At 44.8% G+C, this 69453-nt stretch overlaps 1 protein-coding gene across 1 annotated transcript; it reads right to left on the reverse strand.

Moving 5' to 3' along the window:
* Nucleotides 1-1057: 1057 nt before the first annotated feature.
* EIF4E1B (eukaryotic translation initiation factor 4E family member 1B) lies at nucleotides 1058-45023 on the reverse strand. The gene is made up of 9 exons (XM_069762313.1): nucleotides 44937-45023; nucleotides 44501-44650; nucleotides 26698-26808; nucleotides 25454-25548; nucleotides 22271-22366; nucleotides 9086-9149; nucleotides 7334-7447; nucleotides 5167-5306; nucleotides 1058-1330 (listed from the first exon to the last, which is right to left on the reverse strand). The coding sequence occupies exons 1-9, from the start codon at nucleotides 45021-45023 to the stop codon at nucleotides 1216-1218; spliced, it is 972 nt and encodes a 323-aa protein (XP_069618414.1). The 3' UTR covers nucleotides 1058-1215.
* Nucleotides 45024-69453: the final 24430 nt, after the last annotated feature.

The following is a 69453-nucleotide window of genomic DNA, read 5'->3' on the forward strand; positions in this document are numbered from 1 at the left end:
TCAGTGGATTATCCATAATTATGTCATGGGATCATAGGATTACTCAATCCATTCTTAAATATAGTATTTCCCGAGGGAAAAAAAAAAAAAACACTTGAGAACCCTGGAATGATAATTTGTAGGACAAGCTGTACACATAAGCACTTTCTGATGTTGGGTGTGGTTTTGAGCCATATGTGAAGATTAGATGTTTTCTCCTTTTTCTAGGCTGTTATCAGCCAACCAGCATGTTTTCCTATATCATTGTGAATCCTGCCAATACCCTGGGGTCACCTCTTTAGAAAAAAGCCATCATTGCACACTATTCCATGTTTGAGAAAACTGGTATTGAGAAGGCTGGCTTTTATTAAATAAAAAAGGATAAAAATAATCCTTTGTAATTGTAGGTACCATTATTATTGCTAAACAGCAACCGTAAACAATTGGTGAAAATAGGAACTGATGGTATCACCACTAAAAATACAAAGTATTGTATTGCAAATGCATACTAAAATGATATTTTTAGATTGCTCTGTTATTCAGAAAGATACACAATGGGTACAACATATTTAAGATTTTGGGGGGAATTGAGAAAAGGGAACATTCAGTGAGAAGTAGACCCCATATGTTACAGCTGTGTTCTAGATTGCCATAGGGCACGAGTTGCAAACAGGATTTACTCATTATTTATTGAATTTTATATCCCTCATTTTTATAGTTTTCTTTTCAAATGTATCCATATTCATCTAACAAATTTTGATGCGAGAGTTTCTGGCATCTCACAAGTGTTACCCCGGCCTAAGGGTGCGGGGTACATCAGAAACATGCGAACTATAAGCAATGGGTATGTTTTTTTATTCAATTTAACACATAAGCAGATCCTTTGTATTTTCAGTGGTTGTGCTGTCAATTTTTTTTGTTTCCAAATTCATATGTATATTTCAAGGCTAGCCTGTGAAAAGTATGAATTATGTGGCTGTAGGATTGGTTTTACGGTCTAAACAAGGAGTGTAACAGATCGAAATATAGAAGTTTGCCAAGTCAACAAAAAGAAACTTTGAACTTAATAACTTTCTGGAAATGATTTTACTTTGTTTCATGGCACATATGTAGAGCAAACTTAAACACAAATATTCATTTTTTTCTTACATGACACATCTAATGCCTTTTTACATATCCGCCAAGTATAAAGGGAGAAAAAAAAATGGCTCCTCGATAAGTTATAGCTGTAGATCTCTATACCACAAACTTATTCTTGGTGAGGGAGCTGCTCTTGGTAGCGGTGTCTGCATGTGCTTGATAACCGATGACCACTTTGGAGGACAGGCCCAGTCTCTCCTTATACACTCTACTGCAGAGGGAAAAAGAACATTACATAGATCATTTCTGCAGAACCTGGAGAAAGTCATGAATTACTAAAGCCCTTCCCTCTCCAGATCTGCAAAAGAAATAACACCCATCAGGTATCGCTGTGTAAGTGTCAAACTGTCAGCCATGCCCAAGTGTCCCCAAGAGGTGCTGCCATCCGCAGAGAGCCTGGCAGGTCTGCTTTATTAACCAATTATGGATCATCCCCATGTCCCAGTTATTCTTCCAGAAACGTATGACTAAAATGAGAATTGGTTGCCAATATTCATCTAGGACACACCCCTTTGACAAGAGAATGTTAACACCCATTTGTCAGTTTAGACATAAGTAACAGCAATATAGAGTGCTAGGAGAAGGAGCTCCAGAATATCACGGAGAGTACAAAGTAAATAGATTACCAGTCCCCCCCTTGTGACTTGCAGTTGCCCCAGACCAGAATGTTTAGCCCAGTGATATCCTAGAGCTCCTGCACAAGGCCTGGCAGCGGCACCCGTATCTGCATTCTGAGGATGGGAGATGTACTGGAACACTATGGCAGTGCAGTGAGCCCACGATGCCGGTGGCACTATGTGTCCTGGATCGTTAGAAGAAATTTGTCAGAATTTTACAGTGTAATCAAAGCTCAACATGATGTAGGGACAGAGACCCTGATCCGAGTGATAACAAGTTTACTGGGTGCAGCGGTTATGATTGAATCAGTTTCTCTGCTACAGATCTAGCAGAGCTCCTGATGTTGATGGGACGCCCGCTAGGGCCGTGGGGTACTCTGTCCGGGTTGCGCAGTTCTTTAGGGGGGGGATTGTCACGGTAGCAGTCTCCCCAACCCGTTGTCCTGGGCATGCAATTAAATAATGAGGGAAAGTTTATAGGGGATTTAACGCGATGCCACCTGTGGTGTCCGGCACTGGATGGCTGACGCTGCTTAAGGGGACCGCTGGGGCGGTTCTGCTCCCCACAGGTGAAGCAGGGCCCCAGGGGTACCGGTAATGTTGTAAGGGATTGTGGTCGTTGGGGTGCAGGACTGAGGGTGCAAGAAGTGACTGGAGTACACTGTAGTTTTCTTTACCTTTGCTTGATGACTAAAGGTGCAATCCAGGGCACGGATAACAGATGGTAATGGAGATCCAGGCAGCCTGGAAGCAATTTAGGATCCACCTAGCCAGGTGGGTTCAGAGGTCTTCCTAGTGCGCTGTCCTGTTAGGTCCTTGCTGCTTTAAGCTCTGCTCAAGTTCCTCTCAATGTCTGACAGTTAAAATAAAACATTACCCACATGGCAGGCCGCTTGACCCTATTACAGGTGTCGCTCCTTCGTGGTGGCTTTGGGCTCTGGTATGTTGCTGTGCCGCTGGGTGTTAGATCGGGCCAGGAGACCTGCAGTCTACTGCCCTCTGGATTTAGTTGCCGGGACTTACCCATGCAACCACGGACTCCTGTGCCTGGTTTCTAGCACTCAGCTCTGGGGTGAGCTTGGTTACAGCTCCACTCCCCAGGGTCTCCTCAACTTCTCCAACTCTCTCCTTCAGACTGACTAACTGCCTCCAGGCCAGAACTTATAGGGAAGCTCCCCTGAAACCAGGTGTTATAGCTCCCCTTCCTGGTCTGGAGTCAGGAAAAAAAACAAACAAAGTGTTGGATGCTGGTGTTACCTGGTAAGGGGACCCCTCCTTGCTTCCAGGCATGATATCACCCCTGTGAGGGAGGCAATGCCACTGTGGCAACCGGACTTCTGGGGTGCCACATTGAGTCCTGTATAACCCACCCACACCACTGATTAGCAACATTCTGTGTACAAGGTATAGTGACAGAATTGCCAATTAGAACTGTAGGCATGGTTTGACAAGAAGGCCTAAGTGCAGCTTGTCCTGTAGTGATAATCTCCTGCTGATAAAACACCAATTGCATTGAAACTGCAAAATTGTCTTTTGCCCCTACATCATGGTGCGCTCAGGATTACAAAGCAAAAACCTGGGTACAGATTCCCTTTAACAGTACACACCAGAAGATACCCCAGTCACTAATGGGATGGAATTAAAAGTTTGTTTTAGAACATTTTATTAAAAGCTTAGGCGTTCCTTTTAGGGGTCCTTCATTAAACCTTTAGGCCATGTGCACACGTACAGTATTTTGTGTTTTTTTGCTATAAAAACGCGAAAAAAACGCTTACATATGCCTCCTATTATTTACAATGTATTCCGCATTTTTTGTACAAATGTTGCATTTTTTTCCGTGGAAAAAAAAAGCAACATGTTCATTAAATTTGCGGAATTGCGGTGACTCCGCACACCTAGGAATGCATTGATCTGCTTACTTTCCGCATGGGGCTGTGCACACCATGCGGGAAGTAAGCAGATTATGTGCGGTTGGTACCCAGGGTGGAGGAAAGGAGACTCTCCTCCACGGACTGGGCACCATATAATTGGTAAAAAAAAAAAAAGAATTAAAATAAAAAAAAAATAGTGATATACTCACCCTCGATGTCTTCCCGCCTCTCAGCGGTGCACGCTGCCGGTTCCGTTCCTATAGATGCTCTGTGTGAAGGACCTGCGATGACGTCGCGTTCCTGCGACCGGTCGCGTGACCGCGATGTCATCGAAGGTCCTGCGCGCACCATCTATAGGAACAGACGCCGCTGAGGAGATCGGCTGTCTGCAGGTAAGTATAACCATTTTTTTTTAATTATTTTTAAACATTCTCTCTTTTACTATTGATGCTGCATAGGCAGCATCTATAGTAAAAAGTTGGTCACACTTGTCAAACACTATGTTTGACAAGTGTGACCAACCTGTCAGTCAGTTTTCCAAGCGATGCTACAGATCGCTTGGAAAACTCTAGCATTCTGCAAGCTAATTACGCTTGCAAAATGCAAAGAAAACCGGGAAAAAAAAAAAAAAAAAAACGCAAAAAAAAAAAAAAATGCGGATTTCTTGCAGAAAATTTCCGGTTTTCTTCAGGAAATTTCTGCAAGAAATCCTGACGTGTGCACATACCCTTAGGGTACCGTCACACAGTGGCACTTTTGTCGCTACGACGGTACAATTTGTGACGTTCCAGCGATATCCATACGATATCGCTGTGTCTGACACGCAGCAGCGATCAGGGACCCTGCTGAGAATCGTATGTCGTAGCAGATCGTTTGGAACATTCTTTCATCGCTGGATCTCCCGCTGTCATCGCTGGATCGGTGTGTGCGACACCGATCTAGCGATGCGTTCGCTTGTAACCAGGGTAAACATCGGGTTACTAAGCGCAGGGCCGCGCTTAGTAACCCGATGTTTACCCTGGTTACCAGCGTAAATGTAAAAAAAAACAAACAGTACATACTTACATTCCGGTGTCCGTCAGGTCCTTTGCCGTCTGCTTCCTGCACTCACTGACTGCCGGCCGTAAAGTGAAAGCAGAGCACAGCGGTGACGTCACCGCTGTGCTTTCACTTTACGGCCGGCAGTCAGTGAGTGCGGGAAGCAGACGGCAAGGGACAGACACCGGAATGTAAGTATGTAGTGTTTGTTTTTTACGCTGGTAACCAGGGTAAACATCGGGTTACTAAGCGCGGCCCTGCGCTTAGTAACCCGATGTTTACCCTGGTTACCCGGGGACCTTGGCATCGTTGGTCGCTGGAGAGCGGTCTGTGTGACAGCTCCCCAGCGACCACACAACGACTTACCAAGGATCACGGCCAGGTCGTATCGCTGGTCGTGATCGTTGGTAAATCGTATAGTGTGACGGTACCCTTACACTCGGACCACTTCTGTGATTTACACAAAGTGCATGTTCCCCATAGTTAATTCAGTTGAGTAATTCAAGCTCCGTCAGTTTTACCCAATGTATGTGACGGCCTCTCTGTTCTCAGCCTCTCGGGTCCAGATTGCAATCTTATCTCCTTTAGCCCGAATGTTAATGACTGCGCCACAGACCTCTTCACTGTATTCATCAAAGGCTTCTCCAATCAGACACAGTAACTGGACATGGAGAAACTGGTTAATCTGGGTGCATACATTTGCAATGGGCGTACAATACTAGACAAAATGTTTTGGAGTTTGGCAAAAAAAGGGTTTTAAACTTGTATACAATTTCCTTCTGGAATAAGACAGCTGATCAAAGATATCATTTAATTCAGCTTTCTAGAATCCGCAATCCCTTTTAGATAGCTTTGGAGGGTTGGTCCTACTGACAGATGATTTTTAGTACAGGTTGTCATCTTTGGCCCAAAATATTGCAAGTATTTAATATAATTTTTACAATTGGATTAATTAAAAAATGTTGCATTATTTGGCTTTTACAATCTGATGTGGTCATAAATCAGCTGAGCAGCACGGAAAGAAAGTTGAGCATACAGGGAAGCAACCACCATCTCTGCCATTGAGCCATCAAAATAGGAGCTCACCGAGATTTTCAATTAACTCCGCAATAGAGCACACAACACAGAGAAGCTATACAGATGTGGCTATATTTTTTAAATGAAACCCAATTGCAAAAGTGTTAGTCCAAAACACATACATAAAATAGAGATATGACCTCAAAAAGGTGGACCGCCACCTTAAGTCTCCAAAATGCAGAGAATTTTGATGGAAGTTACATGGCGGTTATTGTGACCGCCACATGGATCCAAAGTTTGAGATTCATCGGCTCAGCTATTGCTGTGGCTGGCATACCGTTCTCCCTATGATAGCACCACCTAGTCCATGGGTCAAGCTAGAGCTCCTGGTCTCTAAACGGACACTGTATGCTAAACCCTTTTAGCTTCAGCCAAGACCCTAAGAAGCTTGGGGTAAGTGGTAATGGCCCCACGATCAGTAATTGGCAACGCATTAGATGCAGCACATGTCTGCTCCATCCAAAGTGCTGCCGGCTGTTGAGCACAGGTGATTCCGCATGTTTATTGAACCGAGCGGAATCACAGTGTCCTATACATTGGACGGTAATATTTATCTTGCGGAGATTGAGCTTCTCCGCAAGATAAATAGACATGGTGCGGTCTGGAAAGACGCACCGCATGTCCGTCTCCGCTTGTGAGCCGTGGACATCAGTGCAAACATAGTGGAGATGGGATTTCTTGAAATCCCATCCATTATGCTTTAACATCTGGACGCAGCGGGTTGGATGCTGCGGATGTACGCAGACAAACCTGTTCTAGAATGACAAATTTCTTTACATAAGACAAGGCAGCCGCCATTTTAAAAATTCTGTAATGGTTACATCCCTAGACAAAACCCAGAGAGTTTAGCTAAGGGCGCAGACAGATGGCCATATTTCTCCGGCATCGTTCCTGACCTGTGCGTGACTGTATTTCTATGCAACTGTCATGCTCAAGTAAAGAGTTGCCACGACAGTGCGAGGCTTGCGATGCCATCTCCGCATGAGAAATCTGGACGGCTGCCTGCCCCCCCAAGGGAAAATATTTAGGATATTGTTTATAATGCTATTTATTTTAGTTTTTTTTTGTTCCTGGGAACCACTAAACGAAAAAAAAAAATAAAAAATAGTTTTTTCAGGACTTTGATATTGCTTTCTTATTTATAGCCAAAGCAACTGTTAGCTGGCACTTATAAGTCACAGCGTATGGAGCCAGAAAAGCCCTGTACACCATATAGTGGTCATTCTCAAGTACTGCAGCTTAGCTCCCATTTACTTAATTGGAAGCGGCTGCACAGTCTGCTGAGCGGTGGTAGTCGTTTCTGTACCAAATGATTAGTTCAATACTGGAGTGCTAGGGAAGAAGAGAGAGATGGCATAACAGTGTTCATGTGTTGCAACTCGGACCAACTATCATGAAATAAAAAAAGTTATCAATTTCCACATTAGAAATGTCTTTGTAAAAGACAATTTACACTTATTCCGTCAACACCAGAAAATAAAATATATTGAAATATTTCACATTTTCCCACCCAGTTCGTGGGAACCCGACATTAACCTAAGCGAGGCGTGTAGAGACCCATTTTTTTTTTTACATGTTAGGAGTCTTTTTTTCCCTGCAGGTGTTACTCACAGTCTCAAGCCAAAGGGCATCCAAGTCACTGTGTCGTTGCTGCTTGGAAAGGGTGATGAGCCACCGCCCACCCCTCTTGTTTCTACTGTCTTCCCACATGGGTTCAATCCCATCCTATAGGGGGCAAAAAAATATAAAAATACACTTCATCCTAAAATGGAAAATTAGGGAATGCAGAAATCTGTATCACAAGTTTATTAAAATGTCTCATCAACATGCAGGAATTTTATTGCAAATGATTGTGGTAAAATTGGACATGCAGTAGAGATTGCAGAATTTTCTCTTCTTTGCTTTCTCTGGAAGTGCTGAGAAATTATTGAGCTACTATAGATGACTTATGATAAGGCTATGGTCACACAACCATACTTATCCTTATTATGCCACTCACAGCGAGTTGATTTTCTTGGATGTGGAGAAGTGCGAGTCTTTGAAAATGAGATTGCACTCAGATGTCATCCGAGTGTAGTCAAATGCAATCCACTCATTGAGACACCAGTTCATCTTTATAATGGACCGTGGCCTGGTGAGGGCTGTAAATGATGGATGTAGATTCATAGCTTGGCATGCGCTACAGAAGCCAACAACCAAGCAAATACAACATGGCATCTCACCATTTTGACCAGAGATCTGCCATTGGTGGGCATCTGTCATGCTCATTCACATTGGTCTGTCTGATATAGCAAATACATGTAAATAGCATGTACAGAATTTCTGCAAAAAACCTTAAAATTAACTGGACTGTTGTATACATTCTGCCAATAAATGTGTTGTGTGTGAACATATTTGGCACATCCAGGAGCTATTTTACAAATTTTGAACACTGATGGATCATGCCCGGTGTTAGAAAGTTTGTAAAATCCTTAAAGACCTCTCCGGAGAGGGGACACATCACCCTCACATTGAGCTATGGGATTATTTATAACTACTAAGTCTAGGATTCATATACTCCAAGGGGGGAAAGTGGAAGGGGCTTAATATGTTCAAAGGCATGGCAGACAGTGGAGCCAGTGATCAATATTGGGGTTTGTATTGATCCGATATTTATGGGAGATCTATTTTTGGCGTTGTAGCCAACAATGTTTTCACTCACATCAACCCAAGGCTGGCCCAGCACCTCCAACTTAATATTGGACAGATGGATGACGCCATGTTTCATCTCTATAGAAAGGCAAAATTGTGATAGGAAACATGACAACAACATCTCCTGCCTGGGACCTCCAGAGGCAAAGATATCCTGAGAGTTGAGGCATCTCAATCTTCTCAGGACCAAGCACATCACACAACCAACACTCCTTATGAGCTCACCAATGGCAGGCATGTGGGCGTAACCTCGAGCTAACAAAAATCAGAGTTTGGGGTCTCCTTTGTCAGTTCTGGAAGGCACAGCGCTCTGCATTTGTCCATTGTTTATCCACTTCCCTCCGCTAAGTTCCAAGCCATTTTGGCGATACAGGTTTAGTACTTTTTCCTCTTGTTACGCCATGTGATTAAATACATCGTATTGCTTCACCATTTGGTAATTTTTTTGTTTTAAAAAAATATAACTATAATATAATTTTATTATGTTCGTTGAACTCCATAATATCCCAGCCTCATACATCAGTAGTCAGCCAACTGCGTAATTGTCTTGATTGGAGACGGCAGAGTTGTGTCCCCTGACACCCAGCATAAACACTACCCTTACCTCATCAAGCCAATGATGGATCGGAAGGATCCCCTTGTAAGATACATCAGTACTGTAAATGACCTTACCTTAAAGATTGAGTAGTCACAGCCAGATGACAACTTGCTTGCAAGCTGGATATGTGTATGCAGCCTAAGATGGAAACCAAAATGGTGATCAACAAATGTCTAACACTGGATAGTAACAGATAGCAAGGCCGAAAAAAAAGATATTTGTCCATTAAGTTCAGCCTGTATTCCATCAGAATAAATCCCCAGATCTACGTCCTTCGAAAGAACCCAATAACTGTAAGATCCAATATTGTTCTGCTCCAGGAAGACATCCAGGCCTCTCTTGAACCCATTGACTGAGTTCGCCATCACCACCTCCTCAAGCAAGGAATTCCAGATTCTTACTGCCTTTAACAGTAAAGAATCCTCTTCTATGTTCATGGAAAAACCTCCTCCAGACGCAGAGAATGCCCCCTTGTGCCCGTCACCTTCCTTGGTATAAACAGATCCTCAGAGAGATATTTGTATTGTCCCCTTATATACTTATACATGGTTATTAGATCGCCCCTCAGTCTTTTTTCTAGACTAAATAAACCTAATTTTGCTAATCTCTGGGTATTGTAGTTCCCCATCTCCTTTGTACTCTCTCTAGTTCCATTATATCCTTCCTGAGCACTGATGCCCAAAACTGTACACCGTACTCCATGTGCGATCTAACCAGGGATTTGTACAGAGGCAGTATAATGCTCTCATGTGTATCCACACCTCTTAATACACCCCATGATCGGCTCGTCTTGACAGCCGCTGCCTGGCAATGGCTGCTCCAGGTAAGTTTATCATTAACTAGGATCCCCAAGTTCTTCTCCATGTCAGATTTACCCAGTGGTTTCCCGTTCAGTGTGTAATGGTGATATTGATTCCTTCTTCCCATGTGTATAACCTTACATTTATCATTGTTAAACCTCATCTTCCACCTTTCAGCCCAAGTTTCCATCTTATCCAGATCCATCTGTAGCAGAATACTATCTTCTCTTGTATTAACTGCTTTACATAGTTTTGTATCATCTGCAAATAGCGATGTTTTACTGTGTAAACCTTCTACCAGATCATTAATGAATATGTTGGAGAATAGGTCCTAACACCGACCCCTGCGGTACCCCACTGGTCATAGCAACCCAGTTAGGAAGCAGAGGGTGGTTCTAAATGGTATATTCTCTATCACCAGTTACTTACCAATTTACACACATTTTCCCTCAGACCCAGCATTCTCATTTTGTGTACCAATCTCGTGTGGCACATATGTCTTAGGACTGTAAGACTTCAAAATCATGAAGGGTTTTGGTTAAATGCTTGTCAAATCAGACTACCGTATATACTCTAGTATAAGCTGAGATTTTCAGCCCATTTTTTTGAGCTGAAAGTCCCCCTCTCGGCTTATACTTGAGTCATACCCGGGGTCGGCAGGGGAGGGGGAGCGGGGGCTGTCTAATTATACTCACCTACTGCTGGTGCGGTCCCTGCAGTCCCTGCTTCTTCCAGCGCTGCATCTTCTTCCTGTATTGAGCGGTCACATGGTACCGCTCATTACAGTCATGAATATGCGGCTCCACCTCCCATAGAGGTGGAGCTGCATATTCATGACTGAAAATGAGCGGTAACTGACCGCTCAATACAGAAAGAAGATGCAGCGCCGGGAGAAGCAGGGACCGCGCCAGGAGCAGGTAAGTATACGGGGAGGGGAGCGCTGCACGATATTTATCTGCTCCTCGTTCCGGTGCGGCTCCGTCTCCAGCGTCCTCTGGCAGTGACGCTCAGGTCAGAGGGCGCGGTGACAGTCAGTGTGCGCCTTCTGCTGAGAGTCAGTGCTGGAGACTGAGCCACACGAGGAGCAGGTAAGTATTGAAAGTGCCGGCGTCCTGAGCGAAGAGCGGCGAGTATGTGATTTTTTTATTTATTCATTTTTTTTATTGCAGCAGCATTATATATTGGACAGCTTTCTATGGAGCAATAATGAACAGGGCAGAGCATTATATATGGGGCACAGCTTTATGTGGAGCATCTATGGGGCCATAATGAATGGTGCAGAGCATTATATGTGGGGCACAGCTTTATGTGGAGCATCTATGGGGCCATAATGAACGGTGCAGAGCATTCCATATGGCACAGCTTTATGGGGAGCATCTATGGGGCAATAATGAACGGTGCAGAGCATTATATGTGGCACAGCTTCATTATGGCCCTATAGATGCTCCATATAAACGGTGCAGAACATTCTATATGGCACAGTTTTATAGGGAGCATCTATGGGGCCATAATGAACGGTGCAGAGCATTATATGGGGCACAGCTTTATATGGAGCATCTATGGGGCAATAATGAACGGTATGGAGCATCTATTTTTATGTTTGAAATTCACCGGTAGCTGCTGCATTTCCTACCCTAGGTTTATACTCGAGTCAATAAGTTTTCCCAGTTTTTTGTGGCAAAATTAGGGGGTGGGGGTCGGCTTATACTCGGGTCGGCTTATACTCGAGTACATACGGTATATACTGTAAGGCCATGTGCACACGTCGATTTGGTGAGTCTTTTTACCTCGGTATCTGTAAGCCAAAACCAGGATTGGAACAATCAGAGGAAAAAGTATAATCGAAACACGTCTATTTATTGGGCCACTCCTCACACTGGTAAAACTAGGGGCTGGGGAGGAAGTTAGTCAGAAGCTGACTGGGTTGGATTCAGACAACATCCCGTGGCAGGGGGTGTTGCAGGGAGAAGGCACAGGGGGGCCCCTGTCATGCGTGGAAACCTGGCAGGTGCCTAGCGAACAGAACAGAACCGCGCCTGCACACCCTGCGGCGGTATCCTAAGAAGGAGACACGAAGGGAAGGATATTGCGGAACAGTGTAAACGAGATCAAGCACGGGGGAGAGCCAGTGAGAGAGTGAGACAACATCTTACTGAGGCGCGTAGTCGGTGGCCGGAACACCGTAGGAGTAACTGACTTCAGGCCTTACTTCAAACTCCACTGAACAGTTAATTATAGGTTGGCTGTCTACCTTAAATTTCCTAAGAAGACATAGGGGGCAACATTGGGAGAGGGGCGTCTCTAGGGTCCCGGAAGACCTCCAAGCCTTCCCGTCATACGGGTACGTCCTAGCCAAAATATACCTGGGGGACGAGAAACTAGTAACATCTGGAACTAAAGAGAACGAAAGAGCTGTAGAGAACGAACAAACAAGAACAGCAGTTGTGAGGACTATTCCGAATGCTCAGCAGGGTAGGACTACAACACACAGGCGCTAGTGGTAGGCAACGATTTCCATCTGCGAAGGAAGCTCTGGATGTGCCCATCGGACCGGCCGGTCTCAGATAGCCCTGTTAAACGTACTCTGGATTGAGGATCCTGAAGCCTGCAACCTTGAGTCCTCATTATTGACTGCACCTCACACCATTGCCACCTACACCACTGGGAACATACTTCACCTGTGGGAAGGTATACCATCCAGCTGCCATTCCATCACCCCAGCGGACCCCATAGCAGCGTGGGTCACTCTGACCGAACACCACAGGTGGCGTCCCGAACCCCTGACAGACCGTTTCACTACTTTCATTGGACGCCCCTTAGCAGGGTCGCGGACCGGGTCTAGCCACCGTGACAGCCTCAGAACCGAACCAGAGAGGCCCGGTACCGAAACGCGTGGCCCTGTGTCTGGGGGCGCTCCATACTCATTACTTGAGATTTCCTGAGCACGCTCGGGTGTCCTCAGAGTATATTTTAGTGCTCGGAGTTTAAGTTTAAGCACCACAGCTGAATGATTTACATCTGTTAGCCAGCATAAGTACATGTGGGGGTTGCCTGGTTGCTAGGGAATCCCTACATGTACTTATGCTGGCTAAGAGATGTAAATCATTCAGCTGCGGCGCTAAAAACTAAAACGGAGTACTAAAAAAAATACTCGGAGGACCCCAAGCGTGCTTGGGAAATCTCTAGTAACGAGTATATTCGCTCATCACTAGTAGACACCACTTACCAAATACTCAACATGTGGCCCAAATCTCTTGACTTCAAATAAGTGGTCTTACAGAAAAGCATGGGGCTGCCAAGCAGTACAGAGACATGTAATGATTCCCATATTTGATAAATGTCAGGAAGAAGGGGTGCATAATTTTTTTTTTTTTTTTTTTAACTTCCTTAGCTACAGTCTGGAGCCAAGAATATTGAAGAATAAATATAGCTTTTAAGAACTGCTCACAACCTTAGAAAAAAGAAATGGTAAGGAAATACCCTTTAAACATTCCGCTCCAATTTTTATTCACTTTTTATATTAGGGAATTATTTTATTAACATCTCCCTTAGTTATTACTGTCAGTCAATTTGAGTGAGAAATCCAGTTTTAGACATCTGCTTCAGAAGGTTCCAGGAAAAAAAAAAAAAATAGTAATTGTTTCACTGGTCAAATTAAGAAATTGTGTTATGTAGAAACTAGAAATCTTCCAGCATCATCCACACATACAGAAGGTTTGTACACCAAATGTACACAGTGTCCTAGCTGGAGGGGTTACCCATATTGTAGCTGGGTAGGACTTTTAGGCTACATTCACACATCTGTATGACACGTTCTAGTACTGTTTTTTTTTCCCCTTCTCACACTGATGCCATTTCATTGAGCCATACACATTTTTTAAAAAAATGCATCCATGTCACGACGTGAGTGGCAGCCTTGCACAAAGCGGTTTCATACCAGTGACCTCAGCACTGTGAGAAAGTCAGTGACTTCACTGACTTTCTCATGGTGCTGAGGTCACCGCAGTTCAGCCAGACTGGGAATGCAGCCTCAGTGACCGGAGGTAACCTTGATGACATCACCGCTTGTCATTGATGCTGTTCTCGCAGCAGCTCATTCACCAGTGGTTCTCAGCCTGAATGGTTGCATCTTGGCACCATCCAGGTTGAAAACTGTTCATCCCCCAGACATGGATTACGGAATGGGACATCACTATGGACAGATCAGGGATATGGTTGCTTTTTTATTTTTGGTTTATTACAGGATACAATGGCTTCAATTGAATGAGCGTTACAGTCATTTATCAGGGTTTGTTATTTTTAAATAAGAAAGGAAAAATTGTTTTGTTTTTATTTCAAACTAGCTGAAGAGCCCGGCGTTGCCTGGGCATAGTAAATATCTGTGGTTAGTTATAGCGCCTCACTTCTCTTATTTTCCCATTACGCCTCTCATTTTCTCCCGCACATCTCTCATTCCCCCCCTCACTCCTCTCATTTCCCCTTAACACTTGTCATTTCGACCTCACATCTGTCATTTTCTGATCACTCCACTATTTTCCCTGACTCCTCATTTTCACTTCACACCTCATTTTCCCCTCAGTATATACAGGTTTGTCATCTCCCTTATATATAGTATACACCTGTATGTCATATCCTATATAGTATATACCTGTATGTCATCTCCCCTGTATATAGTATATACCTGCTGTATGTCATCTCCTCCTGTATATTATATATACCTGTATGTCATCTCTTCTGTATATAGTACAGGTCCTTCTCAAAAAATTAGCATATAGTGTTAAATTTCATTATTTACCATAATGTAATGATTACAATTAAACTTTCATATATTATAGATTCATTATCCACCAACTGAAATTTGTCAGGTCTTTTATTGTTTTAATACTGATGATTTTGGCATACAACTCCTGATAACCCAAAAAACCTGTCTCAATAAATTAGCATATCAAGAAAAGGTTCTCTAAACGACCTATTACCCTAATCTTCTGAATCAACTAATTAACTCTAAACACATGCAAAAGATACCTGAGGCTTTTATAAACTCCGTGCCTGGTTCATTACTCAAAACCCCCATCATGGGTAAGACTAGCGACCTGACAGATGTCAAGAAGGCCATCATTGACACCCTCAAGCAAGAGGGTAAGACCCAGAAAGAAATTTCTCAACAAATAGGCTGTTCCCAGAGTGCTGTATCAAGGCACCTCAATGGTAAGTCTGTTGGAAGGAAACAATGTGGCAGAAAACGCTGTACAACGAGAAGAGGAGACCGGACCCTGAGGAAGATTGTGGAGAAGGACCGATTCCAGACCTTGGGGAACCTGAGGAAGCAGTGGACTGAGTCTGGTGTGGAAACATCCAGAGCCACCGTGCACAGGCGTGTGCAGGAAATGGGCTACAGGTGCCGCATTCCCCAGGTAAAGCCACTTTTGAACCATAAACAGCGGCAGAGGCGCCTGACCTGGGCTACAGAGAAGCAGCACTGGACTGTTGCTAAGTGGTCCCAAGTACTTTTTTCTGATGAAAGCAAATTTTGCATGTCATTCGGAAATCAAGGTGCCAGAGTCTGGAGGAAGACTGGGGAGAAGGAAATGCCAAAATGCCTGAAGTCCAGTGTCAAGTACCCACAGTCAGTGATGGTGTGGGGTGCCATGTCAGCTGCTGGTGTTGGTCCACTGTGTTTCATCAAGGGCAGGGTCAATGCAGCTAGCCATCAGGAGATTTTGGAGCACTTCATGCTTCCATCGGCTGAAATGCTTTATGGAGATGAAGATTTCATTTTTCAGCACGACCTGGCACCTGCTCACAGTGCCAAAACCACTGGTAAATGGTTTACTGACCATGGTATTACTGTGCTCAATTGGCCTGCCAACTCTCCTGACCTGAACCCCATAGAGAATCTGTGGGATATTGTGAAGAGAAAGTTGAGAGACGCAAGACCCAACACTCTGGATGAGCTTAAGGCCGCTATTGAAGCATCCTGGGCCTCCATAACATCTCAGCAGTGTCACAGGCTGATTGCCTCCATGCCACGCCGCATTGAAGCAGTCATTTCTGCCAAAGGATTCCCGACCAAGTATTGAGTGCATAACTGAACATTATTATTTGATGGTTTTTTTGTTTGTTATTAAAAAACACTTATTTGATTGGATGGGTGAAATATGCTAATTTATTGAGACAGGTTTTTTGGGTTATCAGGAGTTGTATGCCAAAATCATCAGTATTAAAACAATAAAAGACCTGACAAATTTCAGTTGGTGGATAATGAATCTATAATATATGAAAGTTTAATTGTAATCATTACATTATGGTAAATAATGAAATTTAACACTATATGCTAATTTTTTGAGAAGGACCTGTATATACCTGTATGTCATCTCCTCCTGTATTAGACCTAGTTCTTACGTTATTTGGTCAGTATTTTTACCTCAGTATTTGTAAGCTAAATTGGCAGCCTGATAAATCCCCAGCCAACAGGAAGCCCTCCCCCCGGCAGTATATATTAGCTCACACATACACATAATAGACAGATCATGTGACTAACAGCTGCCGTATTTCCTATATGGTACATTTGTTGCTCTTGTAGTTTGTCTGCTTATTAATCAGATTTTTATTTTTGAAGGATAAGACCAGACTTGTGTGTGTTTTAGGGCGAGTTTCATGTGTCAAGTTGTGTGTGTTGAGTTGCGTGTGGTGACATGCGTGTAACAACTTTTTGTGTGTCGAGTTGCATGTGACAGGTTAGTGTAGCAAGTTGTGTGCAGCAAGTTTTGCACGTGGTGAGTTTTGTGTGTGGTGCGTTTTGAGTATGTGCAAGTTTTGTGTGAGACAACTTTTGCATGTGTTGCAACTTTTGTGCATGTGGCAATTTTTCCGCTTATGCAAGTTTTGCGTGTGTCGAGTTTTCCATGAGGTGAGTTTTGCACGTGTGGCTAGTTTTGCATGTGGCGAATTTTGCGCGTGGCGAGTTTTGAGTGGTGACTTGTGTTTCGACTTATGTGGCGAGGTTGGTGTATGTGTGGTGAAATGTGTGCTGAGGGTGGGATATGTGTTCAAGCATGTGGTAGTGTGTGGCGCATTTTGTGTGCATGTTCATATCCCCGTGTGTGGCGAGTATCCCATGTTGGGGCCCCACCTTAGCAACTGTACGGTATATACTCTTTGGCGCCAATCGCTCTCACTCTTTAAGTCCCCCTTGTTCACATCTGGCAGCTGACAATTTGCCTCCAACACTTTTCCTTTCACTTTTTCCCCCATTATGTAGATAGGGGCAAAATGGTTTGGTGAATTGGAAAGCGCGGGGTTAAAATTTCACCTTACAACAGTCTATGACGCTCTCAGGGTCCAGAGGTGTGACTGTGCAATATTTTGTGGCTGTAACTGTGACGGTGCAGATGCCAATCCCAGAGACACACACACACAGATAAAGGACTTTATTCTGGCTCTGACTTTATTTACAATACAACTATAAGATTAGTAACGGATAGGCATCTTATAGCCATAGGCTTGATGTCACCTGACAATACAAAGCTAACATCAACCCCACAAATAAGAACTTAGCTTGCCACCGCTACAGGGCAAGTGGGAAGAGCTGGGCAAAGTACCAGAATTGGAGCATCTAATAGATGTGCCTTTTCTGGGTGGCTGTGAGCTGCTATTTTTAGGCTGGGAGGCAATATCCATGGCCCTTTACCAGCAACCCAGCTGTCTGATTTAGCTTGGCTGGTTGTCAAAAAATGGGGGTACCCACACAGGTTTTTTTATTATTTAAATAATTAAAAAATACAGAGAGGGGACCCCTCTATTATTGATAACAAGCCGTGCTAAAGTTGACAGCTGAGGGTTGCAGCCTGCAGCTGTCAGTTTTGCCTGGCTGTTTATCAAAAATACAGGGGAACCCCCATGTCAAAAAAATAAAATAAGAATGAATAACAAATTTAAAAAAAAAAAACGTAAAATTAAAAATGTACCAATAAAAACGCTCGCCGCCCCGGGTGCAATAGCTAGTTAATATACAAAGGAAATTTTCACCATTTTGTCTTTGATCCAATAGCATCACGATTTCCAGACTAACTTTAAGAATGCAAAAACAACTTTCTCCAAGTTCAGAGGCTCAAGGCTGAGCACATCTTATGAAAAAAGCCGATCAAAAATAGATCTATAAGTAATATAAACAGAATCCCACCAAATTTAGAAGAACATAGCTATAGTAGGAATTATAAAACGTAACTTTTAATATGTACAAGGTAAAAATATATAGATAAAGACAAAAACAAATAATGTCACCCAAAAATAGTGCCTATCGTGGTACTGAATGATGTAACCTGTAAGAAAAAAAACACATCACTTGTGGGCGATACCACAATAGGAAATCAGTGGGAATGGCCGCAGCTGTGCAGCATACAATGTCCCACGACAACAAGGTACCACTCACAGAGTAATAGCAATGATACAAAAATACAAAACAATTGCTAATTCACGTGACCTTGTATGTATAAATATTGGCAGGTATCCAATACTAACGGGGGCGGGAGGAGGTAAGGCAAGTGAGACGTCATAAATAATCAACAATAATAAAATAAGAACGATCTCACCAACTGCCGAAGCCCGGAAAGGTGGAGCCCATAGCGGACTGAGGTGGAAGGATCCAAAAGTCAGCAACGTCAGGTGACAATACCCTGTCAACACCCTGAAAGGCTATCCATAAACCTATGTTCCCGAGCTCCCGCCCTTACAAGGGCAGTCCACAACTACCCCTGAACAACATCATGCCTTGCACTCTCCCTATTGATGTCCCGACGCGTTTCTTCGCAGGCCGTATCATCAGGGGACTGGCCTGCTTGGGGAGTTAAAGTGCACGGATGCTGAAAACAGAAAAACCTGCCACCCTCAAAATAGCATAAGGAGAGTGGACAGGATCACTGGGTCCATTTAAATAGTGTGCTAGCGGGCATAATTAGCCTATCACATAATAGATACTCAGTCATGTGATCAGTAAATGCAAAGTGATATGTATGATGCGATATTTGACCAGACTAATGCGCAAGAACAACATAATCAATATAAATACTCCAGCATACCATATCCAGGGTTACCTGGTAATAATGATCCGGAGTGCTGACGCCATAATCTCTGTGAGGAGACACGAGAGATACACGAGAGATACACTTCCGGTAACCGCGGAGGTACAGGTTGCTAAGAAACTGCTAACGCCACTGTGCGTCACTAAGAGCCGGAAAACCGGAAGCAAGAGCTACCGAGATACCGGGTCGCAACACACGCCAAAGCATAAAGGTTCCCAGATACCGGAAGTATAGAGGCAAACATAACGCTGTAGCGTACCCCTACCATGACGTGGTTGCTAAGAAACCAATGACGCCACAGAGCGTTTATGAGGGGTTATCTATGCGATTAAGTTTGTTACCAACGGTGCGCTTTCTTCCATTTGTAATATGGTATAGGTATGCATTTGTACTTCGTGTTTCACTATCATTTATGGAAGGCTACCTGTATCTATTTTCACATTAGGTCACTTTGCGTTTGAGTCACTTTTTAGAGTGGTCTTTTACCATATGTTATTATGTACTAGTGTTCCTACCTTTGTACCAAAAATCGCGTTATGTCATGGGACCGGTGTATCTCATGCGATTTATGTGTTTCTCTTTTTGGTAGGACACTAGCACAACGGTGACGCTCTAGTGGTTTGTTTAGATGCTTTTGTAGCATCATTTTATAGAGATCCACCCCCCTTTTTTTTGGTGTTCTGAATAGGGGCCTCTCCGCTGTGACAGTAACGTCACAGTGTCTGAGTAATCATTATACTTTGAGCATATCCGGGAGTTTTAAGTCCCAGTGCGCTCTTGTCAGAGTGACTTGGTATTTTGGTAAACATTACTCTTAGTTAAATAACTGCTGTATTTTGGCGGCGCTCTGTGGCGTCATTGGTTTCTTAGCAACCACGTCATGGTAGGGGTACGCTACAGCGTTATATTTGCCTCTATACTTCCGGTATCTGGGAACCTTTATGCTTTGGCGTGTGTTGCGACCCGGTATCTCGGTAGCTCTTGCTTCCGGTTTTCCGGCGCTTAGTGACGCACAGTGGCGTTAGCAGTTTCTTAGCAACCTGTACCTCCGCGGTTACCGGAAGTGTATCTCTCGTGTATCTCTCGTGTCTCCTCACAGAGATTATGGCGTCAGCACTCCGGATCATTATTACCAGGTAACCCTGGATATGGTATGCTGGAGTATTTATATTGATTATGTTGTTCTTGCGCATTAGTCTGGTCAAATATCGCATCATACATATCACTTTGCATTTACTGATCACATGACTGAGTATCTATTATGTGATAGTGTGCTAGCGGGCATAATTAGCCTATTTAAATGGACCCAGTGATCCTGTCCACTCTCCTTATGCTATTTTGAGGGTGGCAGGTTTTTCTGTTTTCAGCATCCGTGCACTTTAACTCCCCAAGCAGGCCAGTCCCCTGATGATACGGCCTGCGAAGAAACGCGTCGGGACATCAATAGGGAGAGTGCAGGGCATGATGTTGTTCAGGGGTAGTTGTGGACTGCCCTTGTAAGGGCGGGAGCTCGGGAACATAGGTTTATGGATAGCCTTTCAGGGTGTTGACAGGGTATTGTCACCTGACGTTGCTGACTTTTGGATCCTTCCACCTCAGCGCGCTATGGGCTCCACCTATCCGGGCTTCGGCAGTTGGTGAGATCGTTCTTATTTTATTATTGTTGATTATTTATGATGTCTCACTTGCCTTACCTCCTCCCGCCCCCGTTAGTATTGGATACCTGCCAATATTTATACATACAAGGTCACGTGAATTAGCAATTGTTTTGTATTTTTGTATCATTGCTATTACTCTGTGAGTGGTACCTTGTTGTCGTGGGACATTATATGCTGCACAGCTGCGGCCATTCCCACTGATTTCCTATTGTGGTATCGCCCACAAGTGATGTGTTTTTTTCTTACAGGTTACATCATTCAGTACCACGATAGGCACTATTTTTGGGTGACATTATTTGTTTTTGTCTTTATCTATATATTTTTACCTTGTACATATTAAAGGTTACGTTTTATAATTCCTACTATAGTTTTGAGCACATCTTATCCAGGACCTGAGGGGGCAGTACATGACAACTTTACAGATAATCAAAGTTCTCGGTCACAGTTCAGGGAACAGGCTGACAGCCTTATTCTTCCTTGCTGATATGAATTCAAAAACAGAAGGCATCCACGAAGTAAACAATTGATGAATACAAGAGTCGCCCGCCAGGGCCGTGGGGTACCCGGTACCGGGTCCGGTCGCAAATGGGGATGTCACGGTGGCAACCCGGTCTGTGGCCCTGTTCGCCCATGTCAAAGGGGAAGTTTGAATATAATTTATGTTCATGATGCAGCCTGTGGCATTTGGTCAGTGGAGACCGATGCTGCTTTAAGGGGTTCTCTGGGGTGATGTTATGGCAGCTAGATGGTATAACTTCCCACAGGTGAAGTGTATCCCCAGGGATCCCGGTGTGTAGATGGAAGATGGTAAATGGTGCAGTAAAGAACAAGGACACAGGTTTTGCAGTCTCTTTACCTGGTTTACTGAAGACTTCAGGCAGCCACAGTCCAGGGCACCAGATCACAGGGCAGGCAGGGTCCGGCCAGCTCAGAAGCGAATCCAGAGTCCCCTTTACCAGGTGGAATTAAAAGCCTTCCTCTAGGGCGGTGGTGTTGTAGTCCCTATGGCTTCGGATAAGGTCCTCACAGTTCTTCTCTCTCTCTCCCCCTTATAGGATAGGACAATACCACGAGCCGAGCCTTTTTACAGGGACTCTAGCATGTCCCGGGCTCTATGTGCTACTGTGTCTCAGGTTTGTGTGGTGGACAGGTAACTTGCAGCTCAGCTGTCCTGCCGGTCTCTGATGTAAGTCTTAGAGTCCCTTACAACCTCGGTGGTCCAGCTACCGGTTATCTGCACTTTGCCAGGGAGACAGTCTGCTCGCTGCTGTCACTCTCCTATGCTTTGCTCTCCTGCATGCTCACTGAACATTGTTCGGCTTTCTGTAAGTCTTTCCTTTAGGATCTGTAGTACTTCAGACTACACGGCCCCTTTGTAAGTTCTTCCTGCCTCAGACTGCTCCAGTCTGCTTCCTGGCACTTTGACGGAAACTTTCCCTCCAAACCACAATATATATGCACATGCAGGGAAGTCACCTAGAAATAGGATCAAAAGCTCCCCTTGTGGCTTGGAGTGTGAACAGTGTAAGTGTGAGTGTGAGTGTTGGTTACCTGATAAAAGATATCCTTCATTGCTTCCAAACGTAACATAACTCTCCCGTGAGGAAAGCAATGCTACTTTGACGACCAGGACCCTGGGGCGCCACACAGGTTTACTTTTATTTTACTGCCCATTTTCCAAAATCAATTTTAAGGAGTAATAGTAGAGGGACTGTACTTACGCCCAAAAATCTTCTACGGTGTTGAATGTTGTAACAAGGCGTAGGTTACATTGCCAGGGTTGGCTTTTCATGTTTTTGAAGAACCAGAGCGCCCATCTAGAGAAGTGGTAAAATAGAGATTAATACTGATGGGTGTAACAACCCTGTCGGCATCACTGCATGGCCTTCCATTCTCCACCTGCCTGTTACATCAACTCCCTCACCCAGTGCCATGCCATGAGATCTGTCTGCTGCCGGTTCCATGCCATGTGCTCCATGGCCACTTACTCTGTGTACACTTCCTTTATGTCTGCATAGGGGGGTGGCATCAGCAAGTCCGGATTCTTATTAAGACTGTGTACCTCCCTAAGGTATCCCTGGCCAATAGCTTAGACGCCTCTGATACTTTAGGCATCCTCATCCATTGGAGGATGCCTGAGCAAACCATTTCCCTCAGTTATCATTTGCTACTGAGCTGCCAGGTCGTCTGTTTCCTGTCTTTGAGGGCTGCAATACGCAGGCCTCTATCTGTGTTCCGTTACTTCTGTGTCTGAACTCTGGTCTATGTCCGTTCCTGTTCCTTTGTTTGTTTTCCATTCTCACTCTGCTGTGTTTACCTCTGCGTTACCTCTCTGCTTGCCACTATCAGTGGCTCTGCATCTCTCTGCTCTGTTTGCCACTACCTGTGGCTCTGTGGTGCTCTGCTCAGTTCTGCCTCAACCTGTGGTTCTGTGCCTCTTAGATTTGCTCGCCACAACCTGTTGCTCTACACCCTCTGGCTCCTGGCTTTGCCTCCTGCGGTTCGCTCTTGGCTTCGCCTCCTCCTCTGCCTTCTCTACTCTTAGCTCCACCTCCTGCAGTTCTGCTTTGTATCCGCTCTTGCTCTACCTCTGTTCAGCAACTTGCCGTACAGGTCTCTACCTGTTTCTTTATATTCACCAGTCTGAACAGGATCTTACCTATTTCCATACACCCGCCTGTATACCAGTTCCTACCAGCCGTGCCAGTCTGCCTGCCTGTATCTCTGTCAAGCCAGTCTGCCTGTCAGGGTTGCTGCCATACCCGTCCGTTAGCCAGTGTCACAGCCGTGCCTGCCTGTGACTAGTTACCGGTGAGATCAGCGTCCACAGTTAGACTCCACCCTGGAGTGGAACCCGGTAACTACCTATTGCACAAGTCTGACCTCACCATCGGAGGCTCCAGCGAACACCTAGGAAGCTACTTAGTTATGCCCCTTCCAGGGAAGTCTGGTCTGTGGTCCAGTGGGGCCACATCCCCGGACGCCTGTGCCAACCAGTCTGGGGGCGAGAGTTACAATGGGATTGTGAATGGAAACATCATGAAATAACAGCTGCATCCTTTGGCACAAACTAATATGTTTTTTAGTCTTCAAAAGCAAAGTTATATCTTACTAGCGGGAGTCTAAACTGAATTTTATCATCTCAGTTTGTTTTATTTGTAAAAGCTCCCACCCTTGTAAAGAATGAATTCCACAGCTGGGAGGATGAGGCGAGGTAAGGGAACTGGTGTAGCAATATCCACATTCAGAAAGCTTACACAGACAAACTCTAAAACTTTTAACATTTGCATTGTTACAGAGAAGCAATGTAACGTGGGGCGGTAGCCATGGGCGAGGTACTCCTCTTACACACATTACATAAGGTAGAGGTCCTGGCTGGGTGCGTGGACTTGTGCTACGCCATGGTAGGCCACATGTAACCGATTGTGGTTGGCCTAGATGAGATGAAAGATATCTGAAAGATGATGGGTATGCAGTGGGGAAGAAAGAAAAATTCTAAAATTGTTGCCTTTTGCATCCAACAGTAGTATAAAGAAGCATTCACTTCCAAAATAAGCAGACACCGTTGGTAGAAGCAGGGTCGGCGTCAGCACCCGGGCAAGTGCCGGGGCCCTGGCGAGATGGGGGGCTCATTCACGATACAGTACACTGAGGCTCTGGGGGGCCCCTGCAGGCAGGGCCGGCGTTAGGGGCAGCCAGCTGCCTAGGGCCCACGCTCCTCCAGGGGCCCTCAGCTAGCAGCACATCACGCAGCCGCTATAGGGCCCCTGTGAGGAGGGGGGCCCGTCTGCCACCAGCACCAACTCCCCTACCGCTTTGACCTGTATCAGCGTCTGCTGGTACAGTTCAAAGCAATGATGGAGGAGAGAACGTCAGACAATGCTCCCTCTCCCATCATTTCCTGCTCTGCCTCTGACACTGGGTGTGGGATGCTGTATACTACGTGGGCTGTGCTGTACGCTGCCAATTTTGCACTTTTACAAATGTTCTACGTTAATACTTTCTAATGGTTACTTTAAAAAGTTTTCCACTAAGAAAAATTGTCATTCAATGTATGCAGTTTTCTTTGCAGCAAGTTCAGCTAACAATAAAATGCCTACTGATCACTGAGGAAGATGGAGTAGGTCACAAAAATTGGCATATAAGGGGTCGACTTATATAAAGCCCCTCTGCTGTATGGTACTGTAGAATGTACAATAGCTATCACTCATGAAAGTAGTGAAATCTGGCATTGTACTGTACCTATATTTCTCTGCTGTATCTGTGCATCATGAATCGTTGGATGTGTTAAAGGGGAGGCCCACTGAAACTCTTTCACACGGGGCCCTCAAAAACCTGGAGCAGTCCTGGCTAGAAGAGCATCATTCTGTACAGAAAACTAAGTTGTGAATTGACTAGAGCTGCCGGTTGAAGATCCGTGGAGTGCCGGCTTATGATGTCAGTGTGAATTTCACCCTTGTCTCCACTTCCCAGCACCTACTGAAGGAAGTCAGTAGTAAACGTATTCCATCATGATGTACCCTAAGAAGCGTTGTTTCACAACAGCCTACCCCTTTTGAAACAGAAGCTGATCATTGCAGGTGTAGCTTGTTAAAAAAAAAAAAAAAAAGTATATAGATCTGACTGGTACATGGAAATTCACCCCAACCATTTGTTTTCAAAGCATGAACATGCTGGGTCTGCCAGCGAGACAGCTAGCTCATGAAGGGAGGTTCGCCCATTAAAATAAGGTACGGTACTTGCTCTAATGTTTACACCATAGGCTGCTAAATAATTCTTCTTATTTCATGTTTATTATGAAAATGGTCAAGACCATCCCCCTACCCTCCCTCCAAAATAATGCTTTACTTCCCCTAACAGATATCAGGCTGTATTTAGTTTTTAAACTCTGTATATCTCATTACCTGCTCTGTAAAGGATGTGTTTCCACAGGTTCAAGAGCAGCCATTTTTTTCTTTTTCTTCTTTTCATCTCGTCGAGGAATACCTTTGAAGGTTAACTGGAAGAAAAACTACAATATAATAAGGGGACTACCACAATACACTGCACAACTCATTAATACATGCAGTTCCAGTGATCTACAGATTGTTTCGATGAAGCTCCACATCAGATTGACAGGTCAATGAAAAACTACTGTGCTGACCATAGCATATGTTGCAAATAGAAAGTCTCCCCTTCAGTCCAGGTTACCAGAGACCAATGCACAGGTCATATATCTGGATAATATCTCAAAGAAAATAACTCTGTATGAAATCCAAGTCATACAAGTTGTACAGCAGATGCCTCATGCACTTGTAAGGCAGCTCTATAAGACGGTCCTGTGCACAGGTGATAAATAGCCCTTAAAACAACAATTTAATATATATGGGTTTTTTTATTACACACATTCACGACTTGCAGCTGGAATTTGGGATTGTAAAACTGTCTGAATGGGGCCTTAGCTCTCACAGAGCCTGTGTATGGATTATTGATTTGCATTGTGGCCCCTTTTGATTAGCTGGATTCTTTTCATCAAAAAGTCTGCTCTTCTGGATTTCAAAATGTCATTATTAAATGTGTTCACCACAGGTCAACACATTAAGCTAAAGGCGTCACAGCTTAAACCTCTCCCACCTGCAGGAGCTGGGCTTTGACTGACAAAGACCATCATTTGTCCCCCAATAAGAGACAGACTTAAGGGGGTATTTGGACAAAAAAAAAAGTGTACCCAAGCATAGACCACTCGTGCCAGAGATTCAGAAGCCTCTGCCAACGTCACATCATTCTGATTGACAGCTGGATCCCTGCTACCTAACTGAGGGAGTCGGCTGTCAGTTAGAATGATGTAGGAACTCACACCCTGTCATGTCAGCAGATACTTGATCATTTATTTTTTTTTAATGTATGGTATTGACAAGGCTATGGTTAGGTGGATTCATAACTGGCCCAGTGATTGTACTCACTGAATAATAAATGGTTGAACATACAAGATTGTTTCAAGTGGGGTACCACAAGGCTCTGTTCTGGCCCCAGGGTTCAACATTATTTTTTTATAAATGATCTTGATAAGGGAACCAAAGGCAAACTAATCAAGTTTGCAGGTGCTGCAAAGCTAGGAGAGGGAGCCAATAGAGGCATGAACCCGAACTGTAAAGTTCAGGGTTTGTACTGTCCGGGACCGAACAGACTTCTCCCACAAGAATGTTAGAGTGTCACAGAGAATGAATTTTACCAAACCAAAGTTCTGGTCCCAGTTAAAGTTCAGGTAGAGTTCTGGTGCCTGAACAAAACAAAAAAAAAAACAAAAACAAAAACACTTTAGACTAAAGTTTGGTCACACCCGAGCTTCTGTGGGCCCGCTCATCCCTGATAGCCAACACTAGAGAAGAGAAAGGATTCAGAAGGATCTTGATAAGCTTGAACAATGAGAAGTGACTAATAGAATTGTATTTAACAGGGAGAAATGCAAGATTCTAAATCTGGGCAAGAAAAGGAGAAGGACATCTACCTAATGGGAGGAATAGAACTAAGCAGCAGCATGTGTGATAGAGACTTGGTTATATTAATAGATCACAGACTGCACATGAGCCAAAGCAGCAGCAAAAAAGGCAAGCCATTCTAGACCATCCTAAAATCGGACTGCACTCAGATGTTACGCGAGTACAGTCCAATGTTCTCCATGTACCCATAGACTTGAATGGGAGTGTAGCATGTGACTTCAGACTTTCACATGCTGCGATTTTTTTATTATTTTTCTCTTCACTGAAATGGTCAGTGGAGGGAACAAAAATGAATAGCTAGTACTCGTTTTATGTACACGGCGGTGTGATCAAGCCCTAAGAAACTTTATTAAGCCTCAATCACATGTCTGTTTAAACACGTACTTGGAAAAAACACATGTATCGGTATCAGTGTGATTCATGTGTCCATTTTTACAATCAGTGTTTTTCAGGGCTGGATAAATAAACTACAAGGATTTTATCCTTTGCAATGTTGAATACTTAAGCCATGTTCACATGTTGATCAGTATTTGTAAGCCAAAACTAGGAGTAGGGTAAAGGGAAAAAAAAAATAAAAAAAAAAAAAATGGTGCACTTGTTTCTATTTTATCTTGATTATTCCACTACAGGTTTGGGCATAAAAAACAGACACAAACGCGCAAATGGCTTGAGAGCACAAAGATGACATCCGTATTTTTCAAGAACAATAGATTACTGATGAGAAAAGTTTCTCATCTAAAGAAAACTGGTATGTTTTTCATGTAGATGAAAAAAAGAAAAATCTGACGTTTGAAAGGGGCCTCAATATGAACCTAGCCTTAGCATATGCACGCAGGCATAATTTTAGCAGTAAAATTGGCTGTGGATATCGTTGTGAAAAAAAAAAATGATTTGGTAAACCCCTTAGTGACAGAGCCAATTTGCTACTTAATGACAGGGCCAATTTTAACAATTCTGACCACTGTCATGAGGTTATAACTCTGGGACACTAACGGATCCCGCTGATTCCGGGACTGTTTTTTCTTGACATATTATTCATGTTAGTGGTAAAATTTCTTTCATATGACTTGTGTTTATTTATGAAAATAAAGTCAAAATATGGCGAAAGTATTTAAAATGTTGCAATTTTCAAGCTTTTAATTGTTATGCCCTTTAACCCCAACACACCCCTAACCCCAATCCTAACTGTAATCCCAACCCTTAGGCTATAGTCACACTTTGCGGATTTTGCTGCGGATCCGCAGCGGATTTGACCGCTGCGGATCTGCAGCAGTTTCCCATGAGTTTACAGAACAATGTAAACCTATGGGAAACAAAAAACGCAGTGCACATGTTGCGGAAAAAACCGCGCGGAAACGCTGCGGATTACATTCCGCAGCATGTCACTACTTTTCTGCGGATTTTCACCTGCTCCAATAGAAAACTGCAGATGAAAATCCGCAGAAGAAACCGCGACGGGTTTTCACTGCGGATTTTGGAATTCTGCTGCGAAAAAATCCGCAGTGGAATATGCAAAGTGTGAACATAGCCTTAGGCTATGTGCACACGTTCAGGATTTCTTGCAGAAATTTCCTGAGAAAAACCTGAGTTTTTCTGCAAGAAATCTGCATGCGGTTTTTGCGCTTTTTTTTGCGGATTTTTCCAGACATTTCCCAATGCATTAAATAGTGGGAAATCTGCAAAATTAATGAACATGCTGCGTTTTTTACCGTGATGCGTTTTTTTTCGTGGAAAAAAATGCATCATGTGCACAAAAATTGAGGAATTCATTCTAAATGATGAGATGCATAATGTATGCTGTTTTTTGCGGTTTTATAGCGTTTTTATAGCGAAAAATCAGCAACGTGTGCACACAGCCTAACTGTAATGGGAAAATGGAAATACTTTATTTTATTATTTTTCCCTAACCAAGGGGGTGATAAAATAGTAAATAAAAAAAAAAAAACAAAACCTTTATTTTGATCACTGTGATAGACCCCATCACAGTGACCAAAATGAACCAATAGGAAAAATGCCCTATTGTTGCCAGGCGCTGGCTGGCAGATCTCAGCGCACTGCACATGCTCCCACCATTTTCTTCCCTGAAGATGATGCCGGTGGCCATGAGGTCACTCTCCTCTGATGTGCGATAACATCAGAGGAGGGAGAAATTAAAATGGAAAAATCAAGTTTTTTGTGGTCTTCATTATACCGTTAATAACGGCAATTGCAACACTGGTGTTGGTAAAAGACCCTGGAGAAATTCTGACTCTGGGTGACACTTTCACATGTGGCAGACTTCACATCTGCAGGAGTAGGTTAGTTTGAGGTGAACATTCTAAACATTTCATGCACCGTGTGTTGGTACTGTAGGCGTCATGTCTCAACTTTACAGAGCAAATACAATTCTGTAGAACATTTACCCTGTGTCTTCCCTTCTTGGAAATAATAGCGATGAGTGAAAGTGCTCGGATAAGGTGTCATCCAAGCATATTCCGGTTCTAACAGAGCGTCTGTGGTGTACTCGAATAATATGTTGGTGTCCCCGTAGCTGTAAGGCTAGGTTCCCATTGCGTTAGGGTAATCCGTTAAGCACATAGCGCTAGCGGATTGCGCTAACGCAATGCTTCTATAGGGTCGGCGTTCTCCCTCCCCACTAGCGCAGATCCCCGATCTGCGCTAGCGAGGAACGGGCCTCGGACACACCTCTGACGCTGCAAGCAGCGTCCGAGGTCCGTCACAGAAGAACGGCACATCGCTAGCGCGTGCCAAAAATGGCATGCGCTAGCGATGCCCTTCAGCAAAAAATAACATTGCTGTCAATGGGTGCGCTAACGGACCCGATGCACGGCGTTAATTGCGACATTTTCGCTGTGCAACGCAGTCCGTTAGCGTGCACACATTAACGCAATGGGAACCTAGCCTTAGACAGCCACAACACATGCAGGGACTTCCTAACAACACGCAAAAGAGAAAGCCCACATACACTTGGGACTTGTGAACAGCCTCAAATTAAAATATGTACGAGTGCTATCCAGGAGAAATAAAGACAGCACTCTTACAAGAATAACGGACATCTGAATGAACCCCAACAACGCTTTCTGCCAAACAGTACAGTTAGAGTTTTTCAAAATCTCTAGACTTCAGGAACGTCAATGGAGCCATTCATTTGAAGGAAAACCAATGGAGTCACTGTTCATGTATAGCCTCCAGAGGTGAGGAGGCGACTTCTACCTCCGAAGCAGGTGGAATTCTATATTTTGATGATCTATTGGACTGCAAAAAGGTCCCTCTCTGTCCATCACGGCACACGACATTTGGGAGTCTTAGGCCGGCATCACACTTGCGAGTTTTATGGACATAAGAGCGCAGAAACTACGTCCATAAAACTCGCAAAACATACGGCACAATTATTCTCTATGCCCCTGCTCCTATCTGCCGTATTAAACGGCTTTCTATGGCCGTAGAAAATCACAGCATGCTGCGTTTGTCACCGTATTGCACAAATAAAACGTCAATGAAAGTCTATGGAAGCCCCAAAAATACGGATCACACACGGACCAGCAGTGTGACTTGCGAGAAATACGCAGCGGTGTTAGAGAGAAAAGCCGGTAATTCAGTGCGGTGTACAGTAAAATCACACTGACAGCTTCCAGTAGAATATATATATATATACACACCGTATATACTCGAGTATAAGCCGACCCCCCTAATTTTGCCACAAAAAACTGGGAAAACCTATTGACTCGAGTATAAGCCTAGGGTGGAAATGCAGCATTTACCGGTGAATTTCAAAAACAAAAATAGATCATTATTTCCCCATAGCTGTGCCATATAGTGCTCTGCACTGTTCATATTGCCCATAGCTGTGCCATACTGTGCTCTGCAGCGTTCATGTCTCCCCATAGAGCTCCACATAAATCTGTGCCATGGCCGCTGCTGCTGCAATAAAAAAAAAAAAAAAAAAAACACACATACTCACCTCTCTTGATTGCAGCTCCCAGCGTCCAGTCCCGGCGTCTCTCCGCTCTGACTGATCAGGCAGAGGGCGCCGCGCACACTATATGCGTCATCGCGCCCTCTGACCTGAACAGTCAGAGCGCAGACGCCGGGAAGATGGAGCGACGCCCGGCGGCTGGAACGTGGACAGGTGAATATGCTATACTCACCTAGTCCTGGCGATCCTCGCGCTGTCCCCTCCTGTCACAGCTGGTCTTCGGTGCCGCATATTCTTTCTCTATCAGCGGTCACCGGCACCGCTGATTAGAGAAATGAATAGGCGGCTCCGCCCCTATGGGAGGTGGAGCCGCCTATTCATATCTCTAATGAGCGGTCCCACGTGACCGCTGAAGAGGGGAAGAAGCTGCAGCACAGAAGCCCGTGGGACGGCAGGGACAGCGCGAGGATCGCTGGGACTAGGTAAGTATTCCTCAGCGCCCTCTCCCCCTCACCCGCTGACCACATCGCTACCGTGACTCGAGTATAAGCCGAGAGGGGCACTTTCAGCCCAAAAATTTGGGCTGAAAATCTCGGCTTATACTCGAGTATATACGGTATATATATATATATATATATATATATATATATATATTTTCATCCAGCGCAATATAGCAGAAAGCCGGTAATTCAATTACCGGCTTTTGCCTTCTCCTTCCTAAAACCCGACATGATATGAGACATGGTTTACATACAGTAAACCATCTCATATCCCCTTTTTTTTTTTGCATATTCCACACTACTAATGTCAGTGTGTATGTGCAAAATTTGGCCATTCTAGCTAGTAAATTAAAGGGTTAAATGGCAGAAAAAATTGGCGTGGGCTCCCGCACAATTTTCTCCGTCAGAGTAGTAAAGCCAGTGACTGAGGGCAGATATTAATAGCCTGGAGAGGGTCCATGGTTATTGCCCCCCCCCCCCCCCTGGCTAAAAACACCTGCCCCCAGCCACCCCAGAACAGGCACATCTGTAAGATGCGCCTATTCTGGCACTTGGCCACTCTTCCCATTCCCGTGTAGCAGTGGGATATGGGGTAATGAAGGGTTAATGCCACCTTGCTATTGTAAGGTGACATTAAGCCAAATTAATAATGGAGAGGCGTCAATTATGACACCTATCCATTATTAATCCAATACTAGTAAAGGGTTAAAAAAAACACACATTATTAAATTAATTTAATGAAAAAAATCACAAAGGTTGTTGTATTAATTTATTCTACTCACAATCCACTCACTGAAGACCCTCAATCTGTAAATAAATAAAAAAAATAATAAACCAACAATATCCATACCTTCCGAGGATCTGTCACGTCCAACGATTTAAATCCATCTGAAGGGGTTAAAATATTTTGCAGCCACGAGCTTTGCTAATGCAACGTTGCTCATGTCTGCAAAACCCCGGGGAATGAAGGTAAAGTAGGTCAATGACCTATATTTACCTGCATTTGCGGTGAGGCGCCCTCTGCTGGCTGTTCCTAGATCGTGGGAACTTTCCTAGAAAGCTCCCAGGCTCGAGATCATAAGAGGTGCCCTCTGCTGGTTGTCCTCATATGAACTCAAGCCTGGGAGCTTTCTATAAATTAATACAACAACCTTTGATTTTTTCATTAAATTAATTTTTAATAATGTGTGTTTTTTTAACCCTTTACTAGTATTGGATTAATAATGGATAGGTGTCATAATTGACGCCTCTCCATTATTAATTTGGCTTAATGTCACCTTACAATAGCAAGGTGGCATTAACCCTTCATTACCCCATATCCCACCGCTACACGGGAATGGGAAGAGTGGCCAAGTGCCAGAATAGGCGCATCTTCCAGATGTGCCTTTTCTGGGGTGGCTGGGGGCAGATGTTTTTAGCCAGGGGGGCCAATAACCATGGACCCTCTCCAGTCTATTAATATCTGCCCTCAGTCACTGGCTTTACTACTCTGGCGGAGAAAATTGCGCGGGAGCCCACGCCAATTTTTTCCGCCATTTAACCCTTTAATTTACTAGCTAGAACGGCCAAATTTTGCACATACACACTACTGACATTAGTGTGGAATATGCAAAAAAATGGGGATATGAGATGGTTTACTGTATGTAAACCAGGTCTCATATCATGTCGGGTTTAGGAAGGAGAAAGCAAAAGCCGACATACATATTTTTATTTTTTTTACACATGGATCCCTTGTATAGCTGTATGTTGGTTTTGCAAGCCTGCGATAAAAACACGCAGTACGGATGCCATACGGATTACATACGGAGGATGCCATGCGCAAAAAACGCTGAAACACCCTGCCTACGGAGGAGCTACGGACCACTATTTTCGGGACTTTTCAGCGTATTACGGCCGTAATATACGGACCGTATTTTCATACGCTGTGTGTGACGCCGGCCTTAGGGTATGTTTCCACGTTCAGGAAACACTGCGTTTTTGATGCTGCGTTTTTCCGCAGCATCAAAAACGCAGCGTCCAGATGTTACAGCATAGTGGAGGGGATTTAATGAAATCCCGTCTCCACTATGCAGGAAAAAAATGCATGCGTTTTTGCCGCGAAAACGCACATGCGGCGCGTTTTTTCAGAACGCAGCATGTTGTTACAATGAGCAAAACACGCAAGAACACCTCAGGTGACCTGCCAGTGACCTCAGGTGCAGATTTGGTCAGGATTTTACCTGCATAAAATCCCGACCAAATCCTGAACGTGGACACATACCTTAAGGGTAGGTTTCCACGTGCAGGAAACGCTGCGTGTTTGACGCAGCGTCAAACACGCAGCATCCAGATGTTACAGCATAGTGGAGGGGATTTAATGAAATCCTGTCTCCACTATGCGTGGTAACACGCACGCGGCGGCCCTGCGACTCTGGACATGCGGCGCGTCTCTTAAGATCACAGCATGTCCATATACCTTGCGGCGACGCAAGGTATAACACAGGGCCTTATGCGTGGGGTGCGATGATCCCGGATGTGTGCAATGAACACATCCGGCATCATCGCATCCCAGAAGGGGGCGGAGCTTAGCACAGAGCAGGTTTGCAGCTCCAACTAAACCGCCGGCCATCCTGAAGGTGGACACATACCCTAATTGCAGTGTTCAAAAAAAAAAAAAAAAAAAAAAGGGAAAAGTTAACTAAAAAGTTGCACAGATTGGACATTGAGGTCTGGGATAGTTTGATCACAGTGTAGCAGAAGGTAAAGACTAAAGTCAGCTGTGATTCGTTAAGCTACAAGGACAAAAAAAAAAAACCCAGACCAAAAAACCCCACATGGACTTGTAAATTACCCTACCTATAAAACTATGGGTACTTTCTATGAAGACTATGTATAGAACCATGTACACTGAGCTACATGAGGATTTCTCCCGTAGAACTGCACTAGATGCGGAAAATCCAGTCAAATGTATATTCATTTTCACTGGCAAAATAAAATAAAAAAAAAACAAAAAAAAAACCACAACCTAGACACCTCAAAAACTCATTCATTTAAACCACACAAGTATATGAATAAAGTTTCCTCAAACCAAATACCAGTAGGCATCAAACACAAGCCTCTACATTTTAAACATTGCACACCAAAGACACAAAAACACAGCAGCAAAAAGTGTATGGTAAGGATATGCAAACAGTTTTTTTTTTTTTTTTTTTTGAGGACTTGCAGCAGAAACTCTCCCAACCCTCAAAAATTTGGGGATTCTGTGAAAGAAAAAAAAAAAAAGTGGACTAAGAGGAGTCCACATGTGTACATACCCTATGTGAATTAAAGGTCAATCTTCAAATAACTTCACACACAACTCAGGTCACGTTCATTATTTGGTCAGTATTTTACCTCAGTATGTGTAATCAAGAGGGGAACAATCAAAGGAAAAGTATAAAAGAAACAAGTCACCACTTCTGTATCATCACCCACTCCTGGTTTTGGCTTACAAATACTGAGGTAAAATACTGACCAAATACTGAAGGAGTGAATGGGTTTGCTGGGAGTCAATGAGATTACCTACAGACAATGCATTTTCATATTTTTTTTTTACCTCTCTGCTCACTTTATAAGTTAACTTTTAAAATATCTGTTCTATAAAAAGCCACCAAAAAACCCTGTATGAAGGCCTTGTTCTAGGAACATGTATGCCATATTAATCATTTAAAACCACATGAAGTAAGCCATTGTGCAGGTTTCTTCACCACCACTTACTCTTTCAGCTGTTGCCATATTTGATTACCAAAGGATATCCTGAGAGAGTCCATTCCACTTTTTATATGGAGCATAATTACATCTTAAAGTTGCAGAACCCTTCTTATAAGGCGTCATTCACATGTTCGGATTTAAACACGTATGTGGGAAAATTGTACCTGTGTGTCATTAGTGTATGATCCATGTGTCTGTTTTTACGTCAGTGTCATTAGTGTATGGTCCGTGTGTCCGTTTTTACATCAGTGTCATTAGTGTATGGTCTGTGCGTCCATTTTTACCTCAGTGTCATTAGTATATGATCCGTGTGTTCGTTTTACCATCAGTGTCATTAATGTATGATCCATGCATCCATTTTACCATCAGTGTCGTTAGTATATGTTCCATGTGTCCGTTTTTACATCAGTGTCTTTAGTGCATGGCCCGAGTATGCGTTTTTACCATCAGTGTCATTAGTGTATGGTCCGTTTGTCCGTTTTTACATCAGTGTCTTTAGTGCATGGCCCGAGTATGCGTTTTTACCATCAGTGTCATTAGTGTATGGTCCGTTTGTCCGTTTTTACATCTCTGTCATTAGTGTATGATCCATGTATCCGTTTTTACCATCAGTGTCATTAGTGTATGGTCCGTGTTTCCATTTTTACCATCAGTGTCATTAGTGTATGGTCTGTGTCCGTTTTTACATCAGTGTCATTAGTATATGATCCGTGTGTCCGTTTTTACCATCAGTGTCATTAATATATGGTCCGTGTTTCCATTTTTACCATCAGTGTCATTAGGATGTGATCCGTGTGTCCGTTTTTACCATCAGTGTCATTAGTATATGATCCGTGTGTCCGTTTTACCGTCAGTGTGCTTAGTATATGTTCCGTGTGTCCGCTTTTACCATCAGTGTGATTAGCATATGTTCCGTGTGTCCGTTTTTACCGTCTGTGTGATTAGTATATGTTCCATGTGTCCGCTTTTACCATCAGTGTCATTAGTGTATGGTCCATGTATCCGTTTTTACCATCAGTGTCATTAGTGTATGATCCATGTATCCGTTTTTACCATCAGTGTCATTAGAATGTGATCCGTGTGTCCGTTTTTACCATCAGTGTCATTAGTGTATGATCCGTGTGTCTGTTTTTACCATCAGTGTCATTAGTGTATGATCCATGTATCCGTTTTTACCATCAGTGTCATTAGTGTATGATCCATGTATCCGTTTTTACCATCAGTGTCATTAGAATGTGATCCGTGTGTCCGTTTTTACCATCAGTGTCATTAGTGTATGATCCGTGTGTCTGTTTTTACCATCAGTGTCATTAGTGTATGGTCCATGTGTCTGTTTTTACCGTCAGTGTGATTAGTATATGTTCCGTGTGTCCGTTTTTACCTTCAGTGTGATTAGTATATGTTCAGTGTGTCCGTTTTTACCGTCAGTGTGATTAGTGTATGGTCCGTGTGTCCGTTTTTACCATCAGTGTCATTAGTGTATGGTCCGTGTGTCCGTTTTTACATCATTGTCATTAGTGTATGATCCGTGTGTCTGTTTTTACCATCAGTGTCATTAGTGTATGGTCCGTGTCCGTTTTTAAATCAGTGTCATTAGTGTATGGTCTGTGTCCGTTTTTACCATCAGTGTCAGTATATGTTCCGTGTGTCCGTTTTTATATCAGTGTCATTAGTGTATGGTCCATGTATCCGTTTTTACCATCAGTGTCATTAGGATGTGATCCATGTGTCTGTTTTACCGTCAATGTGATTAGTATATGTTCCGTGTGTCCGTTTTTACTGTCCGTGTGATTAGTATATGTTCCGTGTGTCCGCTTTTACCATCAGTGTCGTTAGTGTATGGTCCATGTGTCTGTTTTTACTATCAGTGTCATTAGTATATGGTCCATGTGTCTGTTTTTACTATCAGTGTTATTACTATATGGTCTGTGTGTCCGCTTTTACCATCAGTTTCATTAGTGTATGGTCAGTGTGTCCCTTTTTACCATCAGTGTCATTATTGTATTGTCCGTGTGTCCCTTTTTACCATCAGTGTCATTAGTGTATGGTCCGTGTGTCCGTTTTTACCATCAGTGTCATTAGTGTATGGTCCATGTGTCTGTTTTTACCATCTGTGTCATTAGTGTATGGTCCGTGTGTCCGTTTTTACCATCAGTGTCATTAGTGTATGGTCCATGTGTCTGTTTTTACCATCTGTGTCATTAGTGTATGGTCCGTGTGTCCGTTTTTACCATCAGTGTCATTAGTGTATGGTCCATGTGTCTGTTTTTACCATCTGTCATTAGTGTATGGTCCGTGTGTCCGTTTTTACCATCAGTTTCATTAGTGTATGGTCCGTGTGTCCCTTTTTACCATCAGTGTCATTAGTTTATGGTTTGTGTGTCCCTTTTTACCATTAGTGTCATTATTGTATGGTCTGTGTGTCCATTTTTAGAATCAGTGTTTTCCAGTATGGGTAAATACATTACAAAGCTTCTCCTGTACTTTGCAATGTTAAATACTTGTTTTTCGCGGACCCCTAGATTTGTGTTGTCCCCACTTATCCATGCTGTCAGAAAACAGAGACATCTCAGCGTTTTTTTGTGTGGACACATTCTGTGAAAAACATGGACATATCGATAACACCATAGATTATTATGAGTATGGGTTATATCTGTGAATATCGGATACAAGACGTATGTGTGAAAATGCCACCTCCTCCCCAACCTCACCACCACACTAATCCCATCCCTAACCCATCTCTTCAACCTATCACTAACTTCTGGTACCTTCCCCTCTGCCTTCAAACATGCCACAATCACACCTATCCTAAAAAAGCCATCCCTTGACCCAAGCGCTATGTCCAGCTATCGCCCCATATCTTTGCTCCCATTTGCATCCAAACTCCTGGAGCAGCACGTTGATGCTGCACTTTCCTCTCACTTTGCATCTAACTCTTTCTTCGACAACCTACAATCTGGCTTCCGTCCCCACTATTCCTCTGAGACTGCCCTGACCAAAATTACTAACGACTTAGGGTACCATCTCACAATGGCACTGTTGTCGCTACGACGGTACGATCCGTGACGTTCCAGCGATATCCATACGATATCGCTGTGTCTGATACGCAGCAGCGATCAGGGATCCTGCTGAGAATCGTACGTCGTAGCAGATCGTTTGGAACTTTCTTTCGTCGCTGGATCTCCCGCTGTCATCGCTGGATCGGTGTGTGTGACACCGATCCAGCGATGCGTTCGCTTGTAACCAGGGTAAACATCGGGTTACTAAGCGCAGGGCCGCGCTTAGTAACCCGATGTTTATCCTGGTTACCATCGTAAATGTCAAAAAAAACAAACACTACATACTTACATTCCGGTGTCCATCAGGTCCCTTGCCGTCTGCTTTCCCGCACTGACTGACTGCCGGCCGTAAAGTGAAAGCAGAGCACAGCGGTGACGTCACCGCTGTGCTGTGCTTTCACCTTACGGCCGGCAGTCAGTCAGTGCGGGAAGCAGACGGCAAGGGACAGACACCAGAATGTAAGTATGTAGTGTTTGGTTTTTTTTACGCTGGTAACCAGGGTAAACATCGGGTTACTAAGCGCGGCCCTGCGCTTAGTAACCCGATGTTTACCCTGGTTACCCGGGGACCTCGGCATCGTTGGTCGCTGGAGAGCTGTCTGTGTGACAGCTCTCCAGCGACCACACAACGACTTGCCAACGATCACGGCCAGGTCGTATCGCTGGTCGTGATCGTTGGTAAATCGTATAGTGTAACGGTACCCTTACAGCCAAAGCTAACAGACAATTCTCTATACTCCTCCTTCTAGACCTGTCCTCTGCCTTCAACACAGTTGACCACTGCCTCCTACTACAGATCCTCTCTTCCTTTGGGGTCAAGGACCTTGCCCTATCTTGGATCTCCTCATACCTTGCCCACCGCACATTTAGCGTTTCCTACTCCCATACTACCTCTTCATCTCGCCCCCTCTCTGTTGGAGTCCCCCAAGGCTCTGTCCCAGGATCCTTACTCTTCTCAATCTATACGCTCGGCCTGGGACAATGCATAAGGTCCTATGGCTTCAAGTACCATCTGTATGCTGATGACACTCAGATCTACCTCTCTGGCCCAGATGTCACCTCTCTGCTCTCCAGAATCCCAGAGTGTCTATCAGCCATATCCTCCTTCTTCTCCTCTCGCTTCCTCAAGCTCAATGTGGACAAATCTGAACTCATTATCTTTCCTCCATCACGCATATCTTCCCTACCTGATCTATCAAAATAAATGAAATCGCACTTTCCCCTGTCCCCAAAATCCGCTGCCTCGGAGTAACCCTTGACTCTACCCTGTCCTTCAAACCGCACATCCAAGCTCTCGCCACCTCCTGTCGCCTACAGCTCAAAAATATTTCAAGAATCCGTCCTTTCCTCAACCCTCACTCTACCAAAATGCTTGTGCATGCCCTAATCATCTCCCGCCTTGACTACTGCAACATCCTCCTCTGTGGCCTACCTTCTAACACTCTTGCACCCCTCCAGTCCGTCCTTAACTCTGCTGCCTGACTAATTAATCTATCTCCTCGCTACACTCCTGATTCACCTCTTTGCAAATCCCTTCACTGGCTCCCAATTTCCCAGCATATCCAGTTTAAATTACTAACACTGACCTACAAAGCCATCTATAACCTTTCTCCTCCGTATATTTCCACACTAATCTCTCAATATCTTCCCTCACGTAATCTCCGGCCCTCCCAAGACCTCCTTCTCTCCTCCACGCTTATTCGCTCCTCACTCAATCGCCTCCAAGTCTTCTCCTGAATATCCCCCATCCTCTGGAATTCAGTGCCCCAACACATCCGGTTGGATCCTTCATAACACACTACTTTTGGATCCTTCATAAGAAACCTGAAAACCCATCTCTTCAAAGATGAGTAATGACCACACGGCCACCTCAACACCATTGGAGCTACTGCAACCCTCGACCTACTGTCTCCTTCCCCATAATCCTGTAGAATGTAAGCCCGCAAGGACAGGGTCCTCTTCCCTCTGTACCAGTCTGTCATTGTTAGTTTTGTTTACTGTAAGTGATATTTGTATTTTGATGTAACCCCTTCTCATGTACAGCACCATGGAATTAATGGTGCTATATAAATAAATAATAATACCGTAATAATGCCAGCAGGAGAATTTAGTGTGATTCATCTGCATCCTGCTGTTTAGCCACGATTTTAGATTTTCAAATCCGTACTAAAAAACTGCAATCCGCGACAGTTGCACAAAACTTGTGGCCTGTTACCGTGTTTTTGTGACCAAAAATTTGTTTCCCAAATTCCAGTCCTCATGGCCCCCAACACATCATTTTTTCAGGATTTCCTTAGTTTTAGGATTCTTTTACACGCGCCGTGCTTTTTGCAGCCCGTTATTGCGGGCTGTATCGCCGCAATTTTCAAGGTCTGCGGCAATAATGGACCGTAGAGGGTGCCATTGCGACCGGGCTGTGCGTGTGGGGAGCGCACTGATACCAGTTTCACCTGGATCCATTTTAAAAATGCAACTAAAACCATAATGAAATTGTGTGAAGAATGCAGTATCATTCTGTGTGTAAATACAGACTATATGTTTGCATCATAAAAGGCTGACAACTTCTGCTCAGTTTATTAAAGGGACACTATCAACAGACTGTAGAATATCTTTTAACATTTTTAAGGATTTTCTTTTTATTTGTGGCAAAATGTGTAAAAATCCAAATAAATGATAAAAATACATCAGTTTTGCATGTGCTGACATCTAGTGGTGAAACAGAATATCTGTGGACAGCTATATTTAAAAAAAAAAAAAGAAAGCGGTCATGTTGTTGGGGAGGAATGGTAGAACCACACATAGAAATGGCGGCATAGGTAGGTTAGTGGAGGGAGAAAACACAAGGAGTTCAGTTTTTGACAGGTTCAGTTTCAGATAGAGGAAGGACATGATGTTAGGCTACGTTCACATTAGCGTTGCGCGCCGGTGCGTCGGCGACGCAACGCACGACGCACAAAAAACGCACGCAAAACGCGCGCAAAAACGCTGCGTTTTGCGACGCGTGCGTCGTTTTTTGACGAAAATCGGACGCACGAAAAATGCAACTTGTTGCATTTTCTTGCGTCCGACGCTAGCGTCGGAAACGACGCACGTGTCGAAAAACGCAACCAAAAAAACGCACGCGTCCCCTATGTTAAACACAGGGGCGCGTCGCCGCTGCGTCGCCGACGCAACAGCGACGCACATTAGCGGAACGTTAATGTGAACGTAGCCTTAGAGACAGGAGAAAGACAATCACTGGTGTTTTGTAATAATGCAGGAGTGATTTCAGGAGTAGTGTTGAGCAACTTTGTTCATAAAACGATTGCCAAACATAAATTTGGCACGAATATGGCACATTCGGATTCGTGATCGGAAACCCAAGCAAAATTTTATAAAATCGTTAACATTCGGTAAAAGTGCGGGAAAATATTTGCATTGCCACAAAAGTATTTTCAGCTCTTTAGCAACGATAATGGTGGTGTATCATGAGCGTTTGGCATAGGTTTGATGAGCAGAGGCGGTTTTCAGAGCTCTGAGGCGCGGCATTCTTGTTTTTTTTCCTCCTAACCTTTTGTGTGTACATTGCGGCCAGTCAATGAGGGCGCAGGAAGCACCCACAATGTCCTGACACAACAGGTTGTGTTATTGGCTGCTGAAATCACATGTCCCTCTTCATATAAAGAGCGGACATCTTTTTTAGAACCACTGTAACAGCGAAGAGAGGCTGCTCCTGTCGCTGGCACTGTTAGCAGCAAGATTTTAGCTAGCTGGCGATTGTATATCAGTCAGATAGTGTATCTAGTGTCCAGTGTGGCTACTAAGTTTACCTTCCAGCACTTTTTTTTGGCCATTACTGTGGTCCACAGACAAAGCCAGCAGGGTACATGTCCTCCAAGTGTGTTGTGCACTTCTTCTATTGTGCTCCATGCAAGAGTATGGCATTCAAATTAATATTTTTTCACTAGCTAAATGTGAAACAGGCTGCTGTATCCCACCTTGTCATTTAGTGCTATGGTGATATAAAACTGTCTGCAGACCTAAGGCACATTAAAAAAATATATAATTTTTCAGTTGCAAAAAGTTAGACAATCTGCCGTGTCACACTTTGTCATTTTGTTGGCTTGAAATTAAGCTGTAGAGGCCTGATCCAGAGGCCACAAAAAATTCTTCTGTTCCTAGTGTGATAAAGTAGGGGACCTGACTTTAAAATAGTTTGTAGCATCTAATGTGTTATAGAGGCCTGATCCAAAAGCCACCAAAAATTTCTTCTGTTCCTAGTGTCATACAGTAAGGGACCTGACTTTAAAATAATTTATAGCATCTAGTGTGTTATAGAGGCCTGATCCATAGGCCACAAAAAAATTCTTCTATTCCAAGTGGCATACAGTAAAAGACCTGACTTTCAAATTGTTTGTAGGATAACTTCTTTGTCATACAGGCCTCATCCACACTCAAACAATTCTGTGACTAACACGATACAGCACGCCACGTTTCAACTTGGAATTTACTGTTGCTGAAATTCAGCTATTTGCAGAGCTGGTGTAGAGTTTAAAATCTAATTTTTTGTTCCTAATACTGTGCTCCTACCATACTATCTGAGCAACACGACTGGGAAAAAGCGAGGCTGTGGTGGAAGGGGAATTAGACTTGGTGTTCAAGGTGTAGATGGTAATGTTTGTGAAAGCACTAGTGAAGCAATGTCATGTCCTATGCAAAGACAGCTGACAACTTCTTTTACTGGACAGGCTACACCACAACCTTTCTTTGGCAGACGCACACCACACCACAGTTGTCGATGATGCCCAGAAAAAGCATGTACTCGAGTTGATGTCAAGCGCAGCTTCAAGTGTCCTCTATTCTTCTTCCTCCACCTCAACATCACTCTGAGTACAGTCCACAGAGGTGGCACCCAAATTCCCTTAACTTCCCCCACATCACAACTCTACAAACGTACAACTGACTGGATGGAACCACAGATTCTATGCCACGGTCATCAGAAGTCAATAGGAGGAAATCTGCTCCGATGCTCAAATGTTTTTTAGCTTTGATCCGGGGCAGGACGAAGTCGGGTCCAAATAGCATCCTGACCCTCGTCATCAGATGTTAACCCCTGGGGGAGGTGATCCTGATGAGATTCAGTTGTCTGAGGCTCACGTGGACTGGACTGTGCTGTCAGGGCTCGAAAAGGAGCAGGGCAACTCCAAGGGCGAGGAATGTGATAACACACAGGATGATGATTTATTATATCCCAGTTGGCATGAACATAGAGGCACACAGCTGAGTAGGTCATCTGAGGAAGAAGACGAGGAGGTTACATTGCGCCATACCTCATAGACATGTAATGATGCATTCACGATAAGCAATGCATCCTCAGCCACAACTGTGCCTGTGAGCTGTAGCATCCATGGGTTCGCAGTTCAGAGGTGGCAAGGGTTGCCTAGCCTGGGCCTTTTTTGACACTGCAAAGGATGAGCCAACTCACGTAATCTGCCATCTTTGTTAAAAAAAACAAGGTAAAAAGTGCAGTCGAGTCGAGGTAAAAAGTGCAGTAATTTGACTACTACATGTATGAACCTTCACATGCGCAATCAACATGCTTTACTGTGGGAATCCCACTGCGCAAAAATGTGGACCAGCGGACCTCAACAACCATCAGCTGCCCCAACAATGGCATCTGCTGCTTCTTCCTCCTCCTCTGTTACCGTGCCAACTATTGAGATGCAGTGCTTTGACCGCAGAACCTCAGGTTCTTTACCTGCTCCAGTCATGCTAACTGAGAACCTGCTGTTAGCTGTAACAGAAGTGGACATGCCTGCTGTTTTGACCAATCTCAGAGAACGAGCACACCACAAGTTTCTCAATCCATCGTAGCATCTCTGCCTGCACTATCTCACGGTTTAGCAGTTTGCGCGGTTCAGCGTACTCTGCCCTCTCTCAGCACTGCAGCCAGCCCATGGTTCAGCACTTGTGGTCACGTAAAAGATTGTTTCCTCCTACGCATGACAGAGCTAAGAGGTTCAACTCGACCATCTCCAATCTGATGGCAACGGAAATGCTGCCTTTTCGCCTGAAAGATACAGATGGTTTCTGAAAGCTGTTGGCCATTGCTGTCCCCCAGTACCAATTGCCCAGTTGCCATTACTTTTCTAAGTAAGCTGTGCTAGCACTACACCAGCATGTCTCAGACAACATCCCCAATTCCTTGACTAAATCTGTCTGCCAGGGTGCATTTCAACACAGACACTTGGACGAGTAAGTATGGCCAAGGGCATTGCATGTCGCTCACTGGGCACTTGGTGACTCTGGTGGCTGTGGGGACAGGAGCTGCTCCACAAGTCTTGGAATCCCCAAGGCTTGCAGGATAAACATCTACATTTAACACTTCCTTCACCACTTCTGCCGTCTCCTCTAGGGCCTCCACCTGCGCCCTCAACCTCTGCATTAATGAGACAAGCGTTCCAACAGTGCAGAGCGAATCCCCACCCCCTCTGTACTGCGTGGCTAGGGCTCACCGCAGTCAGGCAGTATTAAAATTGATATGCCTTGGAGATCGCAGTCATACAGCTGAAGAGTTGTGGACAGCTCTCCCAGCTGAGTTTGATCAATGGATGTCTCCGCTGAACCTGCATCGAGGGGGGGAGGGGGCTGTGTCTGATAACAGTGCAAACCTGGTGGCTGCCCTATGGTGAAGCAAGCTCACACATATGCCTTTCATGGCTCACGTCCTCAACTTGGTGGTACAGTGTTTTCACCGTCACTATCCTGGCCTGAGTGAGCTGCTCCAGAAAGCACGTAAGCTGTGTGCTCATTTCACTGCTTAGGGCCCCCTTTCAGTGGCATGCTGCTAATAGCAACACACCACGCTGCCGCTATTAGTCCAGTCAAAATATTAAAAAAAAATACTTTACCCTGAACAAATTCCAAGAAAGCATTTTATTATTTTTTTTTGGTAGTATTACATGTAGGGAAAAACATACTAAAAGTTTACCAAGATAGGGTTACCACAAGGGGTGCAAATGTGACGTCAAAGAATATGGCCACCAAAGCTGTAAAATGTTAAATGCGACTCGCCTTTCAGTGTCTATCATATTTCTTTTACAATTACAACTATTATATTTATTATTTAACAATTTATTTATCTTCTTTTACAGAGCTGAGAATGATGGAAAGTTAAGAAACTTGCCCCTTAGGCAGCCATGAAGTAGAATATGAAGGAGAAAGAGTAGTGATTGGTGCGAAAGGAGCTGATAGGATCAATAAAGCCAGTATTGAGAGGGGCATTAGCACTGTGTTAGCTGCTGGAGCAGTGGTGCACAAGAGAAGTCATATGAACTACATAAACAAGAAGCAAATAGACTTGCATAAGAAAGCTACTTCCGTTCATTGTTCACCTGCCAAGAGAGGTACATGGGGATCTACTGGATCCCATGATAGCACGATGCAGTGTTTGTTCTGTGGACATGAAGTGGTGAAGACAAGATCTAGTAGTGATTTCGATGACTATAGCTTTGTTAAAACGGATGGATTTGTAAGGTCCATCATGTCACATTGCATTGCAAACAGCATAATGATGACTGGGCAATCACCATTCAAGGGAGAATCGCATACTTTGGAAAGGACTTACATGCTGCAGAGTGTCTGTATTATCGTTCATGTGACATTAACTTTCGGACAAATTGCGGAATTCCTATGCGTCATGGTGGTGGATCTACTACAAAGAAACCGCGGAAGATAGGGAGGCTGATGAACATGGACCAAGAGCAAGCGTTCTTGAGAATGTGTGTATTTCTCGAGGACAACGATGAAGAGTAACTGACTGTCACAGATCTTGCAAAGAAAATGACGGAGTATCTTGTAGAAGGAGAGAGTGCTGCCTATAGTAATAAATGGCTGAGGTATAGGCTGGAGGAGAGGTATGGCGATTTGCTATTCATAGCAGAGTGTGAAGGGTTGCCTAACATTGTAACGTTCCGTGAAAAGACAACAATAATCCTGAAGGACTTTTCCCATAGTCAGGAAACGGATGAAAAAGCCCAGGAGAGAGCCATCATAGAGACTGCGGCCAAACTACTCTTGAGTATCTGTACAACCTTGCTGATAAACACCGATTCGCTGCAGTTGTTTCATTCGATCAGCCACTCTACTGGAAAGCGTCAGAAATCAAACACAAAGAGAGCCCAGTACAAGATGTTGTCCCGATGCTCGGGAGCTTCCACACATTGATGAATCTTATGGGTGCCATAGGAACGTTGATGGATGAGAGTGGAATCAAAGAGATCTTGGGAACAATTTATGGTGACAATGCTGTGCAACACATCATGACTGGAAAGGCAGTTCAGCGTGCAGTTCGTGGCCATCTCCTCCTTTATCAGTGTCTTACTCAGCAAGTTGCAGACAAAGTACTTTGCAACCATCCCGGTTTTGCAGACCTGTTGCAAGAACTTGAGCAGTTGTATGCTTGGACACTGACAGGGGAAAGTGACTTGAATTCGGTCATCACTTCTACCTGCCTTAGTGAAATTGTCCACCAAAAGAAATGGATTATCCACTCACTCTCGCACCAGTAAACTATGGCTGAATTACCAACAGATAGTTGGCATTGCAAGGGAGCTTATCGAGGCCGATCGTACAGGATCCTGGCTGATGCACCTTCATGCTCTAGCCGAATGTTTGCCCATTTTTGTAGCTGCTGGGCATGGGAACTATGTGAAGGCCGTCTACCTTTACCTCCAGTCTATGACCACTCTGGAAGATGATATGTCATCAGTCTTCCATAAATTTATGAATGGCTTGCATGTTGTAAGGTGGACTGATCAGTACTGGGCAGGCCTGGGTTGCGACCTAGTTATTGAGCAAGCTCTGATGCGCTTCCTAAAAACTGCAGGAGGACTCACCAGAGGAAGTGGAATGTCCGAATATCAGAGGGCCTTGTGGACTCTCTGTGCCAGTGTCCTCGTCCTACAGTGATGTAATGCAGGGTTTCACTCACCAGAGCTTTGTCACCAGTGAACAACACAAGGAGGCAAGAATGTCAAGGGTGAGAAGAGATCTTGAAGACCTGGACAAAATTAAACTCAAGACCTTTTCACCTTTCTCTGATGAAGTGTCTCTTCGCAAAATTATCACCGGTGTCAATGCAAATAAGGATGTGAATGTCCATAACCTGTTCACCATTGGCAGAGAAATAGTGGCAACAATGATGGGTCAATCACTGTTTTCAGTTAAGTGCAAGCGGTCATGAAAGCCAAGACCCTGGCATCCAGTGAGGCTATTGACGTTGCTAAGGACAAAACAATAGACCCCGCTCTTTTGTTCCAAAGGTTTCTTGTGGTGTCTCAAACTGCTGATCTTTCCCTTGATGAGGTGATGGCCTATGAACTTTCACCATACCCACCATCCCTCTTTGAGGCAAAACATCTCTTACGCAAACCAAACAAGGCACAACTGAAGGCTGCTATAAAAGAACAGAGTTCAGTTGACGCAGTACTCAAGCATGTACCAGAAGTGGAACATTATGTTCTTGATGGAGGTTCTCTTCTCCATCTACTGAAGTGGTCAGAAGGAAAGACATATTGTTCAATCGCTGAAGACTATGCATCTTTCATACTAAAGCACTATGGTAAGGCTACGATAGTATTTGATGGCTACATTGGAGGACCAAACACTAAGGACATTACCCATAAGCGACGGCGCAAAAAACGAACAAGTAACAAAGTGAACATTGCTGAAGGAACAAAATTTGTCGGGAAAAAGGAGGACTTCCTTTCGAATGTGGAGAACAAACAGTCTCTTATCAATCTCGTTTCACAGCGCATGAATGACAGAGGTTGCCGCATAATACAATCAGAGTGGGATGCAGATGTGGAGATTGTTAAGGCAGCAGTGTCAATGTCATCCAACAAATGTACTAGTCTCATTGGCGAAGATACAGATCTTTTGGTGTTGTTACTTCATCACGCGTCAACCAGCGATGGCAACAAGCTTTATTTCTACTCGGATAAAGGGAGTCCTGCAACATTATACGACATTAAGGTTATGAAGAAGTTCCTGGGAAACCATGTCTGTGGCAGTCTTCTGTTTCTTCATGCATTCACGGGTTGCGATACCACTTCCGCGGTTTTTGGAACCAGAAAAAAACTTGGTCTACACAAGGTTTTGAAGGGAGACTCTGTCTTAAATAGCTGTGCTAAAATCTTTTTCACACCTAACTAAAACACAGCTGAGATTGAAGACGCTGGGTGTAAAGCAATGGTGGTATTGTTCGGGGGCAAACCTGGAGACAATGTGTCTGCAATGAGGTATTTTACTTTCTGCAAAAAAGTTGGTTCAGCCAAAATCTTTGTTACACCTGAACGACTGCCACCGACCTCCTCTGCAACGAAGTATCATGCCCTTCGGAGTTACCTCCAAGTGATGCTTTGGATGGACAATGGTGAGGCCATGGACACTACTGAATGGGCATGGGAATTGCAGAACAACAGTCTAGTTCCAGGGATGATGGATACTTCACCCCCGCCAGAAACACTTCTGAAAATAATTCACTGCAATTTTTCTCTTGGTTGTAGTACACTTTGGTGCACTTGCAAAAGACACAGACTTACCTGTTCACAGGTATGCGGACCATATCAAGAAGGGCATTGTGACAATATGAGTGAGGAAGCAGTGTCTGATGATGAAAATAGTGACTATTGACCTGACACGCTTATTCAGTGATGAAGTAGGTCTTAAAATGCACTGTGTATTAATTCTATAATTTCTAGAAATATACATGTCATGATGTCATTGATGACGTCATGACCTAGCCTGTCCATGCAGTTAGTATAAAACTTTGTATAAAAATTGTTATATGAAAATATATAGTAGACAAAATGCAAACTCTTCTGTAACCTAAAGCTACAGCTTTGAAATAGGGAAATATTCGTTATTTTTAGTGCGATGACTGTCATCGTCTTATGGCGTCATAGTTAGGACCTTTGTGGTGATCAATTTTTGGAAAACTTTTAATATGTTGTTCCCCACATATAACAGTAATAAAAAAAATCATAAAACGCTTTCTTGGAATTTGTTCTGGGTCAAACCTTATTTTGACTGGACTATATGGGGTCCCTGAGTAAGAGGGGCCAGCTTCCCTTCCCCCCCGCATCGCGCTTTCAACTTATCGGCATCATAGATGTGTAAGTGGGAAGGGCTGAACTATACAGTGTGGGGGCTGCACTATACTGTGTGGGAAATGTACTATACTGTGCAGGGACTGCATTATACTGTGTGTCGGGAGACTGCACTATACTGTGTGTGTGTGGGGTGCTGCACTATACTGTGAGTGGGGGCAGCATTATACACTGAGAGGGCAGCATTATACACTGAGGGGGCTGCATTATACTGTGTATGTGTGGGGAGCGGCACTATACTGTTTGTGGGGGGCTGCATTATACTTTGTGTGTGGCTGCATTATACTCTGAAGGGGCTGCATTATAATCTGAATGGGCTGCAGTATACAGGGCTGCATTATACTTTGAGGGGGGCTGCATTATACTCTATCAAGGACCACGGGAGTGAATTAAACTATATGTACTATATGGGACCTGCATTACTGTATTGAGGACTATCTGAACCAATCATTCTTCCTCAGCTGGAGTAAGGATCGATGCACACAGTCAGTAAAGGATGCAGTTTGGATGCTGAGAACTTGTGTAGCATACAGGACAGTGGATGGGATTTCAAGAAATCCCGTGCCCACTATGGGTCCACAGATGCCCAGACACCCGCGGCTCACCGGCAGAGACGATCATGCAGCGCGTCTCTCCAGACCACAGCATGATTATTTATCTTGAGGAGACACGCCTCCGCAAGTTAAATTTCATCCGTACAATGTATTTTATGCAGTGAATCCGCATGGTTACATACTACATACATACTACATACATACTACATGCACACTACATACACTCTACATACATACTACATACATACTACATACAGTACATTCATACATTGCATACAATACATACATACAGACATACAGTACATATAACATAGAGTACATACTCACCATCACATGTCATTTTGTTCCCCAAAGCCAGTGTCATCTGTAAAAAAATATTAAAATAACAAACAACCAATATACTCCCTGTCCGCAGAAATCCAAGAGTGTCCCACGATGATCTCCCGTGGAGAACGGCAGCATCAGCTGATGCGACCGCTCTCTAGGGGCTCCAGGAATACAATGACTGGAGGAAGGTATCCTTCCACACTGTATTCCTCTGCCGCTGTAAAAAAATAGTCCCTAGTCTCACTTTTGGCATTGCTATGTGAGAAATTTCCCACGCAGCAAATGCCATAAAGTGAGACTCTGAACTATAGTAACCTCTCAGTGATGTACTGCAGGAGCCATTGACTCCTGTCAGTGTGTCACTGAGAGTCCTACTGTATAGAGCAGTGACATCACCCGATGTCACTGTGTGATAGAAATATGTATATCATGTAGATCTCACTAGCATGTATACGCCTTTAAATCATATATATATTCCTTTAAATCACATATACTTACACAAAAGTAAATATATATCTATCTACTCAGCTACATTATAATCAATTGCTTAAAATGGCTGACATAAACTAATATAAGCCAGACAGACTGTTCGGTGTTTTCCACCCAAAAAGCAGAAGAACTCCAGATGTATTAAGTGCTGATGAGTTGTCTCAAGGTCAGGTAGCTCAGGTCCGGGGACAGGGGGGGGGGGGGGAGACAGGCATCACCATCAGATGGTGATCAGTATCCCCGGTCAGAGCAGCCAACATTCACACCACAATGGAACTATAATCCTCCACAGCCTCAGCAGGGTGGGGACACATCCTCTCACAAAAAGACAATATCCAAGACCGCTTATCAGCCACTGCAGGACCCCAGTGCACTCTATCACAACTATTCCTCTGATGAGGATGAAGAGGGGACTTCATACATGCTACCCAGTACTAGAAAGAAAAACCCACGGGCACCTAGGAGACAGGGGCAGATAGAAGCACCACCATTACACTATGTGCACTTCACCCCAAGTCAGGTGACCAGCATCCTCAACAATCTTCCAGATCCAGAGATGCACCCCATGCCATTCTACAGAAGAATGCAGCAGAACCAGCGCACATATGCAGCCACCTGGAATGATCTGTGGGCAGTAATGGAGATAAAGACAGGTGATGCCTTCTGGCCAATCATGAAAGAACACTTCAAGCTTTCAGCAGACTTAGACGTACATGCCTGGGAGTCAGGGCCGAAGCTGATTGAACAACTCAGAGTGGGCCAAAGGCAGGCTGGCCGGACAGGCCCTCAGCTTACATGACATGAGTCAGGAGAAGACAGAGACTGTGGAGAAGTTTCATGGCAGAGTAATGCAGGTTTTCCAGGACCTGGGCTTCACCATTCATGATCAGATACACAGACAGATGTTGGCACAGGCCTTTGTGCATGGACTCAGAGAACCAATCAAGAAGCCACTGATAGTGGCTAGGCCTGAGTACAGGTCAATGGCAATGGACACCCTGCTCACCGTAGCCAAAGGGATTGAGTCCCAACCAGGAGTGCGGAAGACAACACCCCTTATGGCGGCCATAGACTCTGAAGAGCCACCGCAATACCGAGACAGAAGGAACGTCAGATGTTTCAACTGCGGCAAATTGGGTCATTATCAGAGCCGGTGCAGAGCTCCACCACAACCCAAGACCCTGCCCAGAGGAGCAAGCCGAGGAGCAGACAAGGTGGACAGTGAAGCGCCCCATCCATAGGACAGGGGCAAGACACCACGCTCCTGACATGCAAAACCCCTTCAGCAGGACCAACCCCTCAAATCACCCTGAAAGTGGATGGCGTTGTCAGGTCTTTTCTTGTGGACACTGGTGCAGCCAGAAGTGTGATGAGACATGTGGAACTCCCTGACCCTACCTGCCTATCAGAATCCTCTGTGTCTTGCGTAGGCATCGACGGTCAAGTCAGAAATTCTCAGCTTACAAAGCCTCTGAGCGTGTGCACTCAGCCAGGACACTCTATCCTATCCCAGTTTGTGGTGTCAAGAACCTGCCCACTCAAACTACTGGGGGCAGACCTTCTACAGAAACTAAAAGCAACCATAGTGTTCCAGGAAGATGGGACCGTGACCCTTTCTTCACCTCTGACCCAGGAAGAGTCAGTCATGCTGGCAGCCTTACAGGAACCTCAAACAACCCATGAAGGCCTACCCAAGGAGGTACTGGACGTAGTACCAGAAAGTCTATGGTCTAAGGGACCCCAAGATGTGGGAAAACTTCAGGTTGCCCCGGTGCGGGTATCGCTCAAGCCATGTACTCCATATCCTCATAAGGCCCAGTATCCCTTGTCCATTGCACAGAGTCAAGCCGTCTCAGACCAATTGAAGGTGTTCCTGGAAATAGGGGTCATTGTCCCCTGCACCTCTCCTTGCAATACCCCGCTTTTCCCTGTCAAGAAAAAGACTGTAAAAGGAGAGCCAGCCAAGTTCAGAATGGTACATGACCTAAGAGCGGTAAATGACGCTACAGTATTTGAAACTCCAATTGTGCCGAATCCACACACCCTGCTCTCAAATGTGCCTTCCACAGCAACAGTGTTCACGGTGATCGACCTGGCAAATGCTTTCTTCAGTGTTCCCCTCCATCCAGACGACCAGTTCCTGTTTGCCTTCACGCATCAGGGGGCACAGTACACATGGGCGGTGATGCCCCAGGGGGCCCAGAACAGCCCCTCGCAATTCACCAAAGCAATATCCACAGTTCTCGCCAACTGGATCACAGAACATGCAGAAGTGACCCTGCTACAATACGTGGACGATCTACTCCTTTGTGCACTTGACTTTGACACGTGTAAAGCACATTCCGTGTCTCTCCTACTCTACCTGGCGAAACAACACTGCAAGGTCTCGAAGAACAAAGTCCAGTGGTGTCTGAAGCGAGTTACATTCCTTGGGCACTGCATTGCTCACCAGACTAAACACCTGACAGATGACCGGAAGACCACAGTGGAGAGGATGGCTCCCCCAACATCTCCAAAGGCACTACAAGCTTTTCTTGGTCTAGTATCGTACTGCAGAACCTGGATCCCTGATGCCTCAGTCCTAATGCAACCTCTGTATGACTGCGTTAACGTAACCCCGTTCCTGCTAACAGATGTGGCCTTCAGTTCGTTCAAGAAGCTAAAAGACTCAGTAGTCTCAGCGCCAGCGCTAGGCCTACCTGACTACGAGAAGCCATTCCGTCTCTACCTGATGGAGAAAGAAGGCCATGCTACTGGAGTCCTGACACAGACTCACGGGGGAAGACAGAGACCTCTAGGCTATTTTTCAGCTCGCCTGGATCCAGTTGCAAGGGGAGCCCCCTCCTGCATGAGAGCAGTATTTGCAGCACACGCCCTCCTGGACAAAACAGCTGACATCATTCTTGGACATCCACTGGAAATCCTGGCTCCACATGACATCTCAGCAATTCTCAATCAAACCCAGCCAAAACATCTCTCCACCGCAAGACATCTTCGTCTACAGTGCTCACTACTACTGCCTGACAACATCACCATCTCCAGATGTACAGTCCTCAATCCAGCCACTCTACTCCCACTCCCAAGGGGGGATACAGATATGGACCCTCCAGATCAAAATCTGCATGATACCTTCCACAAGGATCTGGATTTGCTCCGACCGGATGATCATGATTGTTTCAGCATCATGCAACAGGAAACAGCAGGACTACCCAATGTGGCAGAAGAGCCACTGGCCAACCCAGAGTTGATCCTCTATGTAGATGGCTCCAGATTTGCAGATGATGAAGGAAGATTTCACACGGGATGTGCAGTGACCAGCAATCAAGAAATCCTGTGGTCCAGGAGTCTGCCACCTAGCCTGTCAGCCCAAGAAGCAGAACTGATAGCGCTGACGAAGGCTTGCCAGATTGCAGAAGGCAAAACTGCGAACATTTACACCGATTCAAGGTATTCGCATGGCATAGCACACGACTTCGGACCCATCTGGGCTGCAAGAGACTTCATCACAGCAAGCGGAACAACCGTAAAGCATCATGGAGCTATTAAAGACCTACTGAGCGCACTCCAACTCCCAAAAATGGTGGCAGTACTGAAGGTCAAAGCACATGGAAAACTGAACACAGTAGAGGCACGGGGCAACAACATGGCAGATATGGCAGCCAAAGAAGCCGCCAAAGGAAGACAGTATGGAGAAATGGGAGAGGTCGTAGAGCTGGACGGCTACTACGTGGCAACTGAGGACAAGACACCAGATGAGATGACGTCTTGGGATCTATTCAAGAAGTTGCAAGAACAAGCCCCAAAGGAGGAAAAGGAGAATTGGATGCGGAAGGGTGCAACACATCAAGAAGGAAGGGTATACTCAATGGACTACAAACCCTGTTTACCCCGAAGCATGTACCCTATGGTGGTCCAGTGGGCACATGGGCCCACGCACAGATCAAAGACACAGATGAATGATCTGATTGGTGCTTACTGGTTCGCTCCAGGGATCTCCACCCTAACAGCCAAGTTCACTAGCAGCTGTCTGACCTGCGGCAAATGCAACCCTGGAAGAATGGAGAAAGTTCCCACACATCATCTTGCCAGACCGCTGTACCCCTTCCAGAGGATCCAGATAGACCACATCCAGATGCCGCCAAGTGGGGGATTCGAATATGCCCTTGTGGTCGTCGACGTGTTTTCAGGATGGCCAGAAGCTTTCCCAGTGAGGAATCAGTCAGCAAAGACTACTGCAAAGAAGCTACTCTCAGAGATCATGTGCAGATACGGGGTCCCAGAAGTGATAGAGAGTGATCAGGGGCCCGCATTCACAGCAAACCTCACAAGGGAGATCTGGTCAGCAGTAGGGTCAGACTTAGGCCTACACACTCCCTACCACCCCCAGAGTAGCGGGAAAGTAGAAAGACTGAATGGGACACTCAAAAACAGGATGTTAAAAGTTGCCCAAGAGACACGCAAACCATGGCATGAAACACTCCCCATCGCACTGTTTAGTGTCAGGCACACTCCCCGGGGCCCAGAAAAGTTGTCACCTCATGAGATTCTGTTTGGGTCCAGCCCTCGGTTAGGGGTATTCTTCCCCCAGCAGTTGACAATGCAATATGATACTTTGTCTGCTTATGTAATTGAACTCACCAAGAAACTTGCTAACATCCATTCTCGAGTTTTCTCTTCATTACCAGATCCAGGATCGGTACCCGGTTCACACTCCCTGAAACCAGGAGACTGGGTGTTGGTGAAGAAGTTTGTGAGGAGAACGCTCGACCCCAGATTTGACGGTCCCTTCCAAGTGCTGCTGACAACACCAACCTCTGTGAAACTAGAGGGAAGGCCCACTTGGATCCACGCATCGCACTGCAAGAAGGCTCCCGTACCAGAAGATACGCCTAAGCCAGAATGATCCTGATGATGGAAAAGACAGTCAAAGAAACAACAAACCTGATGTCGCATCTCTTCCTGGACGAACCTATCCGAATTCAGATTCACCCACCTGATGGCTCCTCCAATCCTGATGACGACGAATATGTGGAACTGATCGCACAGAGTCGCCAATATGAGACCATGCATGTTTCTACCCCCGTTTAGGGACAGATCTCCTGATCGCTCATTGCGAAAGACTGTACGGTGTAGGGCGTAGACACTAGGTTTGCGTCGGATCGCCGGCAGCACAAAAGAGTTGCAGCGCTTTGGGACAGGAGGCCAGGCTTAGGGCAAGTGATATCTAAGGGGGGCTTGTGATAGAAATATGTATATCATGTAGATCTCACTTGCATGTATACGCCTTTAAATCATATATATATATATTCCTTTAAATCACATATACTTACACAAAAGCAAATATATATCTATCTACTCAGCTACTTTATAATCAATTGCTTAAAATGGCTGACATAAACTAATATAAGCCAGACAGACTGTTCGGTGTTTTCCACCCAAAAAGCAGAAGAACTCCAGATGTATTAAGTGCTGATGAGTTGTCTCAACTTTGTCCCAGATGCAGAGAACTTCATTTTAGTTGCATGATCAGCAGTCATATGTGCATTAATCACAAATATTCCATATATATCAGATAACCAATAACTGAATTGTATGTTAATTAACTAACCGCCCAAACCACTCCTTGCTATATGTTATTATAAAAACTATGTATCGGGAAATAAATGTCCAGTCTTTGATTGAATGTCAAGCTGTCACCACGTGTCAGACTCATTCTTTAAGGGCTCAGAAATAATTGGGAGCGGCCGCAGCACACACGGGTAGATTTATCCAACCCAAATTTCCATATCAACTGTTCTATAGGGGAGATCTTCATGGGACACTTGTTGTTAATTGGAATACGGTGGACAGATAGTATACGGTTTATTTATTTTACGTTTTTTGCATGCGCTGACGTATGGTTAAATTAAGAATATTAAAATACTTTTTTCTGGCTGTGTCTTTATTTTTTTTTTAACTGTTTCACTACACTAGGATTCATAATGGATAGGCATCTTATTGACGCATCTCCATTATTAACCCGGCTTAATGTCACCTTACAATAGCAAAGTGACATTAACCCCTTATTACCCCATATCCCACCTCTACACGGGAGTGGGAAGAGAGGGGCTAAGTGCCATTTCTGGGGGGCTGCGGACTGGTATTTGTAGCCAGGGGGGAAAATATCCTTGGCCCCTCTCTAGGCTATGAATATCAGCCTGCAGCTGTCTGCGTAGCCTTTCTGGCTATAAAATATAGGGGGACCCCTCGTTATTTTTTGGGGGATCCCCCTATTTTAATAGCCAGTAAAGGCTACTCAGACAGCTGCGGGCTGATATTCATAGCCTGGGAGGGGCCATGGGTATTACCCCCTTCCCAGGCAACAAATATTGGCCCCTGGCCATCGACTTTCCCACTCTGGCACAGAAAATTGCGCAGGAGCCCACGCCATCTTTTTCCTTTTTTTTTTTTTTTTTAATTAAACGCTCATTAAGGCCTCTTTCACACTTGCATCGGTCCGGGTCCATCGCTATGCTTTGGACTGACGCACGTTGTGAAATTTGTGCATGACATGGGCAGCGGATGCCGTTTTTCAACGCATCCACTGCCCATTCTGAAGTCCGGGGAGGAGGGGGTAGAGTTTTGGTCACGCATGCGCGGTTGAAAATGGCGGAAGCGACGGACAAAAAAAACGTTCACTTGACATACATACTACATACTTACATACATACAACATACTACATACATACTACATACTGTACTTACATACATACATGCAACATGCTACATACATACTACATACAACATACAACATACATACTACATACTTACATACATACATAGAACATACCACATACATACAACATACATTCCACATACATACTACATACCTATATACATACATACATACAACATAATACATACATACTACATACATACTGCGCGGTTTTGATGCCGTTTTTGGAAATAAATAAATAAACGGAAAATGTGCATGATTTGAATGGAAACATGCATGAAAAATCGGATTCCGAGGCCGGATTCATCATTTCACATCTCAGTTTCATGTTTTTCGCCGTATCCGTCGCTGTGTGTTTTTTCGATGGACAGAAAAACCGTTCCTCTGTATGTATTTTCCGTCCAGCAGAAACAGCTTTTTTGACGGATCCGGCAAAGAACGAATGAATCGTGTGACCATCAGGCGCAATCTGGCGCTAATACAACTCTATGAGAAAAAAACGGATCAGGCGGAAAAAACTGATCCATTTTTTTTCAAAACTCGCCGGATTGTGCCTGACGGCAAAAACCTGATGTGTGAAAGCAGCCAGATATATGGATAGATACATCTATGTATCTATACACATATCTATCTATAAATATATCTATAGATAGATATATCCATAGATATATAATAGAAAGGCCGATGTTTCTAAGGCTACTTTCACACTTGCGTTTTTAGAAATCCGTCGCAATCCGTCATTTTGCGAAAAAAACGGATCCTGCAAATGTGCTCGCAGGATGCGTTTTTTACCCATAGACTTGTATTAGCGATGGATGGCCACACTTCGCGTCCGTCATGCAACGGATCTGTCGTGTTTTGGCGGACCGTCGGCACGAAAAAACGTTCAAGTGAACTTTTTTTGTTCGTTGCGTCCTCCATTTTCTACCGCGCATGCACGGCCGAAACTCCGCCCCCTCCTCCCCGGACTTCAGAATGGGCAGTGGATGCGTTGAAAAACTGCATCCGCTGCCCACGTTGTGCTTGAATTTCACAACGTGCGTCGGTACGTCGGCCCGACGCATAGCAACGGACCCGTACCGACGCAAGTGTAAAAGAGGCCTTAATGAGCGTTTAATTTTTAAAAAAATGGAAAAAAGCGGCGTGGGCTCCTGTGCAATTTTCTGCGCCAGAGGGGGAAAGCCGACGACCAGGGGCCAATATTTGTAGCCTGGGAAGGGGGTAATACCCATGGCCCCTCCCAGGCTATGAATATCAGCCCGCAGCTGTCTGCGTAGCCTTTACTGGCTATTAAAATAGGGGGACCCAAAAAAATGACGTGGGGTCCCCCTATATTTTATAGCCAGAAAGGCTACACAGACAGCTGTGGGCTGACATTCATAGCCTTGAAAGGGGCCATGGATATTGGCCCCCCCCCCGGCTACAAATACCAGTCTGCAGCCGCCCCAGAAATGGCGCATCTGTAAGATGCGCCAATTCCGGCACCTAGCCCCTCTCTTCCCACTCCCGTGTAGTGGTGGGATATGGGGTAATAAGGGGTTAATGTCACCTTGCTATTGTAAGGTGACATTAAGCCGGGTTAATAATGGAGAGGCGTCAATAAGACGCCTATCCATTATTAATCCTAGTGTAGTGAAACAGTTAAAAAAAATAAAGACACAGCCAGAAAAAAGTATTTTAATATTCTTCATTTAACCATACTTACCATACTTCAGTGCCAGCAAAAAATCTAAAATAATAAACCGTATACTACCTGTCCGCCGTAGTCCAATTAATAACGAGTGTCTAATGATGACCTCCCCTATAGAACAGTGACATCGGGTGATGTCACTGCTCTATAGGACCCTCAGTGACACACTGACAGGAGACAATGGCTCCTGCAGTGCATCACTGAGGTTACTATAGTTCAAAGTCTCACTTTATGGCAATTGCTGCATGGGAAAATTTCTCACACAGCAATGCCAAAAGTGAGAGTAGGGACTATTTTTTTTTTACAGCGGCAGAGGAATACAGTGAAGGATACCTTCCTCCAGTCATTGTGTTCCTGGAGCCCCTGGAGAGCGGTCGTATCTGCTGATGCAGCTGTTCTCCACGGGCGATCATCGTGGGACACTCGTGGATTTCTGCGGACAGGGAGTATATTGGTTGTTTGTTAATTTCATATTTTTTACAGATGACTCTGGCTTCGGGGAACAAAATGACAAGTGATTGTGAGTATGTACTCTATGTTATATGTACTTTATGTCTGTATGTATTGTATGTATTGTATGTATGTAGTATGTATGTGGAATGTATGTTGTATGTATGTGGTATGTTGTATGTAATATGTATGTAGTATGTATGTATGTAGTATGTAGTATGTATGTGGTATGTTGTATGTAGTATGTATGTTGTATGTAGTATGTATGTAGCATGTTGTATGTATGTAGTATGTTTTATGTATGTTGTATGTATGTAGTATATAGTATGTTGTATGTGTGTAGTATGTTGTATGTGGTATGTATGTAGTATGTGTGTGGTATGTTGTATGTAGTATGTATGTAGTATGTACGTAGTATGTTGTATGTAGTATATAAGTGGTATATTGTATGTATGTATGTAGTATGTATATAGTATGTTGTTTGTATGTAGTATGTATGTAGTATGTATGTATGTTGTATATATGTTGTATGTGTGTAGTAAGTATGTTGTATGTATGTAGTATGTTGTATGTATGTGGTATGTAGTATGTATGTTGTATGTACGTAGTATGTATGTAATATGTTGTATGTATGTTGTATGTATGTTGTATGTTGTATGCATGTTGTATGTAGTATGTATGTTGTATGTATTGTGGTGTGACTGGTGGTCGCGTGGTTAATGGGAGGTGTGTGTCACAGGGATGGATGCTCCCTGCAATGCAACCCGGAGTATTTTGTCTTTAGTGCACGTGAGCACTAAAGATATCATTTAGTGCACCTGGGTCTGGGTTGCGGGTAGCTATGAGAGATGGGAGGGTCTGGCTACCCACATACCTCACTCTGAGTGGGGGTGCTCACTGTACCCTTTTTCCTGCAGGAGTTTGAGGACCTGCAGTGATGTCATGATCACGTGACAGTGCATGTGATGTTACCTCACCTGTGGGTGTGGTTTCAGGCTACCTAATGGAGGTGTGTTAGCACATGGTAGTGAGTGTTTGGGAGTCTGCCAGTGTGGACAGACTTCCATGTGTCCAGGCTGAACACTACAGAGTGGTCTGTGTAAAGTGAGGGAAAAGCCTTTACCGTGTCCTTGGCTTCAGATAGGCTGTGCAATGTCCAGCACTCAGGCTCTATGTGCCTACAGGCCTGAGAGAGCAGAGCTCTTCTATGGACATTAATGCTGTGTCGGCCTGATGTATGGACTGTTTACCTTTTTGTTGCTACCTTGATGGTTTATGGAGCAAATAAACTCACATGGACAATAAAGAGAATGTGCCTTCTGCTTCCTCCTGCACATCTCAGTGAGTACAATCCTTGTTGTATATAGTATATAGTATGTTGTATATATGTTGTATGTATGTTTTTTTTTTTTTGTTTTTTTTTTTTTACATTTAACACATTAGCCAGATGATGGGACTACTACTGTCCCATCATTGGCTAATGTGTTAATCACTGTAATTGTAGCAGGCAGAGCCCGATGAAACTTGTAGTCCCATCGGACGATGCCTGCACACAGACAGACAAACCCCTGGCAGACCCGCACAGACCCCCGGCAGCCCGCACAGACCCCCAAGAGGCCCGTACAGGCCCCCAGCAGGCCCGCACAGATCCCGCACACACAGACAAGCACAATCTCTGCCCACACACCGCCCACACTCTTTCCCCCTCCAGAAATGGATGTGCAAAGGAAAGAAAGGGCTTATTTTCATTCCGATATTTGTGTCCCATTGACTTGCATTGGTTTCCATTATCGGTATCGGAGATACCCGATATTTTTTGGGTATCGGTCCTATCCAATCTATCGGAAGGTGTCGCTCAACACTATTGGTGAACGAATGGAGAGGATGGTGCAGGAGTATCTAGAATAGAATATAAATATCATCAGGGAGGGTTAGGACCCTTTCACATTTTGGCCTTCCAAAATGGATGAGTGGCCTGAGCTCGCCTCACACTCCTTGGCGATTTTTATCGTGCCCGGCAGCCAGCGTTCTTCCAGAAAGTGTCTTCAGCACTGCTGGTGGTGTCCTGATGGATATGCACAGCCTGCTGTCCCCTGAAAGTGTAGACGGCCTAACTTTCATCAAGATGAACAAGTCATGGATCTTCAAAGACTTTTGCACCCCAATCGCAGACTGTACAGACTAGATGATATTGCATTTTTTAGTGTGATGCATTAATGTCATGTAACTGCACTCTAATATCTTTAATGTTGCTTCTGTGCCTGCTGTGGCTGCTGCTGGTGTTAACGCAAATTTGTCGAAATATGAACAGTCATGGTTGGTCTACATCTGCTGGGTTAGCTGTAGTGGAAGAAGTCTCCGTCCCAATACTATTACTCTTCTCGAGACAGTTATTCCACTTTGGTGTCAGGCCCTCATATTTTTTTTTTTTTTTTTTAAATGTGAACACTCCTGGTTGGGTGTCCATCTGCTGAATTTGGTGTAGTGGAAGACCTGTCAGTCCCTATTATACTATCTATACTGTGGTGAAATTGATGCCACTTCTGTGGTGTAAGGCCCTCATTTGTTTAAATGGGAACACTCCTGATTGGGTGTCGTCCTGCAGGATTGGGCATAGTGGAAGACCTGTCAGTTCCTATTATACTATTTCTACTGTGGTAAAATTGATGCCACTTTGTTGGTGTCTGACACAAATTTTTTTTAAATGTAAACACTCTTGGTTGAGTGTCGTGCTGCTGAGTTGTGTGTAGCGGAAGACTTGTTGGTCCCTATTAGACTATTTCTACTGTGGTGAAATTGATCACTTTGTTGATGTGTACAAATACATTTTTGTAAATGTGTAGATTCTGCATTGTCTTCTTTGTGTGTGTTGCCTATAGCAGTAGGTCTCCAATAGCGGCAGTCCTCCACTGTCTTTGTGTCTACTACCTTTGTTACTATCCTTACATTTTTCTGACAATAGCAATCTACGAAACTGATGTGTGCCACTTGAGTGTGGCTGAGCATCACTTTCAATTTTTTGGGAGGGGTTTATCACTTTATATAGCGCCAGTAATTCAACATTCGCTTTACAGACATTACTGGCACTGTCATCTGTGGGACTCACAATCTAAAATTACTATCTGTATGTCTTTGTAATGTGGGTATTAAAATAAATACTGGGAGTAAACCCTCGCAAACACGGGTAGAACATACAAACTGTTTGCAGATGCTGTCCTTGGTGGGGTTGTAACACAGGACTACTGCGCTGCAAGACTGCTAATGCTAAAAGCCAATATGCTAAATGACTTTTTTTCGTCAGTATTTACACAAGAAAATCCCATGGCGCACAAAATGACTAGTGATAAAAATTCCCTATTAAATGTCACCTGCTTAACCCAGCAGGAAGTACGTCGGCATCTAAAAATCACTAAAATTGACAAATCTCTGGGCCCGGATGGGATCCACCCCCGAGTACTGCAGGAACTAAGTACAGTCATTGATAGACCATTATTTTTAATCTTTAAAGACTCCATAATAACAGGGTCTGTACCACAGGACTGGTGTATATCAAATTTGGTGCCAATATTCAAAAAGGGGACAAAAACTGAACTCGGAAATTATAGGCCAGTAAGCTTAACCTCTACTGTGGGTAAAATCCTGGAGGGCATTCTAAGGGATGCTATACTGGAGTATCTGAAGAGGAATAACCTCATAACCCAGTATCAGCACGGGTTTACTAGGGACCGTTCATGTCAGACTAATCTGATCAGCTTCTATGAAGAGGTAAGTTCCGGACTGGACCAAGGGAACCCGGTGGATGTAGTGTATATGGACTTTTCAAAAGCTTTTGATACGGTGCCACACAAAAGGTTGATACATAAAATGAGAATAATGGGGATAGGGGAAAATGTGTAAGTGGGTTGAGAGCTGGCTCAGGGATAGGAAACAAAGGGTGGTTATTAATGGAGCACACTCGGACTGGGTCGCGGTTAGCAGTGGGGTACCACAGGGGTCAGTATTGGGCCCTCTTCTTTTTAACATATTTATTAATGACCTTATAAGGGGCATTCAGAGTAGAATTTCAATATTTGCAGATGACACTAAACTCTGCAGGGTAATCAATACAGAGGAGGACAATTTTATATTAAAGGATGATTTATGTATACTAGCTTGGGCTGATAAATTGCAAATGAGCTTTAATGGGGATAAATGTAAGGTCATGCACTTGGGTAGAAGTAGTAAGATGTATAACTATGCACTTAATTCTAAATCTCTGGGCAAAACCGTCAATGAAAAAGACCTGTGTGTATGGGTGTATGACAAACTCATGTTCAGTGGCCAGTGTCAGGCATCTGCTACAAAGGCAAATAAAATAATGGGATGCATTAAGAGGCATAGATGCACATGAGGAGAACATAATTTTACCTCTATACAAGTCACTAGCTCAACCACACTTACAATACTGTGCACAGTTCTGGTCTCCAGTGTATAAGAAAGACATAGTTGAACTGGAGCGGGTGCAGAGAAGAGCTAACTATAGCTAAATATTCCATCGGAGATCGAGAACTGCTAGCCATAAAAATGGCTCTGGAAGAGTGGCGCTATTTACTGGAGGGGGCTGTCCATCCTTTTACTATCTTCACGGACCATAAGAATCTATCCTACCTTCAGTCTGCCCAGAGGCTAAACCCCCGACAGGCCAGGTGGTCTCTATTCTTTGCCCGTTTCGATTTCAAGCTGTACGTTCGTCCTTGTCTGAAAAACATCAAAGCCGATGCATTATCTCGGTCTCTTCAACCTTCTGACTTGGAAGAGGAACCTTCGCACATAATTGATCCATCCAAGGTTGTTACTGTGGCTCCGGTAAATTTGATCGTTCCACTTCCAGGCAAAACCTTCGTTCCAGAGGCTGATAGAAGGACGATTTTACGTTGGGGACATTCTTCCAAGATCTCCAGTCATGTGGGCATTAAGAAGACTCTGGATCTCATTTCCCAGTTCTATTGGTGGCCTTATCTCTGTCAGGATGTGATCGATTTTACTGCCTCGTGTTGTTCTTGTGCTAAAATCAAAGTTCCCAGACGTGTCTCTCTTCCCGCGCGTCGGCGTGCCTCCCCTCCGCTGCCTGTCACGCATTGTCTCCTCCCATCTTCTCCTTAGGGACCGGGTGCGCACACTCCTCCTCTTCACTCCAGGCTGCGACCTGACCTGGCAGCATTGCTGATCCAATAGGAGGCAGCCACTTAGTATTTCAGGCCGCCCTTCCTTTGTGAAGGTGCCTGATTGTTTAGTTAAGCTCTGAGTCTCTCTGTGTTTTGTTTGGCTCTTCATCCAGGCCCATCTTATTGCTTTTCTCACCTAGTCCTGTTTCTCTGTGCTTCTACCCTGTGACCCTTATCTCCTCATCCTTGGAGCTCATTGTCCTGCTCCTTCCATTTCCGTGGACCATCTCCACGTTTCCCTGTATTCACTCCTGTCGTTTTCTATCTTCTCCTCTGGAGCCGATCCCTGGTCAAGGCATCCGTAGTACTAGAAACCTCCGAGCTTGCTCCCTTACTATCCCTGTATAGCGGTAGGTCCATCTGGTTCGCTCGCTCGGGGAGGTTTGGTATTAGTCCAGTGGGTCCACTCTTGTCTCTCGCCCTTCCTTGGTGTAACAGCATGTAGTACTGAAATTATTTACTTTTATTTAAAAAGTTGACAGCTAACTTGATTTTTTTTTAGATTTTTGCTGGTCTGAAAGAAAAAAAAACGCGAACACTGCTGTCCACTGCCAGAGTTGGGACTCAGGATGCATTGGTTGTCATGGTTGCATAACTCTATCTACATAACCTCCTCATCTTTTTCCTCCTCCTCCTCTGCTGAGCTACTCAGCTGCATTCCTCTGGGTTTACACCAAGTGTGATCTACTACCTTATCGTCATCCTCTCTTCTCTCTCACTCCTCACCCTGAGAGTCCCCCTCCTCCTCTTCCTGCCTTGACAACACAGTACAGTCCACGGGCACCTCAAGTATTTGAGTCTCGTCAGCAATTGATCACCTTCATCCAACGGGGTTAACGTCTGTTGACGAGGGTTTGGTTTTTGCTCGGACCAAACTTCGTCCAGCCATGGATCAAAGTGAGAAAAAATTTGGCCATCGGTGCAGATGATTTCCTCCTCTTGACTTCCTATGCCCATGGCATACAATGTGTGGAGAGATCTGCAGACTCTGCTATCTGTGGTTCTCAACAGTCAGTTGGGCGCTTTGACAGTTGTGGTGTGGGGGGGCAAGGGTAATTGGGGTGCTACCACTGAAGACTGTAGTGTATGTGATGTTAAGGTAGAGGAAGAGGATGGCGCCTGCCATCTACTGGAGCACATGTTCTTTCTGGCCCTCATCCACAAAGCGTACTGTTGTAGGGGTTATGGTAAAATGTGGTTATGTCATTGCCCTTTTCCCTCGTCCCGATGCCATATGTATTCAGTGTATGTTTATGGTTTAAAACATGATGGAATTGCTACACGGTTAGTGTATTACTACCCCTTATATAATGGTGTTGCTACATAATCAGGAGTATTACCGTGTCTTTTTCACTATATGTTATGCAATGTATATATGTGCTATTAGGTGTATCTGTTAAATAGGGGAAGTGTAGTACTAAAAATGCCCACAAGATGGAGTGCCTTAGAATAGTGTACATAATACTGGATAGAAGTTTCATATAGCTGGGAACTAGTTATTGCATGAAGGGTCAGCTGCAGCTAAGGAAAGGAATGTTTCCTGTATTTAGTTAGAAGGGCCTGAGCACCTAGACAGTCCACACGGGCTTAAGTGCCCAGGACATTGGCAGCTACTACGCAACATTGTTTGACTAAAGGTACCGTCACACATAACGATTTCTTTAACGATATCGTTGCTTTTTGTGACGTAGCAACGATATCGTTAATGAAATCGTTGTGTGACAGCGACCAACGATCAGGCCCCTGCTGGGAGATCGTTGGTCGCTGGGAATGATCAGGACCATTTTTTGGTCGCTGATCACCCGCTGTCATCGCTGAATCGGCGTGTGTGACGCCGATCCAGCGATGTGTTCACTGGTAACCAGGGTAACTATCGGGTTACTAAGCGCAGGGCCGCGCTTAGTAACCCGATATTTACCCTGGTTACCATTGTAAAAGTAAAAAAAAAACTGTGTCTGCGCCGGCCGGCCATAAAGCAGAGCACAGTGGTGACGTCACCGCTGTGCTTTACGGCCGGTGCTCAGTCAGTGCGGGAAGCTGACGGCGAGGGACGTGACAGGCACCGGAATGTGAGTATGTAGTGTTTTTTTTTTTTTTTTTTTTACATTTACAATGGTAGCCAGGGTAAATATCGGGTTACTAAGTGCGGCCCTGCGCTTAGTAACCCGATGTTTACCCTGGTTACCCGGGGACTTCGGCATCGTTGGTCGATGGAGAGCCGTCTGTGTGACAGCTCTCCAGCGACCACACAACGACTTACCAACGATCACGGCCAGGTCGTATCGCTGGTCGTGATCGTTGGTAAATCGTTTAGTGTAACGGTACCTTAAGAGGAGAAAGTCCAGACATCAACAGCATCCGGCTGGAACAGCGGAGGCCAGTAAAGCAGCAGGAAAGGAGAAAGATAAGACAGTGCGGGGGGCACAGGTAGCCCTAGAATGTGGCAGCTTATAGCTTGGGCAGATATCCTCAGTACCGGGGTGAAATGGTGGCCAGAAGCAGTGAGCTTGGAGCAGGACAGCGCTGGGAAATAACAGAACACAATACTGAAGGGCAGGTCACTCGCCAGGTGGCAACTAGCTTCGGAGGTGAAAACTCTCTTGTCTGGGGAGAAACTGACTAAGGAAGACCTAACCATGGCAGAGCTGAATTGGGAGGACACTGAGGACTTATGCGGCACAGTCCGACCCTGGTATACGTTATGTGAAAGGAAGGAAGGTTCAGGGAGAGAAGAGAAGATGTGTAATCTTGATCCTGCTGTAATTGCTGTGAACTGTCGTCCATACAAATATGGTTGCAACTTTTTGAGTGCCCATACTACCGCCAGGCACTCCTTCTTGATGGCCGCATAGCTTACTTCACGGGGCAGTAGTTTCCGACTCAGGTAAGCTACCGGGTGTTCTTGGCCGTCTGGCCCAACTTGGCTCAGTACTGCCCCCAATCCAAACATAGAAGCATTTGTGTGAACAAGGAAACGTTTAGTTGGATCGGGTGCAGGCAATAAAGGGGTATTGGTGAGGGCGTCCTTTAGCTGGCGGAAGGCTTCCTCACACTCTGGGGTCCAGGTTACCTGGCGGGGTTGGATCTTACCAGTCAGATCAGTGAGGGGCTTGGCTGCGCTGCTGTAATTGGGAACGAATTTCCTGTAATACCCCGCTGTCCCTAGAAACGCCATGACCTGGGTTTTAGTGCGTGGGGTGGGCCATTTGGCTATGGTCTCAATCTTGGCTGGTTCTGGTCTCTGTTTCCCACTTCCCACCCAATGCCCTAAATACTGAACCTCTGCTTTGCCCACGTGACACTTGTTTGGGTTCAGGGTGATTCCGACCTTGTGGATCCTGCCCAATACTGTCTCTAGGTGATTTAGATGCTCTTCCCATGTCGCGCTGTAGACAGCGATGTCGTCCAGGTAGGCACAAGCATAGTCCTGGAGACCATCCAGAAGCCGGTCAGCCAGCCTCTGTAAGGTCGCCGGGGCATTCTTCATTCTGAATGGCATAACTCGAAACTGGAATAAGCCGAACGGGGAGACAAATGCCGATTTGGGAATAGCGTCAGGACTAAGGGGAATCTGCCAGTATCCTTTGCATAGATCGAAGGTGGTCAAACACTTTGCCCCCACCAGCCGGTCTAACATCTCATCCACACGTGGCATGGGATACGCATCCGTCACTGTTTTCTCATTGAGCTTACGATAGTCTACACAAAACCGTGTTCTCCCATCCTTCTTGGGCACTAACACTGATGCCCAGGGACTATCTGACTCTTCAATGACCCCTAAACGCAACATCTCTTGTAGCTCTTGTCACATCCCTTCTCGTACAGACTCAGGGACACGGACGGGGGGTTGTCGCAAGGGGGTCTGATCCTGGATCCCAACCTTGTGTTGTGCCAGGCTAGTGTACCCTGGTCTCCCTGAAAACATCCTCTGTCGCTGCCTCAACAACTCCTCTGCCTGCTGTCTCTCCCGGGGACTGAGGTCTTCACCCTAGTGTACCTCGTCCCATGTTTTAGACTGAGTCCTTTCCCCAAAGACATCAGGCAAGGGAAGTCCGGCTAAATCCTCTGCTTCAGGTGCACAGATGGCCACTACCTCTTCAGGGCGCTCCCGATAGGGCTTCAGCACATTCACGTGGAACATGCGGATAACCCTGGGGTCGTCACAATCGGCAACATTATAGGTGGTGTCGGCTATTTTCCCCACTACCTCGTAGGGCCCCTGCCATGCAGCTTGGAACTTGTTCTGCCTAGTGGGCTCTAACACCAGGACCTTCTGTCCTATTTCCAAGGTGCGCTCTCTGGCCCTCCGATCGTACCATACGCGTTGGCGCTGCTTGGCCACCTGCATGTTCCCACGTACAGCCTGGGTCAGCTCCTGTAGGCGGTCCCGGAATTCCAGCACATAGGGTACAATGATGTAGGGTACAATGATGATATGATGCCCTCCCCTTCCCAGTGTTCTAGCACTAAGTCTAGGGGTACCCTTACCCGTCTCCTGTATACCAGTTCGAACGGGGAGAACCTCGTGGATTCTTGGGGCACCTCCCGATAGGCAAACAGGAGGTGTGGCAAGAATTTCTCCCAGTACCTGTATGTCCTGGTAAAAGTCCCAAGGAGTTGTTTTAACGTCCCATTTAAGCAT

Source organism: Ranitomeya imitator, chromosome 4 (genome assembly GCF_032444005.1).
Source record: "Ranitomeya imitator isolate aRanImi1 chromosome 4, aRanImi1.pri, whole genome shotgun sequence".
Lineage (NCBI taxonomy): Eukaryota > Metazoa > Chordata > Amphibia > Anura > Dendrobatidae > Ranitomeya > Ranitomeya imitator.

What these genes read in the sequence shown, in the direction of transcription:
- EIF4E1B (XM_069762313.1), bottom strand. Translation starts at nt 45,023, where the DNA reads ATGAGCACACAGCTTACGTGCTTTCTGGAGCAGCTCACTCAGGCCAGG. An exon ending in ACACATCCTTTACAGAGCAG is followed by an intron (nt 22,367 to 25,453) that starts GTAATGAGATAT and finishes CCACTTCTCTAG; the next exon opens with ATGGGCGCTCTGGTTCTTCA. An exon ending in GAGGCCGTCACATACATTGG is followed by an intron (nt 1,331 to 5,166) that starts GTAAAACTGACG and finishes TTCCCTCTGCAG; the next exon opens with TAGAGTGTATAAGGAGAGAC.